The following is a 60,948-nucleotide window of genomic DNA, read 5'->3' on the forward strand; positions in this document are numbered from 1 at the left end:
TCATTTACTTTTGTAATATCTGCAATAAAACTTACCTGTAGAGAAGTTATTTCCCATCTAGTAAGGTGAAACACCTCAATAACATGTGTGAATCAACCCAAAATGCACAGTCAAATATATTGTTGTAGTTTTTAGTAATATATTTACTCTGGCACTTACTTCTTGAGAAAAACCTACATTGTCCCCCTCCCCAGATTATACAGCTGATTCAGACAACGAGTTCCGAGTTCAAATGGCTCCGTCTGCCAGCCATGACGACCCCCCTAGACTGCTCAGAGTCTGTAATCCTTTTATACACCAGTTTAGGCCAACAGAAGAGCTCTGTTTTCAATACAAAGTGGCCCTCCTAAAATCAAGAGTGACTTAATAAGGATTTTAGACATGAAAGAAATCAGTCTGTGGACAAGCCAGACAGTCACTTCAGTATCTCTAGTGACTTAGTGTTACTTTGGGGCTCCGTCAAAAACTGACTGAACAGAGTAGATGTTATTGTAGTTGGAGAAAATTCTGGTGCTCTCTCATTGCAATTACTCCTATTAATGACTTCAGCCATGGTTAGAGAGATCTGTACAGAGAATAGTAAGCATTGGCGTTGCTACTTCCAGCTTTTCTTTGTGATCCTGCACTATCTAATAGCTTACGATAAAGCCACACATCATGGAAAAGAGCAGATCACTGACTTCAGGCCGCTCATTACTGGTAAATTGTGCATGGGTCACTAATTAGGCAGACTGGGGATCCAGAGAGCAGCCACCATATGGCAGAAGAATGGACTTAAGGGTCAACTCGTTGCTGCTCTTTCAATCTCAGAGCTAATTGTTTTTCTTCTCATCACCCCCTTCCATGATCCCCCTCAGAGAGGGAGACCACGTTTCATGGTTGTATAAGCTACTTTGCTGATTTGGGGTGTCTGTATTCTCCTGAGGCCACATGGCAAGGGTGCTGATGTTAAGTGTCATTGGCAGGACCAAAATGGCACAGAGGGAATGCCTTAACTAGGCTATAAAACTTGCTCTGCAAACAGGAAGGTGATCCAAGTACTTTATAGGAGTATGTATCTAACACTGCCTTTTGGCATGTACATCTGTGCAACAAATTTATATTACAAAACATGACAACAATGGAAAATTAGAAATTAGAAAACATTAGATGATAATGCGCTACCCATTTGTGCATCTGAGGCCACTCTAGATTTACATGTCTCACAGTGACATGAGACATATTGTGAGAAGAATGGAGTTGGTCAAAGTAGGAAATCTGTCTTAGCTTTAAGAAAGAAATGGTTGACAGAGAGCGAACATGGAATAATAGAGAAAACAATGCAGATTACAGTTGATCAGGTAAGTGTTGGCTGGTGATATCACCACTCAGCAGCAGCATCTACTAATTGCAGTGCATGCATCATAGATGAATTTGATAGCAGTGTGGGCTAGAGGAAAAGGGTGCTGCATGAATCCTTCCTTTTCATTTCCAATGTTCACATTTGTTGAGTATGGTTATCCCTCTAAGTGGTGTGACTGATTGATTCACCCTTATGGACAGTAAAGATTAAGAGGATGACAAATCAGCATTTGCTTACACAGCGCCTGCTGCTAATCTTCTTGTCTTCCTTCGGAGAGCCTCCAGACGACACAAGCTCACACACTCATTCTGGCAGAGAGGAAGAAAGAAGTAGAGAGGCGGCAAACTACTTCTGTAACTCTGCTGACCCCCCTCGTTACATCAGAAACTACCAGCACAGGACCTACAACTTCAGGCACTCCAGGATCTGAGGATCTCTGCAGAAGTTACATCAGAACTATCAGCCTTGGTGAAATGAAATTCTATATCCTTTTCTTTTGAGGGACATTGCAAAGTGTCAAGACTTCTCATGAAAGATTGCTTTGATCGAGCCAGACGACAGCAAAGAGGACAGCTTTATACAGAAGAGGAAATAATTCTGGGAATAATCCCTCATTTGTATAAAAATAATTTATTAAGACATTCAGATAGCATACATCTGAAAATGGAGGACCACATGTCCAAAATCAACACCTTCCCTTCTGACAACTCTAAGGACTCAATACAACACACCGCAGATGGAACTGAAGCAGGTGAGCCAGCAATTATAAATTAGACTTTAAATAGACTTTCTCAATTAAAGAACAAAAATCCAAAAATCTAAAATATCTTGCTGTAAAGCAGATTATTACATTACATTGCAGTTGTCAAACTGATCATGTCCATAATGTTAAGTGTTCACTCATGCTGTCTGTTCTCTGCATCTAAATCTCCAGCTCTAGGGAAAATATTTGGCCAAGGCCTGCTTTGTAAAGTGTGTGCTGACTCCAGCAGCGGTAAACACTATGGCATCTATGCCTGTAACGGCTGCAGTGGCTTCTTCAAGCGTAGTGTGAGACGAAGACTCATCTACAGGTGAGGAGGAGGCAGAGTGATTTTCAGACTGGTCTTCAAACACAATAGACTAGTTGATCCTAGTAGGGCAGTACACAGGACTACAGGGTGAAATACAGCTTGTATAATAAGTAATTCTATGTATTTCAACGTTCTAATAGTGTTCAATGAGAATATTGTTTATGTCAATCTCATAGGTGTCAGGCTGGAACTGGCATGTGTCCTGTTGACAAGGCTCATCGCAACCAGTGCCAAGCTTGTCGACTGAAGAGATGCCTCCAAGCTGGCATGAACAAAGATGGTGAGTAAAAGAAGCTCTAAATTAAAATAAGTCATCTGTGCATAGACTAGACATGCCTTCTGTCATAAAGCAAACCCTGTAAAGCCTTGACTATCTCCAGAACATGTTATATACCTGTCCCTTCACAGCTGTGCAGAATGAGCGGCAGCCTCGAAGCACAGCCCAGGTCAGTCTAGACTCTATAAATGTGGACCCTGAAAAGGAGCACCTGGCCACCACACGGGAGCCCGCCTCGTCTGCCGCCTACTCATCGGTCATCAGCAGAGCGCTGATCAGTTCCTCCATCACCTCTCCTGCCCCCACACAGCGCTGCAGCAGCCCTAAGAACAACCATCGCTTCATGGTCAGCCTGCTGACTGCAGAGACCTGCGCCAAGTTGGAGCCTGAGGACGGTGAGATCATCTGAAGGATATCAGTTGAGGATTGCATGCATATATAAGCACAATATGTGTCCAATCAGACATGGACTAAATCATTTTGCAAATGCATTTTATGGTTTGCTTTAGCATACTTAAGTTCCTGATAGTTGGAGTTTGCGTCAAAGTACAACCACTGAAGTTTAGAATTGTCTATTGTCTTATCTGAACATATTATTACACTTATATACACTTTAAACACTTATATATACTTATAGAAAACTGAGATACTAGCTCTAAGATTGAAAACCTCCAGTGAGAAAAAGTAAATTCTTGAGCTGTATCCACAATCTCCAAGGCTTTCTAAATCCAGTAAGGAGGAGAAAGGAGAGGAGGAGAAAAGTTTTTAAAGAAATTTAAAATGCCTTTATTGTCATGACTTAGAGCCAACCCGTTCCAACCATAAAGTCTTCATCATTTGTCTGACTCTCTTTCTCTTTTGTTTGCAGTGGAAGAGAATATCGATGTGACGACTAACGAGCCAGAGAGGGACAGGACCCCCTCTGATAGCCGCTCGTCCCCATACGACTCCACCTGTCCGGAGAGTGTGTATGAGACGTCTGCTCGCCTCCTCTTCATGTCGGTCAAGTGGGCGAAGAACCTGCCAGTTTTTTCTCACCTGCCATTTCGAGACCAGGTGGGACTCATCGACATTTGTGGATGGATTTACATCACAATTCCAATATCTATACCTTACCTGTGCCTCAACTGAACAAATTGACCTGTACTGGAAATGTATAAGGAGCTTAGGATCGCGGGTGAGACTGATACATGTATTCCTGTTTCATCTACAGGTGATTCTGCTGGAGGAAGCTTGGAATGAGATGTTCCTCCTGTGTGCCATCCAGTGGTCGCTGCCCTTGGACAGCTTCCCTCTTCTGTCTCTACCAGATCTTTCCCCCACACAGCAGTCCAAGGCCAGCCTCCCCTCAGCCGACCTGCGCATGCTGGAGGAGGTCTTCAATCGCTTCAAGGCCCTGGCTGTTGACCCTACTGAGTTTGCCTGCCTGAAGGCCATCGTACTCTTCAAGCCAGGTAAGGTATTCTTTTATTATTCCCGACGATGGGTGTTTTTTGGTGAGTGGCCATTGTAACTAATGTCTGCTGTTTGGTTCCCCCGGAGCAGAGACGCGTGGCCTCAAAGACCCAGAGCAGGTGGAGAATCTGCAGGACCAGTCGCAGGTGTTGCTGGGTCAACACATCCATTCAATTTACCCCGGCCAGAGTGCCAGGTACGCCTGCTCCAACCTTCTGTAACTGTTTCTCTGACATAATACAATGGGCTTCAAACAGAAGAACATCTGACATATCTGAAAAAGCACTGTGTTTGTCTTTTAAACAGCAGTACAGAAACATGAACTCTTCTTTGTTCTTGTCCCTCAAGGTTCGGGAGGCTGTTACTGTTGCTGCCATCCCTCCACTTTGTGAGCTCTCAGAAAATAGAACAGCTGTTCTTCCACAGGACCATTGGCAGCACACCCATGGAGAAGCTACTGTGTGACATGTTCAAAAACTAGACGGGCCTCGAGGAGAGCAAAATGAAGCCGGCTGTCAAGCAACACGATGTCTTGCTGTATAAACTTTACTTCTTTCATTTTTTCATGAAAGTTGTGATTTCTCCCAGATGCAGAATAATTAAAGCTGATACCATTCTAATGAAATAAACATATTGTTTTTGTTCAGTGATGGTGACACTACTGACTTTGTAAGTATTAGAATTTTGTTAAAAATGCTGCTTCTCCTAAACTGAATAAATCACTTTTGAGTAGTAAGAAATACAATTTTGTTTTATTATTTGAAAATGAAAATGTGTATTTTGAATTAATGTATTTGTACTAAATATGTGCATAAATATCTGTTTTATATGACATGTCTATTCATCTCTGGCCATAATTTTAATTTACTTGAGTTGTTTACTAGACGGTAAAGGTGTGAAGATTAATTTTAAGTCACCAAACTCTGCCCAAAGAACTTCATAGACTAGAACACTGGTTCCCAAACTGGGGTCCGGGTGGTCCACTGGGTCCCCAGCAAAATAAGGAATAGTTTTATTTCACTATTATTTCATCCACTATAAGTCAGCACTAGGACAGAATGTAGGAGAATATAACTATCCTGATCAGAGGTTTACTTCTCCTAAAAGAGACAGACAACAACAAAAAACAAAACAAAAATCTTCTGAAATCGGGGTCACTGAGACAAAACCTTGATCATCTGTTGTCAAAAACCCATGTTATGTGGGTTCAGGAATATAAAATCTATGGTCGGCAGTCCAGGTACTACCTAGGTGGCGGTAATGCGCAAATTTAAGGTTGAGTGGCAACCGCCGACAGTAAACACCAAGAAGAAGAGGAGGAAGAAAACACGGAAGAAGCTCAATCAACAAACAGTTTTCAGCTAAAGCGGTTTGGGTTTTTAGTAACCTTACCAAGTTTGACGACTTAATTCGACGATGCGGTTTTTGGTGACAGTTTGTCACAGAAGCTACAAGATAAGCTATTAATCATGACGTTATTTTTTTAAGAAATAAACGTAATTGCACATGACAATGTTTGGCAAGACGTCTAACGTTAGCTACCACCAGTACAAGCCCCTTCCTCAGAGAGACTCCTCACCAAGAGGTCCCGGGCAGTTTGTGGCCACAGAGAGCTTTAATGTACCGCAAGCCAACTACCACAAAGGACACTCATTTGACTACATCCCCAAAATCACCGAGAACGACTTCACTGGTAGGTAACACTAACTACAGCAGGAGGTTTTAAAAGAAGTCACTACGGGCTAACGGAGAACAGTTAGCTAAATGACTATAACAGTGGTGTTGAGCTAATAACCAAACCAGACTCAAATAATCAAAATAAGTCTGTTTTCCCTTACCAATTTCACTGTTGAACTCTAGGGGAGAGGAAATTTCAAGTTGACTATTCAAAATGAACGATGGATGTTGTCATATTTAGTGAGTGGCTCTATCGTGTAAATTTGACTACAGCAGCATCATATATATTGTAACTAAATTTTGTTCCCTTTCTTACAGATGCCTCCCAAGGATGGCTGTCCTGGATTTGCAACCTGATTGTCACATTCCTGGTCTACATCTGCACGTTCATAACCTTTCCTATATCAGGATGGTTTGTGCTCAAAGTAAGCTGAAATGATCTCTGTATCTAGTTAACAATCACCTCTCACCTATTAAGACTAGTCATAATAAACTCTGACTGATCTTGTCTGTAGGTGGTTCCTAACTACCAGAGGATAGTGGTGTTTCGTCTGGGTCGGGTTTGTCCTCCAAAGGGCCCGGGCGTCGTCCTCGTGCTGCCCCTCATCGACCAGTGGCAGAGAGTAGACCTGCGCACCCGAGCCTTCAACATCCCTCCTTGCCAGGTACACCACTGTACAAAGGATAAGATATTAGATATAGAAATTCGGGTGTCACAGCAGCAATGTACAGTACAGTAGCAGAACAAAGCACAGAAGGTAATAAAAAAAATAACAGAAAAAGAATAGGAATATGTCACCATACAGTCAGTTGTTATGACGGACAACTCTTTCAAATCCTCAAACACTGAAACATTGACAAATGTGGAGCAAGAAAAACCTTTAATTGTAGCCAGGTGGGAGGATAGTGTGTTCACCGAAGTACAGTCATGTGGAATTAGCTTTGTTTCTTTAAAAAAAATAAAAATAATAATAATCATACTTGATAGCTTCTCTCAGATTCTCTGACAAGTTGTTAGCACAAACCACCCTGGCTAAACTAAACTAAACTAAATCAAGAAATTAAGTTATGTTCCTAAAAACCACAGATTAAAGTTTGCTCTTCATTTTCTTCTTCTTGGTGTTTGCATTTCTGATGCTCAGGTTGATCTGAGGAAGACTGTATACCTTTTCTTTACATAAGCGACAGCAAGCACAGATGAGAAACTCTTATGTCATCAGTGTAACATTTTGAATATGTGATTCTTACACATGTGAGTCGAGGTGTCTTTGCTGCTCACCAGCCACAGGCAGTTAAATCAACATTTTGGACCATTCCTCATGTTCAGGGCCAATTGAATGTGTAAGGCTTCTTATTTATGTTATGTGAGTGTGTTTTACTCCTACAGGTGGCACTGTTGGTGCACTGTTCAGTTTTGAAACCAGAGAGTAAACGGACACTGGGAACAGCCAGGATACTATGTGGCAGCACACGTTTTATGTATAATGTTTGTGAATAACCGTTAATAAGAGTTGTTATGTTAGTTCATATTGTTGGGAATTTATTCCAGAACTTTACAAATACCAACAGCAAGTGCTCTACATTAAGTATATCAAACTTTTACTTTTCCATTTCTGTGTGTTGAGTGTCTTCTAGCTCGTCTTCTGTCTCCCTTCTTGAATCCTCCTTGTTTAACTTGTGTACACTCTTGAGCATTGGGAACAACGTCTAATACGCGGATCAGTCTAAATGTGGTAAAATCTTTGCCCTCATAATTTTCATATTTGAATACAAATCCTTGACTTATTTAGCAAAAATGAGTAGTGTGAATATGTTTTGAATGTTAGAGTCAAGGAGTCAAGTTTGGGTCACTTAATGGTGCCAAGACCCTCCTTGTGAGCAGTCAGCATTTGAACTTTAAAATCAATCTTACACAGTGAACACAGCTGATACCTGCTTTAGGAATAAAGAAAGAGGTGATGTCTTCATATCTAGACTAGTCATATGTATTTTCAGATGAATTTGAATCTATTAGACAATACCCAAGAGCCTCCTTTCTGTAAATTGTGACAAATCTTAAGTTACCAGTATTTTCACCAGTACCAGGAGTAGGTCTAAATAAATGTAAATGTCTTGTAAAATGTTACCTTGTTAGGTGTCTACGCGGGATGGCGGTGTGTTGTCAGTGGGAGCAGACATCCAGTTCAGGATCTGGAACCCGGTCATGTCAGTGGTGTCCATCCAGGACCTCAACGCCTCCACCAGGCTTACGGCACAGAATGCTATGACCCACAGTCTGGGCAAGAAGACTGTCAGGGAGATCCAGACTGAGAGAGTCAAACTGGGAGAATATCTCGGGGTGAGACAACAGTAGATAGACTTTTTATTGCCTTATCAACTGGCTGCTGACTTTTCAAACTATCAGTTCAAACCAACTTCCCTTCTTCCTCTCTACAGATGGACATCAATGAGATGACTCGGCCCTGGGGGCTGGAGGTGGACCGGGTCGAGCTCACCTTGGGCTCTCTGCTGAAAGCCCCGGAGGGAAGCCCATCTGGACAAGTCATCATGCCTCCCTCTATACCTGGACTGGAAGGCTTCGCTGGCCCCATTCAGCAGCTGGCTATGCACTTCCTCAGTCACAGTGGAGTTTCACAGCCTGAGCAAGGTATTGCAACACACTCAAACTTATTTTATGCTGTATGTACCCACTACTGTAATGTCGTGTAATGTGTCTGTGCCTTGTGTGTCCTTAGAGGACAGTGTGACGTTTACAGACGAGCTTAGCAGTGCGCCTCAGGCTGTGGTGGCCACGCCGGGTTCTGTGGAAGAGCTGCTCGGGGTCGTCAAGTCGCTGCTGTCCGAAACTTTGGTCAGCCAGGTGGGGGCCAGCTTCCAGTTTCACATCAGCTCAGAAGATGGACAACATCAGAGTTACTATGTGGACCTGACCCAAGGTAATGCTTCATAATGAACAGGGGATACAACGGTGATAACAGAATTTTCATTGAGATAAATTCAGGAATTTAATGCAAGTTCTGCTAAATCTGTTTAAGAATGCTGAAAATCTTGTAGTAAATAGCAATGAATGTGTGTGTGTGTGTGTGTGTGTATGTGTGTGTACTGTAGGTAGTGGTGCAGCTGGTGCAGGGTCCCCATGCCAGGAGCCAGATGTCACACTGAGCATGAGTGACAGCGACCTGATGGCCATGTTCGAGGGCAGACTACAACCATTCGCTGCTTATACCAGCGGCAGACTGATAGTCCAAGGAGACCTGCAGACTGCCATGAGGCTGGAGGAACTCATAAAGTTAACTAGGAAATAGCTGTTTGTAGTAACCTTTGTAACTTAATATTTATTTATCTTTAATTTTAACTGAAAAGTACATGCTCAGAGCACATTCTTTTTCATGTATGCACCGATTACACTTATTATACACTGATTTTCTGTTATGGCCTTGTCTTCCTTCACAAATCAAAGCAAATGCTTGTTTACAAAGACAAAAACTTTCTCAAGGTCTTAGAACCACGACCTAGTTTTAGAGAAATGATCAGACCGATGCAACTACTCAGACAGCACAAAGTCAAACTTTCTCTGACCACACACTTTTTCCTGTGAGGTGAATGTAATATACCATGGTATATTAAATAAAATATTCAACAACTGAAACGGTTACACAGATACACTGTGGGTTTATTCTATTAGGCTGTAAGTTTAACTGAAGAGCCTTGATCAGGACAGCGAGGGGGGCTGACTATTTAGACCAGCCTCCCTCTATTGCACCAGATGTCCCTGGGAGAGACAGAGCAGCTGCCATAGGTAGAGCAGAGGGAGCATTTTTGTCGCTGGGATGGCCAGATGTAGAGTGTGGCGCAGCCCTGTGACACTGCCCCTGTCCTGGAGAGGAAAGCTGACAACATCTGGTGTGCGCTACAGCAGCAGCATGCCAGTGGTCAGACAGGCGTACCCAGAAAGCACCAGCGTTGTAAGGCCTTTCAATGAGATTCCTGGGCTGTGGAAGAATGGGGTGGCCAACTTGTATAATTTCTGGAAACTGGATGGCTTCAGGAATCTTCACCGCATCATGGCGCACAACTTCAACACTTTTGGACCCATTTACAGGTACGGAAAGCGAGGCAGTTTGCATAAGGCTTAAAGATGAGGATACGATAGCTGTATTTGCAACTAACGTTAATGGTTAAGTGAATAAAATAATTAAGTGAAGTGAATAAAATAATTAAAAATGCCTGCAGTAGACAAACTGACCTTCCGTTATGTAACTCGTTTGATTTTGATGGAGGTAAATATCTATCTTCTCTAGTCTAAATATAAATATTTTTTCTTTCCTGAAAAATGTGCCTTTGGCCAAGAATCTACAAGGTCAAATTTTCTGAATACAAATAGCTAATGTAGCACGTCCTCTTTGTCTCTCTCTCTCTCTGTACAACAGAGAGAAAATAGGTTATTATGAAAGTGTGAATATCATCAATCCTGAGGATGCAGCTATCCTGTTCAAAGCAGAGGGCTATTATCCTAAAAGGCTGAAAGTTGAACCATGGACATCATACAGGGACTACAGGAATCACAAATATGGAGTTTTACTTAAGTATGTGCCTTGATTACCCTATTCTACCTGTATACATTTTGCCTGACCATTGTTTTGAGATGCTTTGTTGGAACCTAGTAGTTTAATCAGTGCGCAGCCTGCGTAGTTTACAAAGTCAACGTCCCATCTTTCAACAGGGATGGAGAAGACTGGAGGTCAAACAGAGTGATTCTCAACAAGGAGGTGATCTCCCCGAAGGTGCTGGGGAACTTTGTGCCGCTGCTGGACGAAGTGGGGCAGGATTTTGTGGCCAGAGTTCATAAAAAGATAGAGCGCAGTGGCCAGAACAAATGGACCACTGACCTCTCTCACGAACTCTTTAAATATGCACTGGAATGTAAGATTGGCTTTCATCACACCTGTATTTTAGAGTATAATTTATTTCATCTTTCTCTCACTGTATAGGCAGATGTGTTTTTTTGCTGATTTGTCTTTGCTCTGTTCTACACAGCGGTGAGCTCAGTGCTATATGGTGAGCGTCTGGGATTGATGCTGGACTACATTGACCCTGATGTTCAACATTTCATTGATTGCATCACCGTCATGTTCAAGACTACCTCACCCATGCTGTACATCCCCCCGGGCCTGCTGAGGCGGGTCAGAGCGAAGGTGTGGCGGGACCATGTGGAAGCTTGGGATGGCATCTTCAGCCAAGGTAGGACTGCACGAGTCAGAGAACAATTAAGATGAATATTTTATAACAATGATTAGCTTTCAAACCAATAAGTCATGATGTTTTCAAGATGCATCAGCAGAACACTCAGCAAAGATTTCATATCAGTCATTTGAATATCACATGTCCCGCTATTACGGTGCAATTTCATGTTTATTTTATGGTCCTGTGGCTCACCAGCGGACCGCTGCATCCAGAACATCTACAGGCGGCTGCGTCAGGAGACAGGCACTTCCAATAAATACCCAGGAGTCCTGGCTAGCCTGCTCATGCTGGACAAGCTGTCCATTGAAGACATCAAGGCAAGCGTCACTGAGCTGATGGCTGGAGGAGTAGATACGGTACAAAACACATTAAACATGTAATATGTAATAAAGAAAAAAAATATTTCCAGTATGACAGACATGATACTTGCCTGTAAGCCCTTTGAGACTGTAACTGTGACAAAGGGCTACACAAATAAACTTGACTTTAATATAGATTCTGTTGTGATTATCTCTCTCTGTGTGTATTTCAGACCTCCATAACTCTGCTGTGGACGTTGTATGAACTGGCCAGACACCCCAACCTCCAGGAGGAGCTGAGGGCCGAGGTGGCTGCAGCCCGGGCCGAAACGCAGGGAGACATACAGGAGATGCTACGGCGGATCCCTTTGGTCAAAGGAGCTCTGAAGGAAACACTGAGGTGAGAAAACAGCAGCACAGGAGATATGATGCTAATGATACAGCAGAGATGATGGCAGGCAATGGATTAGGTACATCAAGATGACGGACTCCTGGATTGACATTATTCATTCCACAGTATCTGAAATAAGATGGACTATAGCTGGCATTTTTCTAAAATGTTTGAATATGTTAGTAAATGGTGAGTCAGTACTATTCCCTCACTCATGTTTTTATCATTTCATACTTTGCCTCTTTCACAACTAATACTTTTACTAACAAATAATTGTGGTGATAATGACCTTTTGTCATGTTTGAAGTTGTGCCATTTACTGCCATTAAGTTAAGTCTCCCTAAATACAGAATTTTTTACTTCCATCCCTCAGGTTACATCCGGTCGCAGTGAGCTTGCAAAGATACATAACAGAAGACATCATTATTCAAAACTACCACATACCATCTGGGGTAAGAGGCAGTTAAAGATATACTTCAGCAAATCATGTTTTTGTGATTTGAGCTTTGTTATAGAATTTATCTGGCATAAATAGAGCTAGTGTTTGTTAATGTAGTACAGTGGTGGGATACTGCTCACCTTGTTTCTGTGTGTGTGTGTGTGTGTGCGGTCAGACTCTGGTCCAATTAGGGCTGTATGCAATGGGCAGAGACCCCAAGGTGTTCCTTCGTCCAGAGCAGTATCAGCCGTCCCGCTGGCTGAGGACAGAGAGCCACTACTTCAGGAGCCTGGGCTTTGGCTTCGGCCCGCGCCAGTGTCTAGGACGCAGAATAGCTGAGACGGAGATGCAACTCTTCCTTATCCATGTGAGATATACAGAGAAGAAAGAGCAGTTCCAATATATTTTTGTGGCACATTTACACAGAATCTTAACTATGTTTGTACATTGTCTTTTGCCATTGCAGATGCTAGAGAACTTCAGAGTGGAGAAGCAGCGGCATGTGGAAGTGCAGAGTACCTTCGAGCTCATTCTGTTACCAGAGAAGCCGATTGTACTGACTGTGAAGCCTCTACAAAGCAGTCGGTGACAGAAAGTTTCAGAGAAAATTGTGGTGTTTTGTATTGTCCTTAATCACAGTTACAGTCTCAAAGGGCTTCTCGATGCCCGCACTATAAAAACAACAAATGAAAACGACTTCCTCCAACCTTAGACACTCACTGAGGACAAGGAAAAACTCCCCTGTAAACTTCATTAGGAAAAAAAATGTCAAAAATGTGCATGAACAAATTACCTCAGTAAATGCATGGAAATGTGTAGTCCACGTGCGTACTGTTTATTGAAAAGTATTGAATGTACAGACCTGTCATTCCATGTGTACATGGCAAAAGCATTTTTTAAAATACAGAAAAGGAATGTATCCATATAAACAACTAATTAATAAAAGACTGAACAAAATGCATCTTGTTATGAAAATGTATATCTAAAAATACTTAGATCAAAATATCAATTTTTATTATGAAAGAGAAATGTCTGTGTGCGCCATTTGATCTGGATCATCAGTTCAATGGCTGCAGGTCATTTTACAGGCTTCTGCTTCCTGCTTTGCTCATACAGGGAATCAGATGCAACCTGTAAGAGGCAGAAAGCATTGGGGGGAAAAAAATCACTCCATGTCAAATAGTTTACTACCTTTACAAAGTAATTACATGCAGCACAGGTTTTATTTGTTATGTCGAACATTAGCAAGCCGCACCCTACTGACCAGAGGAACATTGTGAAGGATTGTGGTGGATGTTCGAGCAAAGCCATGCCTGTGCTCATTTAGTTTAGTCAACATGTCCTGTTTCTGCCTCCCCCATAGTTTAGAGCTCTCCTCCAGCTGTAGTACATGCAAACAAACACAAAGCACACACACAAGCATGAATGTAATTTATCAATGACTTTACATTTGTCCCTGAAAGGTACATGCGTATCATGAGAGTACAAGAGAATCCAGTTTCTTTGTATTTCTACCTGAGTCTCCAGTGTTTCTATTCTTGCCTCAGCTTTCTCCAGTTTACTCAGCAAACTCAGTCTCTCCATGTCTGGTATTGTCTCTTGTGTCTGAGAGGGAAATCACACACACCAATTTCAGCCCACCAAGCAGGATGTCTTTGTGTCAAAAATTCACAGTAATTAAATTAATTAAAAGAGCAAAAAATTATACGTATATCCCCATCTCTGCTTGTGCACAAGCAGCAAAACTTTCATCTTCACTCAAAGACATATGGAACCAACTCAAATTTAAGCCTATGAAGCATCCTCAGCTTTTGAATCTAACGGCATTTTTACACCATATCCACATCATACTGGTTGAGAAAGGGCTTGGTAATGTCTGTGTTGTCAATTTGTTGTTTGAGTTGTAAATAATATAATAAAGTTTATATAGCACTTTTTGAAACAGTTACAAAGTGCTTTATAGTCAAAATAAAAGAACGTCCAAAGACAATAATAACTACTAAAAGAGAAAAGGTAAAATAACAACAATAAGATGGAACAATAAAAGGCAAAAACAGAACAAAAGCAACATAAAAGAGGCAAAAAACAGTATAAAAGCAACAAAAAAAAAAAAAGAGTAAGCAAGGATCCTAAACCGACTTAAAAACAGGAGAATAAAATAGTGACATAAAAGCAGAACAGACAATAAAAAGGCCTTCTTTTGAGACGGGATTTAAAAGATGACACTGAGTTTTCATGTCTGAGTACCTGTGCTAACTGCTGTATGATGATGGGCGCAGGCTGCTGGCGGGTCTTCTCCAGCTCTCCTCGGAGTCGAGCGTTCTCCGCTGCCAGGGCCGACTCCATCTGTTCCTTTCTGCCGTCAGTCTCACCTGCACACAGCATGAAGAGAGCGCTGATGTCCTGGCCTCTGTCAATGTTCGTGAATAAAATGTATTCTCTGACCTCACTAAGTCCTCTCACCTCGCTGCTTTTTCACCGCCAGCTTTTTCTCACCGTTCTGTTTATTCCTCTCTGCCAGTTTATTATCTAGGGCTTTCTCCATCTTCTCAATGACCTGACAAATGGGATAGCATGAGTATATATTATTAACATATTTAAATATTCCCTGTTGTGAAATCAGACAGGCATAGTGATAACAGCACAGTGGACAGTGTTGCTGATCGTTCACCTTCTCCTGCTGCTTCACTGTGGCCTCCAGACCGGCCATCTTTGCGACACGACTCTGGTGGCGCTGCAGATCCTCCTGCTGCTGCTGGTGAGCTCTCTGAAGCTTCAGTAGCTTCTTCTCACTGTCGTTCTTCTGCACGGCACACATGAACAGGAGACAGCATGAAATACCTTCAGTATATTGTCCGCTAAGAGTATAAATACTATATATGCATTGACATGAATTGTGTAAATTGCTTATGTGCAGTGGTGGAAAAAGTACTCAAATCTCCAAAATTCCATAATGGAAAAATACTTAATTAAAGTAAAAGTTCTGCATTCAAAAGTTTACTTAAGTAAAAGTATAGAAGTATTAGCAGTAAAATCTAGTTAAGTATCTAGTAAAAGTAGTCATTCTGAAGAACAGTCCCTTCCAGAGTGTTAAATTATTGATGCATTAAACTGTAAGAAATATTTTAATGTTGTAGTTCAAACTACTCCATATACTGTTGGGGAGTTTAAACTCTAACAATGCAACATATTTTATGAGTTTATCATATGTTTTGCATGTAAAACCTTATACTGCAAAGTAACTAGTAACTACAGCCGTCAGATAAATGTAGTGGAGTAAAAAGTACAATATTTCCCTCTGGAATGTAGTGGAGTAAAAGTATAAAGTCTCACACAATGGAAATACTCAAGTAAATTGTACTTAAGTACAGTACTTGAGTAAATGTACTTAGTTACTTTCCACCTCTGCATATGTGTAGTGTGTGTTGGCTTGTTTCTGACCCTGATCAGCTCATTCTGCAGCTGCTGGATCCGGTCTCTTTGTGAAGCAGCCTTAGTGGTCTCACTGGCCAGCTTGTGCTTCAGATGGGCTTCAACAGAGCAAGAGGACAAAAACTTACACAGCAGAATCAATATGGATAATGATACACTTGTGTCTGTTATATAAGTTTATACAGACACGCAAGGAATGTGTTTTTTTGGCAACATTCAAATATGATTTAGTTGTATTAACTTTGGAAAGAAGTCTATAGAGTCATATACATCTTAGCTGAAAGTGAGGGTTTGTTAGATCTATGAAGTATGAAGCTCTATGAACAGTTTCAATGACTTCACATATTTAGAGTAACTAACTCACGTCACGTCTGAGTCTTGCACATCTGAACAATGAACAAAACAGCCATCAACAAAGCTTATGAAACAGAATGGATTTCCCATTAGGAGGGAATTAAATCTGTTCCCTCTGCTTTGATGCCAACAGAAAGGCTTTTTGGAACATCCTTTTACTGAGGGTCACCAACTGTCCTTCAGGAGATAAGGGATGCACTACCCACATAGCTTATCAGGGTCCGTGGCCTAAATGAGCTGCCTTATCGCAGCATGGCACAGTCTGCTGGGGAATAGACACCCACAAGGATTAGCTCTAGCACACAGTGAACCACCTTCACTTCACTGCTTCCTCTGGCAATGAAATACACTCACATCCACACCAAAACATGGACTGAGGGTTCAACAACTGCTGGATGGGTAGCAAACTTTGTTACATTAATCAATAACTGAATTAGCACATTGCTCCACATTTGAGCTGACTGTTTTTTTATTAATCCATCCATATCCATTACATCTGAGCAAAAATAATGTAAATTATCGCTATTTTTGGAATAAGTGAATTTGATTCAGGCTCATTCTAAGAGAGGGCTGTTAATGAATGGTTAATATATGGTTGAGTAATCATGGATTAGGAGAGGCAGTAATCTGCTGTGGGCTCAAGCTGTACCTATCCGGTCAGCAATCTCAGCCTTGGTCATGACGTCGATGTCGGTGTCATCCAGCAGATCTCGGCCAAGGTCCTGGTGCAGCGACAGATCACTGCGGAGCTGGCTGTTTTCTGCCTCCACAGTCACCACCTGTGTCCTCAGGCCAATGATGTCCTCTGCCATCCTGTGCATGGCTGAACGGTAGTTCTCCACCTCCTGATAGTGAAGACAAGTCTCACATTGGTTGCATATAGTGCTGATCAGTGGGAGATTTGTTCAAGTTAATGAGTTATTGTTTGCTAACAAGGGGGATACAATCATTATTTATCCCTCCTAAAATTGCCCCTGGAGCGACTACTGCACAGAATACTTGACCCTATCTTTATAACCAGGGCCCCCAACACTGGTCATAGTCAAACTGGATCAGTGGAGAAGGGGTATGACTAGAGACGATGATTAGAGTTTTGTAAATGCATGGATGACTGACTGACTCAATGAACCAGACAAAAACAAAAAACATTGCTGCACTCCACTGCAATACCTCAAGGCTGAAGGATTACATCATTAAGGATTGAGTCCTTACAAAAGCTGAAATCTCACTGAAAAGTATTGTTTTGACCTGTAAACAAATCGTCAGAAGCTATGACTGGCAGTTTTTTGTCTGTCAGTCTTTACCTCACATACATCTTTCAATCAAAAATACAAATTTCAGTATTCATAGTATTCTGTTACATCACCACACGGCCATCTTGGTAGGAAACTGGTAAACAGGTGATTATAATAAATGAACAGGTGATTATAATCAAATGACAGCCACAGCCAATGAGCTGTGTATATGGTAAAGCACCATATTGGTAGGAAATGCATGTGACATAATGGGAATACTATGAATAGGACCAATCTCACACAGGTGTCACAACATTTTCCCTGCAGACTGGCAGGACAGACTTGATGCCTAATGGTTATATGTGATCGCCACCACTAGATGTCTCCTCAACCCCATCTGTTAACAGAGTTTTACAGGATATACTCAACAGGATCGCTCAGGAAGACTCTCTGCACCAAACAGGATTAAAAAACATCTTAGCAGCAATACATGTCAGTTTGTCATGAGACTAAATGTCTCAATGAATAACGAACACTGGTTTCTTTTGGTTTCCCTGAAGCACATAACACAAGGGACGGCTATTGGGACGTCACAAAAACCCCAAACAGGCAAGACTTTCATGCCATACTGCTTGATGTTCCTGTAATCGATTATCTAAGGTTGGGGTACAATGTAATCATGACTCCAGCTCCTCAGATCCAAAGGGACAATAACACCCCATCCTGTCAAGGTCTTTTGTCACAGGAGCTTTATCCAGGGATTTGGGATAAACCCTAATGGTGCATGCATGGAGCGTCCTCCTGTGAAAGGCCATTTACAGAACTGTGCAGCAAAAACTCTCACGGCATTTACCTTCTGAGGAGCTAGACAGAAAACAAAAAACAACCTTGAGCTTTCCTAAAATCAGAAACCCAAAAAACTGATTTCTTGTACACTTCCTCTTATTTCTTTCCACAAATACAGTTTTCAAAACACCATTCACATCCTTGTTATTTTGTTGCCCTTTTACTCCCTTAGTAAAGACAGTCCATTCCTAAGAATAAGCAATACCACATTGGCTTTAGCTTCTGTTGGAAAGCAATTAAAGCTGGGCCCATTGTTGTAGAGCTCTCCTATTATGGCATTTCTCTGTTCAAGGCATGTGAGTGTTGTCTAGCAGCATGCAGGTGCATTGTTCTCTGCTCTGTCACATGCTCCTCTCTATCAGTGGGGTCAGAGCGTGTAGAAAGAACTGAATGGAGAACGAGAGCGGGGTCCGGCTGCATGTAGGATGGGTGGGGGGCGTCGACGATTAGGAGATTCCAATCTAGGATGGTGTGGTTGTGGCTCCCGTGGGACACCGGGGGTGAAATTGAGCATCTAATTGAAAGGGCAGGGACAAGGTGACAATCATGACTGTAGATGAGAATGGAGATGGTGGCTCTGCTGGGGGCCCCACAGGCATGATGGGAAGGAGGGCTCCCTATGATGAGTCTGGAAAGCTGCATCATCTGCCTCAAATAAAAGGGGAGTCCCTGTCTCCGCCTAGGAATACTGGGGGTGGCCCTCCCCTCTCCATGCTTTGAAGACATTGAAGTGGCCTTGCTGTCATAGTTACTGTCGCTCTAGGACGACTGCATCACAATCAGATGGCAGCCAACACACAGGAAGGCAGCTGGATTGAAGTGTGCATGTGTGAGTGCATGCAGAGGCACTTTGTGTGAATATTTGTTTTTAAGCTAGTTATCATAATTGCTGTAGTATATAAAAGTGTGCAGTGTCACTATAAAATTGTCCAATTAGGACTCAGATCTCTGCCTTTCTAACAAATGATTTATCATACACATAGAGAAATCTACATGAAATAAGATATAATGTTATCTTCATGGATAAACATAATGTATCACCTCTGGATGTCAGGCCAATCCCAGAACTAAACCATGAATTCAAATTAGTAGTAAAGGAAATTATGCAGAAAAGCTCACGCAAAACAAGAGAAAATGTCAAGGTATGCATAAATAATACCCTCCGGACCTTTCCCGATAACACAAGTATCAACCTCATCAACACGTCACTCCTTGAGTGCAATCGGTCTGAGAGAAATATGAATCTGTTCTACTAGCCGCCATTTTCTCTCCCTGGTGTCACAGTGGTGGAGCTGAGGAGCCGTCTGTCTGTTTTGTGAAGATGAGACCATCTCAGTCAGACCAGACACAATGATGTGTTTCATACTGGGCATTATAATAACACACGCATCTGCACAATGTCCCATCGCACTGGCCTTTCCATAGCACTATTCCTGCATAACTGCCCAGCACAGAAGTTTGCAAAATCTCTAGATTTGATCTGTTGAAAACCTCATTATTTAATCAATTAATCTATCTACTGTATATATTAATCTACCAGTTTGCTATGTAATGGCACAGGAAAAACAATCTATTTTCTGGAAATAGATGAAAGAAAACAGTGAAATCTATGCTTGGGTGGGGCCTACCACGGAGATAAATGCAATGTGAGTGCAAGAAAGTTAAGACAATAAATGGAATGTATATATAAAACTAATATAGTATTTTTCTGTTATGAACATAATATCTGAATTGTCGTGATGCAGTCAATGCTAAGAGAATGCTGAGAAGAATGATCATTATTAAAAACTATTTGACCCAGGACTGATTCTCAGAAAAAATATCAAATGTTGTATGTGTATCTATTGATGTACATCAATAGTAGTGATGTTAAATTATTGCTCAACTTTTAGTGGACCCTCTGCAGCCCCCTGGAAACCCCTTGGGGCCCTTACTCCACTTTGAGAGTTGTGGCCTAATGCATGTATCCCTTATTCTCTCCTAATAAGGAGGCATCTGGAGAAGTAAACAGGACAGTGGCAAGTAGGGATTAATTCACTTTGAAGAGTTCACATATCGATCATGTACACTCACCTTTGTTTGGAGGTCAGCGATCTCCGCCATGTGGGGATCATCCTCAAAGTCAGGGAGAGGGGGTCTGAAGCAGGAAAAACACATTTGACCATCATCAGCATTTGGAAAAAAAAAAGAAAAAGGATAAATTGTAAAAATCTTTGTTTTACTCTTGCTAAAATAATGACTGTTCCCAGAAATATTTAATCAATGGTTGTCATACATAATAAATCTCACACATGTATAATGTGGCCTTACCGTTTGTGTGGATGGTGTACTTGATATGTTTGGTTTATGTTTTTGGTTGTGTTGCTCTGTGCAGCTTCTGCCGTCTCAGCCGCTCCGTCCTGTTCCTGCTGGACTGTGCTGTGCAGCTCGGTCTTGGTTGTGTTGAAGAGGTTCTGGTAATCTGGTAGGATCTGAGCCAGGGCATCGTGGGATGGGAGGCTGTATCCGTCCTTCTGGAGCTGTTGAAGAAATATTGTGCTCAGTTAAGAAATCCATCTCCATACTGAGTCAGAAACTGTCCCAGAAATAACAACAGCTCTCGACAATATCCATAGTGAAAAACCACATACTAGATCACATACAAACATCACTTCTAAAGACACAAGAATAAACACAGTCTAGGAATATTTACAAAGCATATGTTGTCAGTTAACAATCTCCAGTCACAATTTGGGTGGACTAAATCACAACTGTAATATTCAAGCTACCAGTCATGTTTCCCCAGAAAACAAAAGCTTTTTCCGACAAGTGGAGTAGCTGTAACCTCTCAATACTCACTGTGCTTGTGTATGGCCTGTAATACCTCTTCATCTCCTGAATTTAGAGGCTGTTACATCACTATGCATAAAATAACTATGGGCTACAGCGGCCACTCTATAGCAAGAGAGCTCTCTGTCAATAGCTCTAAAGTTCTGCATGTACGAGCCTCTCAATCCCACTGCATGCACAATGTACACCATGGATGATAATGGTTGCCAGGTAGCATAAACTCACAGTGATCACATGAAAGGACATAGAGTCTTTATCTGTACAGCTGCCCACTGCCTCTCCCTCCAACACAAATACTGCTCCTGTGTTTCCACACTGTCACAGAGCCTACCTTAATAGTTGCAGGGTTGCACAGTGACTTTGTCTTTTTCGAGGCCTTCATCAAACAGAAAATCCCAGAGTCCTTATCAGAAGAATGAGCACATGACTGATGGTGGATGTGAAAGTTAGAGCTCCAGCATCAAGTTAGAACAATTATCCTGTAACCACAACACAAGCCCTAGCAACTTTTCAGGCCAATGAGAAGTATTCCTGTTATGTACAGGAACAGGAGAACAGAACATAGTTTCATGTTTCACGTGGCCTTTCAAATTCAACAGAAATGAAAGCAAAACAATAACGTACAAACTATTTGAATCTGGCGGCTCTAAATCCCTCTTTAATGTTTTAGCATTATGAAAGCAATTCAAACCTTATCTTTATGCCTGGAAGCAGCATGTAAAAATCAATGGAATCAAAGGGAGGTCCGTGCTCAGTGAATAGCAGCCCCCAGAAGAATACTGTCTTGGCCTCAATAAGCAGATTGATGGGGACTGGCTAATGATGTCTAAGTGACGTGCTGTGCAGCACCTGTGGTTCCCACTGAGCGTTTATTGCCAGCTTCACTCAGCTCTGCGAGGGTCTGATGTCAAATCATTAATACTATGTACAGGAAATATTGCGATTCAGCAACAGGAGTTGAGTTGCAACTAAATATTTAAAAACACAAAATAGAGGGCTGACATTTCAGCCACAGAGTATACAGATACACAGTATATAATCCATTCAAATCTGTGTAAATCCTACAATAGCTATGGATCGATAACTACTGCTTGGCAATGGATCTGCCTAGCTCATTAGTGCTCAAGACCAATATAGACAATCATTAATGGCACAGGATCTGATTGAGAAACTCAACTAAATGATAGAAGTGGGGGCTGGGAGGTGGAGAGAGAGTGAGACTAGACTCAGCAATGATCTAAAACTGTTCTTTGGTGACACCAGTCACAACAAAATTCTTCCTTTACACTTGACCTTTGCAACAACTGTTTAAAAAAATACTGTTCTGACGAATAGACGCAAAATGAGATGCAAATTGTAAGGAAATGGCCTCATACCTGACAGTAATGCAGTGCATTAAGCAAATTGTGCTTCTCTTTCTCAGGCAATGTTTTGTTGTTGGACACAGATTGACTTGACAGGCAAAAAACCCTCAAACCACCAAATGAAACAAAACAAAAAAAAAACCTACCCAACCAAATCATATTTTTTAATGAAACTCTCTATTCAAGTACGGGCATCTCGAAATTGGATAGTGCCAAATCATAGTTACCTAGACTCACCCAAAATACACTAGTAATTAAAGATTCATAGTATTCAAGGATAACATTCCTATCTTCTGCTAATACACATCCAAACCTTGTGCATGGATATCTCTGCGGCTTTGCATATAAAAATCCAAGTCTGTTTGGTATTTTAGATAAATATTTTCATAACTGACTGCTTTAATTCATGATAAATAATTCACTGGATCCTTGCAGCTATGTGCTCTGGTAGAAGGCATAATCTCCTCTATTCCGACAAGGGAAAACCTGTACAAGTGCAAACACATCCCATGGAGTCTAATATCGCATTATAATGTATGAGATTGTCTGACAAATTCACACAAACACCCATAACAAAATTAATCACATGTTGCTCTTAGCAGTCACTGCTGGTGTTGAGGATGTTTACGACCCTGTACATACAGTATGATCTGTGAGGAGTTGGCGAGGGGAAAGGGGAGAGCAGGGTCCCGGTGACACCGGGTTAGCCGGTGGTTGGGGATCTTTATAAAGCGGCCATCTGAATTCTGCGCACAGCTCTGCAAAATGCAGCAAATGGGCTCTTCAGTGGAGTGACAGCTCTGAGTCCGCTGCCACACAGAGCTTCAATTAGCCTGCCAGAACAAGGCAGCTCCCAGGGGCTTTCTCTACCTCCACACATTCTACCTTTCCCCCTACCTTTTCTATCCCTTTTGTTTCCATCCCTTCGTCTGACCCAGCCTTTCACTCTTTTTCCTCTCTCTCTCTCTCTCTCTCCCCACATTTGACCTCTGCTTCCATTCCCAGCTTCCTCCCCCACTCCCCTATTCTTTAAAATCACCATCCTCCTCTTTCTTTCCCATTCTGCCATCTACCCACTTCAAGCCAGGCGGAAATACTAGTGTGCTAATGGAGACGGAGGTAAAAGGGGTGCTGGGGAGGGAGGGAACTGAAGGTATCTGAAGCAGAAAAAAAAAACCCCGGAGAAAAGAGGACGACATGGTTTACTCAGCTGGTCTCTCATTCACCGCTGGAATTCAGCACAGCAGTGAAGGCTGGCCGGTTCTTCTTTTATGTCTGTGCTGTTGCTGTGAGTGTCTTCATTAAGAAATAAAGACGTGCTTCCAGGGATTAGAAGAGAAAAGCAATACGTACATAGTTCTACTTTTCTGCAACAAGAACACGGTAACACTTTAGATTAGGGAACACATATTAGGTGTTAGCTATGGGTTTTCCCTCAATAGTTTAATAATTTCTCTCAATAATATGTGATACTAGCACCTTATAAGCCCCATACTGAGCAAAGCATACGAAAAGCCCAATTCATGTGCAACAACTTCCTTACTGACTGCTGTAAGACTAATTAGGACGCTGTTGAGGGAAAACCCATAGTTAATGGGCTATACTTAGTGCAGAATAAGGTACTAATAAGTGGTTTGTTATGACTAATAATGAACCAATACACTAATACACTAATATGCATGTTAATAAGTTACTTATTAATAGTCAATATGTGTTCCCTAATCTAATGTTTTACCAAGAATGCATTTCTCCCCTTTTAGTTTTGCAATTATTTTACAGTTCTGAACATCCATAATCTTAGATTCTGTATTCACTTAGTTGTATGAACAGAGATGGTAAGAGATGGAAATGAGAATAGAGATGGAGATGGATGGTTACACCCACAGGATACACAGGAAACATTACTGAGAGCTTGCTCATTAATATTTATGACCAATATAGGCATTGAAAATATTACACAACTACAAGATATGGTAGGATGAAATTGTCATATTTGAATATTTATTAAGACAGAATTCAAATCTTTGCCTGAATGATATTCATATACATGACAGCAACCGCAAAATGTTTGTCATACTAACAGTTGCTTTAAAACCAACTTGATCTGCATAATCCTGTCACACAATTTACACACAGAAGGCCTTCATTTAATCTCGTGTCAAATTATGACTGAGAAAACTGTGTCAAATTGGTAATGATTGATCTGCATTTAGGTTACATCAAATCACCTGCAATAACATCAAATTACACGAAATCGCATTTCAACCAATTGTTTGACTGAAATGTGTCGTGTGGCACCTGAAAAATGTAATTACTGGACTCCCATGAGAAAAATGGCCTATTGGTCCGTACGTAATCATATCTGTGCCCTGTCAGCAAAATGAAAAGGCATCTGCAGTGAGCTGCTATAGGACTGTGGGTATAGGGTTTTTTTAAATATGGCATTAGAGAGGAGGGAGAGAGAGAGAGAAAAAGAGAGAGAGGGAGGGAAAGAGAGAAAGAGAGAGGTGTGTGTCAAGGGTAACATGCAGCCTTGACTCAAGGACGTGTGAGGCTGACAGCCAATGCCACTCCCTATGAGGTCCACAGTAAGAGCAAAGCCAAGGATTATCAGTAAATCAACTTCTGTCAATTACGGGTATGCTGCAGTGAGACCGTCGCTCTATAAACAAACAGGCCATGCACATAAAAGCAGGGTCGGCCCTAAGCATAATAAATTGTGTAGGTGACCGCCAAGAGCACCATCCATTGTCAGGGCGGAAACAACGATGTGGTGGTGAAATAAAAAGGTCCCTAAATTATGACCTCCAGATTTCAAACCACCTACATAAACAAAGCAATAATGGTATTTACCGAGTAGTATTGATTTGTTTTATTTTGTTGAATATTTTCATGACACTTACTGATATTATTTACAATAATACCTCTGAATGTATAGGATAAAAGGCTTCCATTAATTCTAATGATGTGGCAATACCTAATGTCTGGGCTCCATCACCCAAGCCAGTCAAAACTGATCAATCTCAAAGTCTTAAATGTGAAATAAAGTGCAGGGGGACCTTACCTACAGTCTTCTAATCTAAACCCTAACTGTTCCATTTAGGGGTCCAGGGGGATATGATATGGACCCCTAAAGATTAACTAAACATAATATTAGCAAGAGATTTTCCAAGGCATCTTTGAGGTCTGGAGGATTATTTCAAAACTGAAACTTTCATTTTAACTCACTGATTCACAAAGTTTAGATTGTAATAGAATTTTAATTTGTAGGTGGGAAGAGCGTGGCAGTCGAAAATTTGTAAAGGGCAACAAAAATACCATGATGGCCGGCATAAAACCTGTGCCTGTGGGAAGAAACCTAAGTGTCTCAAAACAGATTTCTAAATCCATTCCTATAATGAAGGATCTTGGTATGATATTCCACATACTCAATAGCCGTTCTAATGTTTATATCCTATGTGTACCGAGGGGAGATCCTGATCCTAATCAAGCAGTATTTAGTCCCCACAGCACTAGTGCATGGGAAGTCTGACTGGAGCCCGAGGGACAGTGAAGCAATCTGAACCGAGCCCCAAAGCCTAGCGAACAGCAGGCTGGCATGCAGGCCGCAGTCAGCCACAGCACAGCAGTATCAGTGACTGCCTTTCCCCACCGGCTTGACATGACCTTTCCAAAATGCTATACAACTCAAGCTTAATGACTAACACACCAGTTGACATTTACAGAAGCCAGCTTGCTGTTGAATGGCTCAAAGAAACATGAAAACGCTAATGTTGCTTGTACCCAAAAGGGACCCCCAAGAGTGAAAGACGCGGAGATACGTGTGAAACTCAAATAGTGTAACATTAGCTGGAACAAACTACAAAAACAAAACTTTTCAATAGATTTTGCAAAATCATTCTATAGCTAGTGGAACTTCTAGTTGAAAATCATGAGATGCAGCAATAATGTACCATGTTATGTATTCTGCAGATAGCTAATGTGACGATCGCCCACTGAAGATAAAGAAATCCAGATGAATCGAATATGTATGTGTGCAATTGAAGACATGCCACACCGTGTCTGCGGCTGTGAAAAGGGCGTGAAGATTGATGAGCGGATGGTAGGTGTGCCTACGGAGTAATACATCATTCCTATTTTGGCAGGACTGTCACCAGGATTGGATTTAAATCAGAGGGCAGACAGGGGATGCAATGATGTCAACACCAACCCTCCCACCCCTTCCCCCAAAACACAGGTCTGAGGTCAGACTCTCAGCTGATGTGATTATACTGCTCAGAGTGGGGCAGCATCTCCATCCCAATCCCTATCATGGGATGGATGCCTTGACTATGACTGAAGCTATGAAGAGCACTTTGTGTCTGAAAGCCACTGACCTGCATCTCGATTCTCTCTGGTTTGTAGGTAAGGCAGTGCGAGAGAAACAGGTCAATAGAGCAATTGCCATAAAAGACAGGGTCAATGGACCAAATGATGACCAGATAAATTGTTCCCATTCCAGTGTGTACATTAGTACGGAGAAGATGGCTATTTGGATTGCTGTTGGGTGTGCATTCATCAGTCATAGTTTCTATGCAACCTTGGAAAAGACCATTAATCATGTGTAGAGTGGAATTAATGGCATTAGCCAGGGGTCCATTGGAGGGTTAAAGACTTACATTAGCTTCATATCGACCAAGGGGGGCAAAGGCACGGGAGGCTGATGGGATATTGTGCACTCTGGGTAGAACATTTACATTTCTAAAATCAGATAAGAATACAGAATAAAGTAGTTAACCCATCAACCCTTCTTTATGTAGGACAATACCTCGATCTTAAATGACCATGCGGGGCTATTCACTGGGGCATCTTGATAGACAGTCCTGCATAGATGGATGATGGGCCATTAGCCAGAGCCGAGCAGATACAAGACAGCTAGACAATAGCTGGCACTGTTGGGACAGCTTCATTGTAAAGCAGCACATCTGCATTCGGAGGGGAGCGCGGGGTTACAAATTTAGCTGACGGTGAGGCGGGAATAGCGAGAATAGCTTTAAATCTGTTCTACACGGTCTCCTCCGGCTGCAGAGTGCAGATACAGGCCGCTGCATGGCACTTCAAACGGCGCAGCCCAGCCCAACCTGCACACCAGACAGGAGCCAAGGAGCTCCCTGCCGCCCCACTCCGCCCTTATCTGAGAACCACAGGAGGATGAGGTAAACACAACAGTGGAATTGGCAGTAAATAAGCCCGATAAGAGCCGTCTTAATGAGTCCGCTGTCTTTTAAAAGTAGAATCATGGAGAGTTGTACACAGGGTTTTGTCAATGCCGTTCCCTGTGGAGACTCTGAGGTAAGTCAAACAGGAAAATTCACATTTAACAATGGAAAAAGCTCTTTAGTTTGGTGTCAGATTATGCATTAGTAACACTGATTAAAATGTTTTCAGTGTGGCGTTTTTGGTTCAAACGAACCTCGACTTCACTCCAAGTGGTAATAATAAACACACGCCTGGGGCCCTTCCACATAACAGCCCTCAGAGCCTTGGCTCCTGATAACCCTGAGTGTTCAAGGTCTCTAAAGCTCTCAGCTCTTGTGTTTAGAGTCAGACTGAACCGCCCACATTCATGATCCACCCACACATGCTCCATAGCCTGCCTTCCTGCTTTTGTCTCTCAAGGCCAGCTTGCATCACATTGGCTTTGCCTTCACTGCCATTCAAGACTTCTCTATACCGGACAGCTCCAAGGCCTTTAAATGCCTATTGGCCTTGCTGATTACGTTATTTGTCTTCGACTTCTGGAACAAATGAAATAACGAAAAAAAAAAAAAAGCTTTGTGTCTGCATGCCAACACAGATACAAAGCAGAGATGGAAGATCACAACAACATGGGAGATAAGCATGAGAAGAGAGACGAGCCAGACTGTCAAGGTTGGAGAGATATTCATGAGAAGCATGTCTTATGCATAAGAAGAGCTGTTCTGACATCAAGTAGGGAAGATAACCAGCATCAAGCCAGAGCTTTGCAAACCAAGTGTTCATTCTATCACTTCTTTGTTTCCTTACAATATTTGTGCGCTTTGTATAAGCAACATCAATGAAAACCTGCTTTTTAATTTTCTAAAGAGAAATAATTTACCAGCTGAGGTATTTGTGAGCGTCAATGAAATCACTATATTGTGTAACTAAAAAATAAAAGAGGGGATCATATTCCACACCACACCTCACACTGGCAATACCCAAACAATCACAGCCACTAAAGCCACTAGATGTCACTGTGGCCCCGTTCCAGCCCATGTCAGCCGAGTGACCGACACTAACCCCTGTGTGCGAGAAGTGCTGAGAGACAGCTTCTGTAATGGGATGCTCACACTGCTGTGTCTAAACTGCACAGCTGCAATCTGTGGAAAGTGTCTGTATAGCTATTACTATTCAGGACCTGTTTCACTCTTCCCCTCCCTCTGTCTGCAATACTCTCAAACCACAACAGTGCCCGGCGGCAGGGGGCTCGGAAATTACTGTACATTGCAGCTCTGCTGGAGTAGGACTGCATACATTATGCTACATCTGAACCCTGGGTCCCGCCTGCAGGGAGTACCGTAGCCTGCCAATAAAAAATACATAAAAGATTTCACACATGCTTACCTTACCGTTAATATTGAAATAATTGCACTGCTGATTATGCTTCGTGGAACTTGCACAGCTTAACGTACTCAGTGGTTTTGGACGGGTTGGACAATAGACACCAGTTTCACAATCTAGCTTTTATAACAAGTTTGATATTGAAATTGAATTCTGACTGATTATTGTGTGCAAGGTTAGCCAGAGTATATTATCTTAAATGAAGCATATTATAAGAGTATTATAAGAGTGTACAGTACACAGGGTTGAGTAATCAGTTAGAGCAATGCTTCATGTCCTATTCCTCTCTTTTTCTCCAACCTTTGCATTTAGAACTCGTTCAGTCATATACAAAAGGCAAAGTGGAAATAACGCACAGCAGATCTACCTGACTGCGGCTGCCAGGCTTCTGTTTGTTCTGACTGATGGAAAAAAAAGTAATCAGATTCTTTTCAGGGCAGCCATTGCACAAAATCAATACTATATAAGGAGGCCTGATGAATTTGAAATTTGTACTCAGAGTAGGTATTGATCAGTCTCAATCAAAAGACTTTTGAAAGCCCATGTAGATTTACAATCAATATGCCTTTAACTCTAACAGCAATAAAGCACTGTAAAACACGAGAATGCATTCTCTTGCATTCTGGTGTTTTTGATAATGATAACATCAACTGTATAATACATTTATTTTACAATAACTTATGTTATCTTTAAAGTGTTCTATGTGACGAACAGAGCTGGTGTATCTTTCAATCTTTCATGTTCATCAGATGAAATGTACACAGCTTAAGAAAATGGATAGCATTAATACTGTAGCAGTGTGACTCACAGAGAGCAGGAGCGGGGCGTGGCGCTCTTGGCTGGGAGGGACGATGGGAGTGAAGGATCCCTCCTCCTGGTCCGTCTGAAGGGGGAGAGGTGGTTCAGCCATGGGGGTCCACTCTGTCTCCTCCAGGCTCTCTGAGTCCAGAGACAGCAGCTGGGTGGTGTTCACTGCAGTCAACACAGATTCTGGACGCTATAACAACACCACACAATGCATTACTACTGGCATTGATGCTATCAGAGCCATCAATAATGATGCAACTTCTGGAGATCGCACTACAAACATGAGTAAGAAATTGTGGTCTCAGATTAGTTTACAGCAAAGAGGAAAAGAGGCGGTCATGTAATCTTGATAACCATGAAATGAAAGGCTCGTAGCGCCCCAGTTACCTTGAGTTAATTTACGCATTTGGCATGAGTTACAGTCTGGGAGGCAGAGCCTGCATCATCTGAGGTTAAAACCATTCAGCCCACCCTTCCTCATCAAAATGGGAGCTGTGCGCTGGAAGGCATTCTCCAGACTCCTATCTAATATCATTAGGAGCGGATATACATCGCCTGGACTAATCCAGCTGTTCCCCACAATTACATTTTAGCCTCTTAGACATATCTGACCTCAGTTCATTGCAGCAGTGCTTTCCGGGCATGACTTAATGATTGAGTTACAAGTGGACCTAACTGCAATTTCACCCTGCCTGAAAAGGGGTGTAGTAAAAATACTTTGTCTTATTAATATCCAATTAAATTTTACAACATTGATTTATGTAAAAGAAAATCCTTAATTTTGCACAGGTTTGTCACAGGTTTAGCATGATAACAGCCTGAGTTTAACAGCGTAATTTTTAGGGAATTATGCTACACTTTCTTAGAAACACCTTGTGTATTACCCATCAATTCAAGGAACAGTTTTGAATGTTTGTATTAGCAACAGTTTAATTGTGTGCTGTCTTGGAAGTAAGCCAATACTTACATACTTACTATAAATTAGCTTTTCCTACACAGTAATTGTTCATGGCTCTATCCACTAGAGAAGCAGTACTGCAACTGTAGAAGGAAAGTATTTCCCTACTTAGTTACAGCTGTAATTACTTGCTAACCTAGTATTCTTACCATATTCACTTAAATAACTAGTACTTAAAATGACTGTAATAAAAATCACAAGTTGTTTTTCTAAATTGTCTACCACAAATTCAAACCCACATAGAAATACCATTATCCTATCCTGAATTTGATGTCCTTTAAAATGAGGGAACCAGATCAAAGTTTAAGAGTTCAACTAGAGCAGAAGAGACATGTTCATGTGAATAAACCCACTCTACATGACGGTCATAAAAATCGGCTCAGCCAGGAGGATGAGGCTGTGTCTCAGAGACGGGCTGACTCCGCTCTGCATCTTGTAATGTGGATGTTGGCTCACAGATGGATCCTTCATTAACCTGGCATCTGGAGGCAATCTAATAAGCAGAGTTTTCTACAGTGCAGAAGTCTGATCTATCTCTCTGAAATAAGGGTTCTGGACTGCCACGAGCGGCAAGGACATGCTCTCTGTGTCTGGGCGTGCTTGAGGAAGAAGGGAGACAGTCACCGACGTAATGAGACGGGCGGCATAGGAGGCACTAAGCTATGCATGGTCACACAGTCCTGTCTTTGTCTTCTTAGGATTTGTTTGTTCTGCTTGTCTGGGCAACCTGCCCGCTGACACATAAACAATGCTGCGGGGATGTTACTTTGTGTTCTATCAAATACAGATTAAATGGATTATTGAACCTTTTGCTCTCTCAGGTTGGGCCAGCTCGTTCTTTCCAAAGCAAAGACTAGCAATCTACATTGTTGCAGAGTCTGACAAACCAGTCTGCACCCTCAGCACAGGACTCTAGTGACAACAGCTGCAGAGATAGGGGCTCTCAGAGTGCTGCAGCGATAGTGCGCCACTCCATCCAACAGCAGGCAACTGGTTGCAGCGAAGCCCCCTGGCGCTGTCCGTGGTGCTGAGGAGAACAAAAGCATCAAAGCCCGAGCTCTCCTCCTAGCTTCGCTCCTCTCGTACGGGGAGGGGCCGAGCTGTGAAGGGGGAGGCACCATGTGTACTTGATTCAATTAGCCAGTCTGTGAGGCCTCCCATGGGAATGAGCTGCAGAGAAGGGGGCTGCAGGCCTGTCTAACAAAGACGTTGAACGCACCCCGTGCCCCTACTGAATCCACCTCATTAGTCAGCCAAGCGAGTGTTCATCCCAAACACTGCACACGCCACACCACAGTCTAAAGAGGAACAGCTCCTCTTCTGACTCTCTAACAGATCACAGACTGAAGCTAGGTTAACATAAAAAAAATCACCGTTGTTTGGATTTTCATTGCATTGGCAAGTATGTTCAATGCAGGACGACACCCCTTATTATGTGCTTGTGCGTATTCTATGTGTATTTGTGTATGTGTGTATATGTTTAGTGGCTATAACTAGTTTTCTGTAAAACTTCACTATGCTTCTATCAGTACAAAGTATTTGAGCTAGTGCAGTACAAATAGAAATTCTCTTGACACAGGAATTCAGTCTGGTAAAAAAACGGGAGCTGAAATATCTGTGTTAGTCTTCCTAGCCGTGTCTGAGCATCAATATAAGCCCATATCTCTTGGCAAACATCTGTCATATCCACTATCTGACTCACACCACCGAAAAGGCCTGTATTTCTCAAAGTTTCCTCTGCATCACAGAGAATAAACAGAGCATTTACTTCCTTTTAATGTCAGACAGATAAATATGGTCTGGCGACATTAGTATTCATGTCCCGCTCTTCAGTTCCTTTGAAACACAGCAGATGTCTGTGTTTCTGCATTTGTGGGTTGTCAGAATTGCTTGGAAGCGATGGTGGAATTTTAAAGCAGGAAAAAATGGAAACACCTGTTTGGCCTGCTTTACACAGTGCCACGCCATATCTGTCAACATCGATCTGTTCGAAATATTACAAAGATCATTATGAGATATGAAACATGGCATTAATGAATAGCTGATCTAAATAGAATAGAAAAAAACAGATTAATGAGTATCATCATGTAGGTCGTGTCTAATATCCAGACGAGTTAGTGGTACTATCATAGAGACAGTGCAGTCTTCCAATGCTTTTATTGATGTAGTTAATGCTGGCCAGATATGAGGCTGAAAGTGTTTGGATGGGACTGTCGTGTGTGGTGTGATGTATGGTGTCTGGTCCCTTGGGAGACTTCTGGTTTCATGACTGAATTAACCATAGCACAATAAATCAATCTCAAGTTATTTCCTTTTAATTAAATGCTGCTGATTTGTACGAATACCTATATATCAGTGTGCTGGTGTCATTACGGATGAACACAAAAACAGACTGAGGCACTCGTTCTGCATAGGCACAGCCACCCCGACTGCTGATGTGTCCCCACATGCAGGGACAGGCACATCCAAAGACAGGCCCACCAACCTGCAGCCTGACAGTCACACCTGCTGTGCTGTGGGACCCCTTGGCTCCTTTAGCAATCATTGCCATCATAGGAACCAGAGATAATTACACAGCTTCCACCCACCAGGCTGGCCTGCTTCACTAAAACCGTATTGCTCCACTGCAGCAATAACACTTGTCTAAATGAATGCACAGCACTTTACTGCACGACTGACAGCGCCCATTTATTCTGCCGTCCAACTGGAAAGAAAAAACAAATTAATTTGGCACTTAAGGCCCCCCCGTGAATAATGTATCACCGCTCCCTCAAACCTCAACCCCCACCCCCAAATCGGCACCATTATTCAGCCCTCTTTTTACGATTCCCAGTTCTAGGTAACACAACTGTCCTCCATCAAAGCCCTTTGCATTAATACACAGAGATAAATCACTGGTGTTTGATCTCAATCTGTTCTCATCAGAAATGCCATTTATCTTGTGTAATTATTACATTCTTCTAAAAGCACACATTACATCTATCCACTGTGTCCCTCATAGAATAGCGGGAAAAAAATCATCTACCAAATTGTTTTTTTTATCTTTTTTAAATAGCAAATTGTAATGATGCTCTGGACACAGACTAAATGACATGCATACTTTTAAAATACTTTTTTAAATCCAGCCAAATACAATAGAGCTTTTTCTTTCCTTTGAAAGTCAAGTTCACGCAGATGCATTTGTTTGTTACCCCCAGTCTCTTTGTTCATTTCACACCCTCCAGTTCGTGGTCTGAGCCTCAGAATAACAGCTCTCTAACAATTATCACTCGTGCACCCAGAACTCAGTCACACCTCTCCTCCCTTAGGGGAGGACAGACGTTGGGCTTTACACTCTCTTGTGCCCCATTATCTCTATGCAAATGAGACTAAAATCGGGGGGAAATCAGGGGGCATCCTTTCCTGTTAGTGCTAATTAGTGAGGGATGCTACATTGTATACATTATGTATGAATGAACGTTCCCTGTATACAGCTATACATCGTGACCTTGAGCACGAGGCCAAGTTTGGATTGTCGACAGCTCTCCATTTTCTCTAGCCTAATAACAGAGTATAAAGGAACTGCCAAACAGTGGAACACAGCCTCAGTCATTTGTCAATATAATGTTGACTTCAGAGTCTGCGGAATACTTCTTTGAAAATCATCGCCCGGGAAGGTAATACTTCTAAGCATGAAGTGCATGACACACAAGAGAGCCATCCTGGATGTATAGAGATCTATTAATATCATATGGCTACAGCTTGCCAATGAATCAGGCCTCATAAAGGAACCAAACAGCAGGAGAGAGGGAGACCAGGCACATGGATGGAGAGAGATCAGATCCAGTCTGCTCTTGAGAGCTAGTAAATGGCACTCTCTTGCTCAGATCCCATAAAGGAAGACGCATTAAGATAATAATGTTGTATAACAATTATTAAAGCACAATAAACTTGGTTTAGTACCCTCTCCAGGCAAGTGGCACACCGGCTGCACATATTTTTTAGTATCTGAGTTGAGCGGTGAGGCCTGTGGCCCCCCGGCTCAATATCTTATGTGAACTGACGTTGAGGAAAAAAGGGATTTTTGGACACAGCAGACCTTTCTGTACTCGCATAAGAGACCTTACAGAGCTTAACAGAGACCTTAACAAGAAAGAATGATAGGCATGAAGCTAATTCATGATGTAGGAATGTAGTGGAGATTAAAATCCATTTTAACTCAGTTTACCCACCTTTAAGATGATATAAAATGTATGATATAAATTAACAGTATGCAGTATAGTAAGATTTATCAGAGTGACGTAAATTGCATGAAAATATTAAGATACAAAATAATAAAACAAATACTAACAGTATTGATTTAAAAGTGGAGGCTTTTGCCTTAGTGATTACAGACTGGAGTTCTGGTGTTTACTGGCCACTACATCACACACGTGGATATTTCTGACAGGACAAAAAAATCACTAGCGAGGTAAAGTGATATCACAGTGTTTTGAGTGGTTGTGACAGTACTCTCACCTCTGAACAAAGGAGACGTAGTGCTATGCTGACAGCTGGAGAAGTGTCTGTGGTGGTCTGAAGGGTGCTGCCCTGTGACAGCCACAGACACATTAATATGATCACCAAAGGATATTGCACAATCCACATCAACACGTTCCATTTTATCTGACTGAATAACAGTAAAGGAAAAAAAACAAAAACAAAACAAACACCTGACAATAAATCTCAAGCTGTGTTAAATAGCACAATGTGTACCACCTAGATAAAGAAGCTGTAAAAAGTTAATATTACCAAGTAAGGCATCAAAGCAATTAATCTCCTTCATCTCCTCACTCACCCTTAGGGGGAGCTTCTCCACCTTCATCCCCATCTGCCCCGTCTCTGACATCAGCTTCCTGTAGAGCTCCTGGTGCAGGGGCAAAGCGGAGAAACCCAGGGGGCTGCGGATGTGCCAGTTAACTGCATTCATCACTAACACACAGACAACACAGTAGCAACACTTTACACTGCTGGAAGGACTCAGGGCACATTAAAAAGTGTGTAAACATTCTTGATTTAGTAATAGTTTAGTTTCACATTCTCTCTCTGTACATTTTGACTTTGTTCCCCCTCCTTACCGGTGGTTGCAGAGTAGTACTCCAGCACCAGAGCAGCAGCTCCAGTAAACATGGTGGCACAGTCTCGCTCCAGAAACAGAAAGCTGTGGTTCCACACAGGCTGCTCCTCAGGGGAGCCAACCTGGGAGACCTGCAGGGAACGCAGGGGAGGAGCACAACAACACACAACAAAGACTCATTTTAGCTTCAGGAAAATATCGAGATTCATCAAAAATTAAAGCAGAATGTATCTTTAGACTACTGTGAATCAGTATTTAGCACGGCTTAATGAGAGAATCTCTGGGCTGGAATGAGAGGACATGATGATCAACAGTTGGCACAGTGAGGCTGATCCCAGCAGGCAGTGCTGTTGTGGCATAGCTGGGGTGAGAGCGTGCCCAGCACCTGGCTGGTGTCCTGAGGGGAGCTGGCAGATGGTATTGACGCTGGGGTGTGCTTCCTCATACATTGAGCACGACTAAGCCTTACTCCCTGGAAGCCAGGGCTTAAGCAAAGAAGGATGGCACCTGCAGGTGAGGAGAACAGAGGCAGTGCCAGGGAGAGGGGGGTCGGACAGAGAGCTGTAAGCTGCCCAATGGACTGGGCTGAGGAGGGTGAGGAGGGTCAGAATATGCCCCAGGCAGACAGATGTTTCAGCTCATTAGGGTTTATAGAGCTGGTCTGCATTCTTTACCATGCAACTGAATTATTTATGTCTGCAATGTCTGTTTCTTTTTGTAACCTGTCTCTAACCCCCTTACAGTATTTTCTGACTCCATACTACTATGTATAGGTGCGGCTCACGCTGAACATACACTACAGACTGCTTCAGTGCATCTAAATGTTCTGCCAGGCTGAACATTGTTTAGAACGGAGCAAAGATTACCAGGAGTGTCATTTACACCCCCCGCCCCCCCAGATGAGTGCTTATCCGTGGGGACCGCTGGGCTCAAAATGTCATTGGCTGAGGCTTCTCTGAGCGCACACAAAGGTCACTGGTGACATCGGCTCCAGAGCTCCTTATTGATTCCCAATCCACTACCATTATGCGTGGCGATTACAGACCTAACTGAAATTCTAATGATGGAAATACATCCCGTCTAAGGATTTATCTTGAATTGTAAAGCAGTGCCAATACACACATACTTTGATGTAAGGTCAGGGATTCCTCTGTGAGTTGGCACACACATCAGCATCTTCCCTTTGGTGCTCAGACATGCACCGTAATTTGTAAAGCAAATATTCATTCCATCACACACATTTACAATTAATTCAATTCAATTCAATTCAATTCAATTCAATTCAATACAACGTTATTTATCCCACATGGAGCAATTCAAAGAACGCAATTTAAGGTACATCACATAAAACGAGACAGGACAGGTTACCAGTTGACCATTTGCATATCTGTGCTATTGAAGTACAGAGTGCAGGCAGAGGTCAGCTGCAGTCAAATGCATATAGCTGAAATTATAATAGTTAACAATTCCTATTTAAAATTTGTATCGTTTCTGGTACAATGGTATTTTTTCTTTGATTTGTCTCACACTGCGGTACCAGAAAGCACCCACCTGATGGAAGAAGGTTAAGCATACAATGGCTCGGACAGAAAACTAAAGAAGCTAAGCGCAAAGTATTAACTTCAAATAATTAACTTTCCACAAAGTAATTAAATCCATTTTGGCCTCAATAATAATGCATTATTCTCTGTAATGTATCTATTTAAACCTTGTAGAGCCTTGCCGTCTTCCGTATACCACTGCACATTGTTAATTACTAATTAATAGGTGTTAATCACTCATGCTGATATGTTGCCTCCCCTTTTAATTTTGATCCAATCCTTATCTTTTATAATAGCTGTGAATGTTTGACTGACATCAACAAAAAATTATTCACCAAAAAACACAATTCTAGTTATTTACCATTTGTCTATGAATGGCTATACAGTAGAACAGCTATCACTGACAGATCTGCTCTTACACTTATAATTACAGACATGTCACACAGGCTTGTCACTTGAAGCTGGAGACATTTTAGCTGCAGAGCTGCATGGGAATGGCTGTAGGGAGAGAGTTAGTGTGTAAAGTGGCCTGCTGCCTGCCTGAGCACAGATGGTGGGAGAGCAGGATGTACCGACCTGTACTTTTGCCCACATGCGCGTGCACACACACACACACACACACAGAATAATCACACACGCATGCATGCATATGTAAATACTGCACTCATACATGCACACCCACACACGCATCAGCCAAGCCAAGAGCACATTATATACGGGACAGAAAGTGATCTGTTTGCCACAGCTAAATAGACATTTGAGAAAGTGTCATACATAACTGCATAGTTCAGCGGTCAAAGCCAAACATTACTCTTAAATCTGTAATCAAAACAGTTTCTCTCCTTTTTGAATGGTAATGCGAGACATCCGGACATGTTGATCAAAGGCTGACTGCGGTCCATAGAGACATTCAAGGCCAAGCAGGATAATTAGTGCACTGGAACGATCAATACACCTCATGTGGGGGTTGGATGCAGAGGAAAAAAGCAATCTAAGGAATAGTTGGAACTGCATGGGAAGGCAAAATTCAAACAGGCGGAGTACATGAGAAAAGCGAGTGAGATTTACATCAGTGGGAGGGATTCCGCTCAGTGTATGTAATGATTACATGCTGGGTACAGGATGTCTAGCTTTTTTGGATCCATATTAATACCGCTAATATTCATTATTAATATTCCGAGCAGAGAGGTACACAGCACATTGATTGGTATCAAAAGATATTGAGACATACTCAGTGAGCAGTAGATATACAGACAGGCCAGAAAGACACAAGATAAATGGAGAGGCATAAAGACAGGAAGACGGATGGATAGGTAGATGAATGAAGGCGAGGGTTCAGCAGATCGATCAGCAGAGGCAGAGTGGAGGTCCCTCGGGGGGGTGGGGCCTTTTTAGCACCGCATGAGGAGAGAGGGATGACACGTTTCCCCTTTTGAGGTGCTGCGCCTAGGAGGGAGGGCTGTGCCACTGTGGCCAGGATGGAAAGATGCATGAGAGGAGAGTGTGTGGTCACGGCGCGCTGTGGCGTGACAGACGGTGATAGGGAGCGACAACAGAGCTTAGAGAGAGAGGAGAGGAATACATGCCGGTTTGCCAGACTCAGGCTCCCCGCCACGACTCTGGGACGAAGCCATGCCCTGCCCACCCTCACTCAGTTACAGACTACAGCCATCAACACAAACACAGGGCTTTTGGTTTCGATCTGGAGTTTTGGACACATTATCCTGCCGTCTTTCTGGAAGTATTTCAGGGGGACACCCAAATCAAAATGGGCCAAAAGGAGAGTGACAAGCGTACCTGAGGTCGGCCCTGTGCAGTGAGGTGTGGAGGGTGGAAGGCGGACTCAGAAGGGTGTGGAAAGTATATTGTGGTCACAGCTATTCCCGCTGCTCGGGGGATGGAAAGCAGCATGGCATCCCTTTAAAAAACAAATGACATGCATGAAAAACAAAGCAATAACAAACAGAAAAAAAGCACAGTCAATGTTTCACAAAAAAAAAAAAAGATTGAATTAATTATTTTATTATGAATTGAGAAATTCTACTGTGGAGAAAAAAATATTTTCAACAGAAAATATCATCCTGAGAAAATGTTCGGTTGTCACTATTCTGAATATGCCATTTATATTAAATTGATTGATGGAAACATAACTACCACGGAAATAGGGATGGGCTCGCCCGATTTCTAGAATAATGAGAATTTGTAATGGTTATTCCCGCTCACAAAAGGCACAAATGAAAACATGATGTGGGTGTCGACCACCATGCTTCCTGGAGATTAAGGTTCTGACACCGAGCTAGGAAATCCATTTGAGCGAACAAAATAAATAAAACATTGAGTTGCGCCAATTGCACCTTGGCAACAGCTTCACTATTATTAGAAGCCTGGTAAGCACAGGAGAAGGAGCTGTGGAGATGAGACAGGCGGACCCCACCTGTATCCAGACAGGCCAGACTCATACACATAACCCAGTCTGCGCAACATATTCTCACCCCAGAGGCTTTCCTCAGGACTCTACACTTGATCCAAGACTCCACTGACAGGACTACTGGTCACAACACAATACGTCCATCATAATATATACACCAGAAAAAAACACAATATACCAAACAGAAAAAAAAAAAAAACATGATCATGAGCAAAGACATGAGAAATGTGGGATAAAACAGAACTGCAATTATTAACCTATAACAAGACAAACATCTAGTATCTGTACTTAAAACAATTAAATTAAGCATGATTATTGCTCAAGAGACCTCCTTTACTTTATGAGACAGCGAGGTTAAGAGATGATAGCAAATTAATCCAAAACCATTTAAGTGTAGCCCTTGGTGACAAAATGTCAGAGCCTAATCAATAATGGCAGCTCGTTTCACCACACAAACAGTCGCGCCACACCCACATTTCCTTCACATGTTCAAGCTTTTAGCACTCTGTTTTTAGCATGTGATGCGCAGGACAGTTGTCCATTGTTTCTCTTAATTGATGTCAGGACCCTGAGGTGCATTAGTGTGTAACAGGATGTGCCCATGCTGGTGTGCATTTGCCCTCTCTGTGAGAAGCGCCCGGCCTTGCGCACCAGCTGCACAATACAGCCAGAGCATATTGATTTTACTGTTCATACAGGCAGAAAAAAGGAGGGGAATATTCTTCCTGACTGACCTGTATGAGTGGTAGTTAGGGACAATACGGGCCACAGTGAGCAGAGAACCTACAGGCTCCTTCAGGGGTGTTTCCATAGCCTGCAGGAGCACCTAAAAGCAGGAATGATTTATTGAACAGGAACGGGAAGAGAGAGGGAGAGAGTGTGCATGCGCACAAGAGAGATCCCTCACATTGTCCAATCTGTAAACATGGCACATCTCTGCCAGTCAGTTTAAGTTATGCAGTAGCACGTGCAGGCATTTAAACTCTATATGCTATTCAATACCTCCTGGTAGGCAGGAGATCAATGGGAAGATTCAGTTGATATCAAATTCTCACTTTGCTTGATTAAGTTAGCATCTTTTTCATCTAACTGGCACAGCGCTCTGGAAAAGGCAAATAGAGATTGGATATCTTATCTGATATGCTAAGATCTAATTAAAGCAAAATGATTTTTCCTCATCATAACTGCTTGAATCCAGAGCCCATAAACCCCCCGTCATGTCATACTGGGTAATCATAACCTCTAAGGGATTTAATCCATTTACCAAAACTTGCACAATTTGTGGAAAACACTACTATGATAATAAATATGCAATAAACTAGTCATATTGGCCTGGGCAGAGTGTCTTTACCTCAAACCCAGTGAAGGAGAAGTGAGGCTGGCGAGGAAGGATGCTGACCTTCCTGATCACAGAAACATAGAGACACGCCCCAGATGGAGCAGAGCAGTGAGCCTGCAGAATAGAGGGAGGGAAGCACACACAATGTGGCACTTGGTCACAGCAAACACATGCAATGTGACTGCCACAGTGGGGCAGTAGTCCATTGAGCTATATGCACATACTGCAGAATTCAATGTCCTCAGCAGCATTCACTGCATAATTCACCCGGTAAGAAAAAGTGTTGATGGTTAGTAATGCTAGCATCTGTCTTTGGAGAGTTAAAGACAAGAACCACAGGACTTCACAAACAGTGATTACGGCTCAGAGCTCTCGAGAGGGTCTTCCATTAACAACACTGCGCAGATCAATGTTTATGACCACCATAAAAAAATGGCAAACTAGCAAGCCCCCAATGCCCGATTCATCCATAAAATCTGCTCTTTACACACCGTATTCAGTCAACTTCCAGCAGATTTAACCCTAATGCAGTCCACCAGTCCTCCAACTCGCTGCTTTAACTGACCCTGCATTTTAGTCCCAAGAACCAGAAATGAAAGAACAATGATACTGACCTTGAGCAGGCAATATATAATTAGTATTACTGACAATATTCACAACTGTTGTTTGGAGTGGTGTATAGAGGGGAAAATAGGGCCAATCTAGTGTAAACTAATATACCGAGCAGCAGACTCAGATTAGACACTGACAAGGACAATCTCACACTACAGGACATCACTGATGTAGGCTACGTATTGTTTGTAGTATATGTAATTACTCCATTCTGAGTTTAAATATTTAGTGCAACTATACACAAATTTAAATGTACAGACAGTACATACAAAATACAAAATATACCAGAGGAACAAAAGAGCAGAAGTTGTAAAATAACCACTGGCCACACAAAACAGGCATAAAAATTTACCTCAGACATCTAATGTTTAAAGGGACATTACACCTATAATAGATATGATTACTTTCCTTCGCTGTGGGTGATGATTCCCCTTGACTGACTTTGATGTGTAGCGTTTTAAATATTAAATTCTGTTTTGATTTGAAATCCTACACCACCCTATTTACTCTAAGTACAGAACTGACTTATTATATGCCAGTACACTATACTTAGGAAGATTGAGGTTTTATTCATTAGAAAAAGAGGCTTTATCCCGACTATTCTTAAATCTACATAATTTTAGTCTCAAACCAAAGGAAAGAGTGGAACATTGTCTGCAGTTTTGGGACATGTGTGACACAATATACACAATATATCAGCTTTGTTTCTTGGTAAATGCAGTGTACTTTTAAGGTTACTGTGCGAAACATAATATTCAATCTCCCACATATGGATTCGTAGATATAGCCAAGTAAAAAAACTGATAAATACAAATACTGCAGATGGATATTTGAAGAGAAGGCAACAGTGAATGTAATGGGATACGCAGAGTTACACGGGAAAGGGTAAAGAAAGCATGGATTATTCATGTCTATTCCCACAGTGCAAACAGCTCCTTTTTGATGGATTGTGCCCGGGGCAGTTCTCCCTGCTCAATACCAACAGTCCCAGGCAGCCGAGCCTCATGCTGCTCCACACAGCCCAGATGATGAGCTCCCCCAGAATCACAGACAGGGCCAGCGGCTCTCATCTTCTCTCCATAGTCAGACATAATGATGGTGTGTGGTCTGAGGTGAACCTAAATTTAAACTCGGGTATCAAGAAGAGGGTAGTAGACCAGAGAGGTAGCAGGAGACAAGTACTGACTGCTGGCGGCATTTCGCCTGAGCTTATTTTAGTTCAACTGAAGGACAGGAGGTAACGCCGATGGAGCATGAGAATCTGCCATGCCAATCAGCCGACAGATGGGGGAGTGGAAAGGTGCTGAAACAAACATTAGCATCTTCAGTACGGCACAGTAAGTGAACTGACATGCACATCATGTTATTCTGCAGCAGTTTGCTATCCAGAGTGAGTGTTTCTTTGTGTGTGTGGATGGGTGAGCTCACCTGCACCAGCTCCAGGTGGTAGTGGTGGAAGGGCTGCAGGTGTGCTACAGGCAGGCGGTAGTGAGCCAGAAGTTCTTTACTCCGACCGTCAGCCACATTAAGGACGACCACTGCAGATAGAGAATGATTCATGGATGATTCATATAACCAGTACATTCAGTTCACACCATGATCAGGAGTAGGACCTATCATGTTACATTTTAGACATATTTCACCAATGTTTCTTCTACAACCCAAAAAATAATAATAAAAGAAGTGGAATGAATAGTTAGAAATCAATCCCATCAATTTTGATTTAACAAGAATCCTCATAAAAGCAATGCCCTTAGAAATAAAGCAGTTCACAGACAGAAAAAATAACTAAATGCATATCTAAGTGAATACATGCAGAGATAACTGGGTCTAAAGGAAGCTGCTGCTTTCAACGATGTGCTCAGTCTGCAGTGTCAAAATAGCTTCGCCTCTACATAAGCTCTGAACTGAGGATGAACCTTAGCTTTTTTTCCTGCTCTATTTAAAGTAGGCCTATCTGTAGACAGCAGCTCAGCATTTGCCAAATTTCTCTTGGCAGAGGATTTAAAAGATGTTCAACATAAAGGAATCCAACATGTTGCGGGTCAAATCTCAATAACAAATGCAGCCTGAAGCGATCAACACCCCAGACAGCAAGTGATAGTATAGACTGTCTGGCCCACTGATGAGAAACTGAGTAATCCTGAGATTTCACACTTTCAGCACATTCCATGCAATCTCCTAGCATTAAACAGGTGAAGACGGATAGCCAGTGAACTCCAGCAATGGTCAACTAACCATTCAAAATACCTTAGCAACAGTTAGAATCCTTTATGCTGAGGACCTGATCGTCAACTCGTGACTTTGCTGTCCTCCAATGAGCTTGCTTCGCCGCAAAGGGGAGGAGGCAGCCGTAGGCAAATAAAGCAGGGACTCGAACAAAGGGAGGAGGCTTCTGAAACATTGCATCGCCTCTCTCTGGACCATCAGTATTCCCTCCACATCTATTGCAATCACTCCCTACGCTCTTTGAGTGTGCTATTTAGCCTTGTGTGTAATTATTCCGTCACTTAACAGGCAGAAACCATGCTCCATGAAAAAGCAGGCCCATGCTCGACAATTATCATCAACATTGAAGTCTTTCACTGGGCTGATGAGCAGATCAAGGCAAAGCAATTTCACCGAGATATTCTTTTTGTCGCCAATCTTTCCCATAAACCACAGAGGAAAACATCCCGTGTTGTATTAGCATTCAGATAGAGGACAGTCAAGTGCAACAGTCTCTCAGAAGCATGAACCCTATTTCCCCCCTGAAAAAAAAATGGATATTCGTCCTCAGTGGCAGAAAGACTTCAAAGCAGAGCGATACATTTTTCCTCCCTTGAGGTTGGTGTTCAGTCAAAAGTTAGAAGGACAACTGAATTTGTACATGCAATAACGGGATTTTATGAAGCATCCCAAAATTCATAGCTATTTTGCAAATGATCGAGAGACAAAAAAACATCATTCAACCGCAATATAACTATCTTTCACCTTGAGTCAGTGACTGTGGTTTTAGAAAGTATCCTTCATTTGCACCTACAAGCAATACATTTCAAGCAGATTAAATGTATACCTGAGAATCCAGTTAGCTCATTATTTTAAAAGCCTAGCTCTTGTAAGAGCTTCATGATTTTAAAATGAAGTGACTGCACATCAGCCAATGATCTCAAGCAGCCATATTCTCTTCTTTTATAGCCTCGGTTATGTCTCCTCTCTTCCAACATGGGATGGCAACACCTTTCATACAAGATGCTGAGATGCTCACAATGACATACTCCAGAGATCTGCATTTTGAACAGGTTTAGGCCATCTTGGACCTACGTTTAGGCCATCTTCACGACTTCCCTGCTTCCTCTGCCCCAGATTGAACCTAAAGTTAAAAGACTGACCAATCCTTGAGTGTCAGTTACAGTAGCATTGCCTAAAATCTCTTCAGGCTTTTACCACATATGCCACATACTATTTAAAATCCATATCAAAAGGCATTTGCCACAAATCATCCCATCAGCTTTATTACGAAATGAGTCATACCAAGCTAGTGAAACTTAACCCAGACAGATCATTTTTCGTTGTTCTCTTGGCTGTGCACTTTGTTCTTTGTAATGTACTGAGGCCGAGCCCACGCAACATTACCCAATAACTTTATCCTATTTGGTGGTGTTACTTTCTGGCAGCTCACCCTCCCCGTGGGCCTGCAGCTCAATGGAGAGTCTCTCCTCCCAGGAGGGGCAGTGTGTGGGCTGGAGGGTGCAGCGGGTCGCCCCCCGACGCTGCCGCCCACAGGACTCATCCACTCCACTCTTCCTGTAGATGCATAAAGTGAACATATACAATATGATGGAGATATCCCTTATAGGATTTCTTTTTACTATAATCATACCAATCAGTATTTCTGAACAGCTCTCTCCCAAAGCTGCAAACTACAGAACTGAAATATTTGTGGATTCATAGTGTTGTAAATTACATTCAACTGAGTTTTAGTGCTGAACTATCAATTCTAAACTAGAGTAGAATTGGCCATACCGTTATCCACGAAATTTTTCCTGTCACAATCACATCTTCCATTGTTTTCAATTAAGTGTGAATTCGTATGACATCATGGGGAGACTCATTTTGCTTGTTTCTGGCTATGGGAGACTAGTGATTTTTCACACAGAGAGATTTGATCATATTTTCATACTGTTTACACACACACACACACACACACACACACACACAGAGCAGAGTTTGACCAGCTTTCTGACATTCCAGAAGGGTGGCCTCTCCCTAGAAATAACAATGTTGCCTTTCGCAAGATGTTATAAAACGCGCAGAAATCAGGAATCCAGCTCAAAATGCCTGGCTAATCACATGAACGGTCCTCCATCCTCACAAACCTTTGAACAATCTAATCAAATATGCACCCTCTCCCGCTCGCCCCTTCAGAGGCCTAATCCCTCTTAGCGGGGATGTATGAAACGTGCCACCTGCTTCCAGTCATAGAGCTTGAGGCCTGACTGCCCTTGTGACACCGAGCGGCCCTTAATCTCATGAACAAATGCATAGCTTTATCCGGATGCCACTGCTGGATCTGCTGCACACGCCCCAGCCTCATCGCAGCCCACCCCCAGCCCACTCTGAGCAACATATAACAAACATATTTCCACCATCTCTTACCTATCTCACAGTCATTTGAATTGGCTCACAGGCTGGGATTAAGGGACTTTGACCCAAAATAGCGAGGAGAAATTAATAAACATGATTCCTCTAAAATGGATTTAAAATTATGCTGGGAAGAAATATAGAACTTCACATGCTCTCCTAGTGTAACACCATTCTACCCCTTCAATTATGTTATATGAAACATAGTTTAATTCAACTTCAACTCAAAATATATTAGAATGAACCCAAACTGACCTGGACCACTGAACTGACCGCACAGTCGAATTGGAAGCTACATTGGCAGCAGTGAGGGAAACATCACTACTCATCTCTCTCATCTCTACTCACCGCAGTATCTCCAGAGAGATGTAAGATTTACAGTTAGCTGCCACTATATAGATGAAACTCTTCCCCACACATAATTTCTCTTCAAACTGGCAAGATTTAACAGGTAGGGACAGATGGGACATTGCACATCATCTGGCTGCTGCAGTGTGGTTCCATGTATGTGTATGATTCAGAGGGGCTTCACAGTTTCTAAACTAATATGACAGTCCATTGTAAATCCTTCGAAGTAAAGTATATGGGCCTCTTAGGATCCACTTTATGAATGCATGTGGAAATTAGTTTCTGAGAATTTCCCTTGGGTTTGACACTGCTCTCACTTGAGAAAACTGCGAAAAAATATTAGGATAAAATTTTGGAGCATCAAACTAGATTCAGTTGTGTTTGATGTTTAACATACTCTACAAAATCTAAAATGTGGATAAATGTGAACATATATAAAATTGACAATGAACAAATGAATATCTTTCTTATTTATTGTGTTTAAAAAAGCATAGTGCTGTTATCTGACTTCACAAACTGCCTGTATACATTTTTTTTTCAGGATCAATTCAGGAAAGGTTAAAATGCTAGTGCACGGAAAAAGTAGAGCAGGACTGTTCGGATGGATCTTCTTAAGGTGCCTTTAATTTCCCTTTGCAGCAGCCCATCCAGGATAACATGGGTTGTTTAAACAAGGATGGAGATGTCAGCCTGCATTAGCATCCAGACAGACTCTGCACCCAGAGGATTCAGCAGTGCCGGGAAATCAGTCATTAAATTTGCAGCCATTCTGCAGCGCTCCCACCGTGTGCTTATGGGATGAGGGGCAGTGTTTCAAGCCCAGGATGCTTTTACCACAATCAGGTTCATATTTCGGATTTACCTCATAGATAAAGAGTCGCCTGTAACATGGGATGCAGAGGCCTAGCTGTAAGAAGATTTGGATGAAGCGTAGTTGTACACATACACTTTTATTTCTGAATTTTGGAAGAGATAGAGGGCCATCTTTGAACAGCAGGGCCTTGAAAGCGCCCATGCAATATTTACAGCATACTAATAAGCTACCAGCTACCAAAGAGACAGGGCTAAAAATACATATTTGTCTGCATTTCCCGTACAGTCCCTCCTTGTATATTCTTACATACCTGACAATAAAACACGGTCGCACTGTTATAAGCTTTAAGAAGCTGTTTAAATATAAAGGTTCATTTCAGAAAGACACCCGAGTGCTAGTATAAGGCTGTCACTTTAGACACAAAGAAAGATAATATTTTGAGTTTCTTCAGTCATTTAAATTAATGAATAAAAAGCAAACTGCTGTGTGAAAGGCTATATAATAACTAATGTATGTAGGATTTTATTTTGATGTCTACTTGTTAAATCAACTGTGATATACCCGTTGGAGAAAATCCTTCATGTGGCATCTTGCATCAATATTTTTCCCCAAGTGTGTATACCGTAAACACATAACAATTTAGTCGACTGCAAGAGAAATTGCCTGTTTTTCTAATTTATTCTATTAATTTCAAATCTATTCATGTTTTTGTTGTGGCAGCCATCATTTGAGGCATATTTACCATTGTTGCCCTGCCATTATCCCTTTTGATTGCTGTTGTGATTTTCTGCTGCTCTGCTGGTAGATTTGCCCAGCTAAAGCAGCTGAACATTGACTTCTGCATGAGACGGAGCTCTTTGTTCATCTATTGTAAATAAAGGATTTTTGTTGTTCTCATTTCAAGTGCCCTTCCCCCTGTCTACCTTTTGTCTCTGAAAGCCCTGGTTTGTTGTTAGAAGCCTTCAATTGGAGCCTGGCTGGCCTGCCCCCTCTCCTGCCTCAAAGCCAGTTGCAGATGAAAAATTTATGACTGTATGCCTTGAAAACCCCTCGCATTCCATTTGAAGTGCTGCTGTTCCTCTGATGCTGCTGCCCCCACTGATGGCGACTGTGTCTGCCGTCTTCATTCGACCAGCGCTTTTCTGCACAGTGGGAGTGCAAATCAGGGAGAGAGGGAGAGAGGGTGGGACGGTGTCCAAGGCTTTATAGTCCTAGACTGGTATTCACTAATCAAGGACACATTTTTTTCTTGACTGCAATAATCAGAAATTGATTAGATACTTTAGACAGCCACTGCCTGCAAAGCCCCCCCGCCCGACACAGACACACACACACGCAAACACACAAACGCACACACACTTCTCATTTCTCTCATTCTAGCCCAGTGTGTCTGCATTTTTCAGTTCTTTGTCTCATTTCCCCACAATGTCACACTGAACAACTGTATTTATTATTGATAGGGATCTCATTATTTGGCCAAAAGATCAGAGCCAAAGCCAGAGAAATATTAGCACCCTGTCTTTCTCTGGCAAAGCCTATGTTGTTCCACATGACGGCCCAAATGGTCACTTGCAGGATCCCCTTTTATTTCAGTGGGAGAGATAAATTATCAGAGGATTACCTTCCTCTGCCTACACACTCAATTACATGTGGTCATTGGGAGTTAAAGTACCGGTAAATTTAGGACCTCCTCTGGTAAACACTGCCATTTTACTTGAATTACATCCATTTTTCTCTCTCACTTAAAAATCTATCATTATAAAAGTGCTTTTCCATATACATAACATATAGTTGGCACATTGCCAAGGCAAGAGTCAATGCAATTAATTATAACTTCTATATATTAATACAATTATAACTCAATTCTAATTAAACTTTAACACATTTTTATTCTCAAAGATGATGTGATAAAACAGCTAAGATAAAAAAAAAAAATTTAAATCCATATTTTTCATAATTTCATTGTTTACACAAACCTGTTGTGGATAAAGTAAGTTCAGTTTGAGGTAAAATATCCAGTAATCATCTTTAACTCTGGCAGATGTTTCCCTCAAGGATTGATCGTTTTCTTAAAATGTTTTCATTCTGTACCATAATTGTTTAGATTTTGGCACTGATATATGGGATGTCAACATTCGTTATTTTTCCAATCAATAGACTTATGGATGCAGCCAAATTGGGAAAATCCATCCTAAAAGAGTGATCCTCTGTATCACTCCGAAAACAAGTGATACAGAGAGGAATTGTGGAAGAAATCACACTCACTGTGACTCCTACTACTACTGCTACTAAAAATAATCATCTTTATTTGTATAGCGAATTCAAAACACTGTTATAAACAGTAAAATCAAAAAGGAGACCAACTTGAAGATTCTACTACCATGGACGATTTTACGGGGATATTTCTACATTTTACAATCTTTAAAATTAGTTAAAGCCTCTCTGGATGGAAAAACACACACAATCTATTGAGAACACAAAGCAATCTCCAGTTCACTGTCAATGGAGCAACCTTATGATAATCACTCTTTTGATGGCGGTACCTTGTCATTTATTTGGGTTGTTTTGTCCTTCAAAGTGTAAGAAATGTGTTACTCACACTATTGCAAATGGCTGTGGAACCTCTCCGTCATTCAGTGGGGGAAGGTCACGAGCGCCATGCAGGGTGATGATGACAACCTCTGTTCCAGGACGGGACACATGGATGTCATCTACCAACGCCTTTCCATCCCTTGGATCCTCAATGACCTGAAAAAGATGTTTTCACACATTCTGTTGGAGGGTTTTCAAATGTGCAAATAAGAGGAAACGACAAAAACAGCACGCTATGTCAATGTTTCTTTAATGCTAAGGAGCGAATGAGTAACACCAGACACACTGATTATGGCATTATCATTCACAGCCATGTTCCTATTATTTAAACAAGAAACTGATCATTTCCTGAAGGGTGCAGAACACAGAAATTAGGCTGTGCTATAATGCAAATTCAAAATGAGTCTTTTCAAAATGGTCAAAATATGAACTACACAGCAGGATGAGAGGAAGGTTGGATGGGAGGAGTTTAGGTTCACCTCTTAATTCCTATAGTTCCTATAGCTAGAGTCCATCAAGCAAATATGTAGAGATAGAAAATAGCAATAATTTAGATCACACTTAACCTCAGGATTGTGGAAGAATTTGTCTTTGTAACGACCTTGGCAAAGCCTCCTCTAGTGCATCAAGTCACACTGGTTCCTAAGCAACAGGTAATCTCACAACACACTGTTGTACACGCAATAGCTTTTCATAGTGGGGTTTCAAGGCATTCTCTACAAGCCAACCGAAAGTCACATCAGATGGCAACCTTGAGCCACTCGATATTGTTCAAAGCTCAGGGGCGACGCCACACTTGTCACTGGAATAATTATTTCAGGACAATGAAGCAGCATCCATCTTCAGCACAAGGTCTCCTCCAGCGCCACATGAATCGGCATTCCCCTACACAACCTGCGGTTTCCAGGCGCAGTCTCTGCCTTCCCAGCACAAAATGGTTATGATGAAAACCAACTCTTGTCTGGCCGCTCCCCACAAGCTCCCATCAGCTGTTAGGATAACAGCATATACAAAATATTCAGTGCACTGCTTCCAGTTAAACGATTATGTTCAGGTACAAATGATAAAGCAAGACTGTCTGATGACATCACACTGGCTGCACAGACTATTCCAAATTAGTTGCATGCGACAGAGGATGATGCCTAAATGAGGTGGAAATATAAATGACACTGGATGACATTTGCATTTGCTATAATAATGTTTTCACAGCAGTAAAGCCTTGACAGTCGAATGGAGACAAATTGATGAGACTCAGTCCATATACTCATTATTTTACAACACATTTTAATTAATTAACAACAGCACCCAGCTATTAGTGTTTATAAATTATAGGCAAGTGTCTTCCACACTAATAAGAGCCGAGGTGGGCAGACAATACTATTGCCTCTACTATTAGGCCTCCAAAAACTGTTTTTCAATATTTGTCTGGCAGAACTAAGAGCTGATAATCTCAAAAATCTATTTCCTTCAGCAAACTGACTGACCTTGACGGAGTGTGAATGTCAAAAGGCAAACAAGCCAATCAATACATTCTTGAACCACAGATAAAAATGATCCAGCATTGTTTACAGTTTTTTTAACATACAGGTGAAATGTTAAGGATAAAATCTGTCTCAAATGATCTCACCAAATAGAGGAAATCAAAATAACATTCAAAACATTTAACATAATTTCATATTAAAACATTTCTACAGTGTTTAGATCACCTAAAGCTGTCAAATTCATAAATACGAGCTATTTTCTGCATCAGTATAGCACTGCATGTCGCCCTCGTTAGATGACAGGCGGTGAAATGCCATCCTCACCATTTTCTCTGACTCTGAACACGATAAGCCCGGGCATGTTTTCTTTTTGGTTGGGGGATTGAGAAAAAAAGCTCTGTGCTGCTGAAGATGGACAACAACCCACCACTAACTCGGTCTCACAGGACTCCAGACTAGTCAATAATTCAGTGCTGAGCAAGAAATTTTATAAGGAGACAAAAAGATAGTGGACAGTAAAAAAAAAAACAGGGAGGAAGGGTAAAGAGTAGGGCTATGGGGGAGAGTAGAGGCTTACTTCGGTTTGCTTGCTTGCTATGACCCAGAGCAATAACATGTCAACAGAGGCTTTAAGGGATTCTACCTGTCAATCAACTAGACATTTCATATAGGAGAACGATCAATATGGAGTGCGGGAAAAGCAACGTTTTGCCTCCATTTTCTGTGTGTTTTATCACAGGAATATATGTTTCATAAGATATGTGAAGGAATAAACCTGTTAAATACATAAACAAAATAAAAACAGCAGACAATTGCATGAGAGCTCTGGTCAGCGTCTGCAGTGATTTGCATCTGCACTGATATATTTGCATTATAAATGGCGAGCGCCTTAATAACAGCATGAGTGATGATGTGCGATATTAAAACACAGCCAGTAGCATGTGTAGAGCCGACAACGACCCCTGACAAATGACACAGATTGGGATTGGCAAATACAAATACAAGTATGGAGAAAAGATTGTTAGCAATGGTTAGCACCACGGAGGTCTAAAGAGACATAAATATTGAAACCACAGACAAATAAAAAATATCAGAACAGGCTCAGTCTTCTGTTAAGGAAAGTGATATGGGTTCTGACAAATTAAAGATTTAAGACATGTTGAATAATTAAGGGAGTAGAAGAACATTCGCTGAACAAAAGTAGAAACAAGGATTCCAGACCGGTCAAGAGTTCAGTTTACTGTGCTGGCTATGATGTTGTTATATATTACATCTGTCTAATGGGAAATTACTTATTGTAATTAATATTTTGAAACTGTAATTCACAGCTTAATAGGAAATAAGGGAGGATATATGGGATATGTTGCAATCTCAACAGTCTGGTGTTCAACTGAGCCTCCTTTCACGAAATCTCGGCAAGTTCTTTTAAATGAAACACTAAAGCACGGTGCACACATTTCATAAATCGGTATGAATATAAAATCACAACATGATAAGACAGAATAGATGTTATATCAATGTTAGAACAAAGCACATGTGGCAGACAAGGTTTTTACTTTAAACTAAAGCAAACAGCCAAAGGCATGTAACTCCTGAACGCTGCTCCCTGCTAAATAAAAGGAGGAGTCTCACAGCGCTGTGCAGCTCAATTCTCCAGAGGAAGAAATTCCCAGTCGGTCTAAGGGGGATCCTCTGTCAGGCGTTACTCAGGGTACACTTTGAAAAATAATGACTCTGTGCAGAGCTTCCCTTATCTATTGTACATATCAAATGCCACCAAATGCCACTCTCAGGGCACATAGGGGGAAATTCAAAGGCAAACTATTTCCATGATCTCTTCAATAATGCAAATACACAAAGTCATACTGCAAAAGAATTTAGAGATATTGTGATATGGAAATTAAAATGACTTTAAGAAATGTTTACCAGTGAATGGACTTCAATGAGAAATTTCAAATGATAAGCAGAGGTTTCTTTGCATGATTTTCCTAATAGAGTCATAATGAAAAGACTCACATCTAATCTTCAAACATGGGAGGTTCATCAAGTGTAAAAATTCCCATGTTACTGGACCCATATTATAATATCATGGAGCAGAGGACAATTAATCACATAGCAAAAAAGACACACATTATCATTTTGAACGCACATTAGGCACCAAAAACACAATAACTGTATCCACTATTATAATTAGCTACGATAACAACACTTCTTAATTGCATGTGCCTTTAGGGTCTGTTAAGCAAACCTTCCCTGAAGTGCCACTATCCTTCCCCCCCATATGCACGCCACCTCCCATGTACTCAGTGGGGCCCGCACATGCAAATGACAATCTGTTACAGTACTAATTAAGGGCTAGGTCACATGAAAGAGGGCTGTGTGACTCCTTGAGCTCAAAGAGGTGTTTTTATGATCTAATCAGACTGTGAGCAGCCTACTGAGGAAAATACTGCGACATTGGTTGGTGAACAACGAGTTGCGCTGAAGATGTGTGTCAGGAGGTAACTTTGATGCAGCCTTTCAGAGCCAGGCTTTGAATAAAGTGAAAAATTAGGAATGACTTGATGCATACTGCCCTGCCCCTGCCATGCCCACAGGGGGGTTCCTTACTGGCTTAGTGTGGATCCTCTCCGGGAAACATGACTCAGTTTTCCATGGAAGAGTCATCTGAGGAATCAATACCATGATGTCACTGTGACAGCCGGGGAATATTAAAACCAATGACAATACATCGGGGGAGTCATAATGACAATCACAAATGCAGTAACCTAATACTTGGCAGATGTTTTCAGAAGAAGTGTAAATTATACATAAAAACGGTGTTGCTAAATGGGTGACTGAACTCTGCACAATGTGGCAGCAACGCTGTCGCCTATATCCACAATTCAATAGCACAATCTTGTTTTCACTGTTCAGCTGCATAAATAACCTCATGTATTGTCACCTACACCAAATTGGAGAACATGTTTCCTTGGAGAAACGGCACATACAAACACAGGAGCAGGAGGTGACACAAATGCCGCCGTTACAATCGGCTCCCGTCTGAAAGAATCACAACTCTCTTTTATCACGGGATCCTTACTCTGAGCCACATCAGTTCAGATTACGCTCATTGTCATTTCATTAAACACTGATTTCATGTCCAATGCCTCAGCCAAGCGCCTGTAAATACAGCACAGGGGATGGGGGACAACAGCTTATAACATAAAAGTCCTATTTAATTATTTCACAACATGGTCATTTATAAGTTACACAAGCTTTTTCCTATGTCAGACCATGTTTACCAACACCTTATTTATGGCTGTTAGCATTCCACCTTTAGTGTCAGATGGATACGTGTGTCTTTGTTCGTGTAGTGACATGTGGAGAGCAGCCTTTTGCTAATGGAGTCTGGCATGAGTGATCTTAGCAGGGGATCTACACGGTGGGACGGCACTACAGTGTCAACGGGATTCACCATCAGCGTCGGAGAACACCCAGATACCCAGTCTGGTCATTTGTACTGAACTGACTTTTACAAATCATCATGCTGACCGTTTCCCTGCCTTCAAAGGAACCACTATAATCCATTTACCCTCATTGACAGGGGCGGTTTGACTGTTTTAGGATACTCTTTAAGCACAAAGGAGAAAGTCTGCACAGTACAGAAGAAAATTATCAATATATAATCTAAACCTTCTCTACTTTCTTCAGTAACTGTTTACAACCCAGGTCACATGTGACATCAACAGGAGGTCATAAACATACGCAGCAGTGTTATCTGTTGTTGGGTCAAATTGTAATAAAGGTTATTTACATAAACAGCGTCATATTCCATTATCTCTGGTGCGATAATTGGATTGACCTGTGAAGAAGTAACCGAGTGTTTATCTCTGTTCTTAGAAAATGTCGGTTCATAATGGGAACATTTTATGACTGTGGGTCAAAATCCTTCAGTTGACAGGAGCCCAGGTAGAAACCAATACCTATGATGATATAAAACCATCTTTCCTATGCTACAATAACTTTTGTTATGAAAGGCCAACAGATCTCATTACATTTGTCCCAGATGGCAGCAATGTGATCCTTAATATTGATCCAATTCAGCTATAACAGTAGTGTCAGATTGCAACCCAGTTGGAATGCAGTTATTGCAATAAAAATAATAACAAAAGATTACCTCTACCTTACTTTCAAATATTAAAAAAATACCTCTGCAGTTTCATCAGAGCGGACGCAAGATGGAAACAACTCCAATTTGTTTGTGGCCTGACTGATAAATACTACTGTTTTCGTGATATTAACATTCTCAAGAGGAATTTACAGTCTATTTGCTCTTATTGACTCAAATTCATGACATCCATTAGAGGAAGGGAATATAAACAAATATCACCTTCAGAATGGAAACACTAAAAGATGGTAACCAAAGAATCAGCCAGCGTCCCACCTGTGTGGCCGGTAATAACTTGGATAAATGGGTGTTCATACAGCAGCCAAGGTGGAAATGTGTTCATATAGTGCCTCTTAAGCAAGGCATGTATCCAGGGAATTATCTTAACTAATGAGGACACAACAAAAGTCCACAGTTTTTCTCTCTTTGTGCACAAAAGGATATTCCCCACAGCTGTCGATAACCAAGACAGGCTCTTGATTCAGCTTTCACGTTCATTCCTGCAGAGATGTGTGAAACCCAAGCAGCTCTGAACACACAGTGAGACGCGTCTGGAGCTTCAGACTATGAATACATTATTCATCAGAAAAATCTAACAGATACAAACTGGGAGATGGCCTCTCTGTGAAGCTCGGTCAAATTCAGGCTCTGTGGCGAAAAACGATGCTCTGATGAAAGACATGCAAAATAACCAGATATTGCACTTACAGATCCCAAGAATAAGTCGCATTCACTTTGATTCAAACAATAAAAACCTTTAAAAATAGATTATATTGGCATTATCTTACCCAATATTACATGCAGCATTTATGCTTTCTAGCCCAGTAGTGACTAGAGCAACCAAGGTCCTCTGAAGTCAGACAAAAATTTCTGTTTAGGCTAAGGCACTGGAATGAATTTAAATATGTATAGAAATTCATAAAAAACCTAAAAAAAATTTTAAAAAAAAGATATGCAAGGATTTTATTTGTCTCTAAACTGAAATAATAGACATACACACAAAATGTCCACAGAGATTTAAATAGAAGGAATTAGAAGCTAATCATTATTTTCTGCCCTCAATTAGCACTTATGGGACATTTTGCCAAATCTCTCATTTTGATAGCAATTATGTTAGGCATGCTGGGGTGAGATTTCATTTCACAATTAAAAACTCTGAGGCTCGAGAAATGCAAATCCCCCAACAGCGTGAGACAGTACAGATTACTCAAATGGGGAAATCCATATTCATAGCACGGCTTCTGGTAGGAATTCTGTGTATGTGAATAGCTGTTATTATTCATTGTCTTTTATTGATGAGACGTTTGTGGTGTTTTTAGAACTCAGGTTTAGTTGATTTCCTTTTCCTTTCAGAAAAACAAACAATACCAGAAACCACGCTACTGATTACAGGAAAAACCAAAAGGTTATGAAAACAAAACATATCAATATGATAGAACTTTGTACCCTGACATTTTATAGGTCATAAGATAAGATGGTAAAGTGTGAAATTCAACAACAAACCAACAATTTGGTTGCACAGCATGACCTCTATCAGCACATGGACACAGACACACACAAAAGCCTTTCAATTTATGCTGCTACACACAAACCACCCAAACAACACTCACATCTCCCCAACACACACACACACACACACACTTGATGACAGAACAGAGGCCATGGCAAGGACATAATCTATCACACTGACATGTAAAACATTCCAACCAAAACACACACACACACACACACACACACACACACACACACACACACAAACACAAACACCTTCGGAAAGAGCGATAAATACCTGCTATCAATTACAGAATCAATCCTTGCTGTGTGTATTTTCAAAGAACGGGTGTGTGCTTCATCTTTTTATCTCACAGGTTTAGCTCCTATAACATGACCTAAGTGGAAATGCTACATGGCTATAGTCATGGAAACTAGTACCTCAGTAAAATCTTTTAAATAAGAAAGGGAAAACTGCCATTAGAGATAAACAGATATGAAGATCAAATAAAATGCTTAAGGATGTGTGGTGTATTTGCCGTTGACGGTGTTCTCCAGGCGAACGGTTCTGGCGTTTATATAAAGCAGTCTATTATACAGCAGCTCAGACGCGACCCTGTCTCCCCGCCATAAATTCAGAGCGCTTGTCAGGCAGTCGCAGCAGGAACGTGACGGGCTGAGTGCCGTACAGCCGCACGTCTGCAGCAAGGTGATCATTGCCACTTTAATAACCATCAGGAAGATTTGTACATGTCACAGGCTCCTTAGCTATAACATCCCACTCTCAGTGCTCATAACTGGGGAAATAAATCTTTGACACCCAGCCTACCAGAATAACAGAGGTAAATCACAACAGAAATGATCTGTATGACTGAAATTGAATTTTTTTTTCCAGTGGCCATTTTGAGGATCCCTTCAACTTTTGATGTCAGGGGAGCTATTTGAACGCCGGTCTACCACAATACTAGATTATTAAGATCCATTATATTATTAGAAAGTGTTTTGGAACAGCTTTTCAGACAATATTAAATCTCACTAATGGCCTGCATTAAAATAACAGCATGATTGTGATTTTCTGTGCCATTTTACCATTAAGAAAGTCAACTGTCCTTCTTGTCATATTATTTAACATCAATCACACTGTATATAACAGTGTGAAAAATACATATGGACTATTATTATTTAGTCTGGTCTCTGCGCCAGAGTGTGAATTATTAATTTAATTTTCCAATATAAATCCAAGCTGTGTTTATCACGCAGTGTGAGGCATCTGGGGGTAAAGTGGGAGAGGTGTGTGGGAATATGAATAAATTGACTGAATTTTTATGAAATTTACAATTGGCCAGTCCAATATAGCTTCATTACAGCTGTCGACAGAGATAAGCAGTTCTTTCATGTCAGCTCCAATGTACATGTTTTTCCACCACAAACACACACAAATCCAATTATGTTCTAATTGAGTGTTACAAGGCTCATTGATTATGACAGAGCCACTGCAGCAGACTGACACAGAAAAAATAACCCCAGCAATTAGTCCCAAGACCCAGGAGGCCTTCAGGTGGCAGGATTTAAAATTATGGTAATAATACTCAATTTGAATGTACATGTGAACAATGAAATGTGCATTTTTATGCAGCAGGAAAATGAAGTTTAAAAGGTGCGAATAGCCAATTCAGAATTTCCAAGACAGATACAATTTAATTTCGCTTTATTCATCTGAGGCATGATTAATTGATGTTACACTGAAACTAGACTGAGCTGGGAAAACTGGGAAATGCCCAGTATAAGTATTGTGTTGTGTCCCCTGCTATGACCGTTTGGGAGTTTAATTCAAATATATCTAATCAATCAATCAAAATGATTAAAACAACAGGTGGAAATCCTTTTCATAACGTATTGGCACTGTTGTTATCTTGCTTTTGTATGAATGCAAAAGAGTTAACAGATCACTAACTCAGTCCCATATATTTCAAAACCAAACACTATACAGTGGTTGAAAACAGCTGGAGTCAGCTTGTTATGAGTTAATACTTATGATGGTGTGATTTGCCTATTGGTTTGATTATTTTGTCTCAGAGTCAATGTGCTACTTTGGCAAAATAAATGTACTTTCAGCAACCAGTCAGTAGAGGATTCACTCACTTGCTTGTATGGAAGCGGCTCAGGAGTTGGGTGGGTAAGAAGGATCTCAGAAGACAGGAGGTTATCTTGGCCTGGTGTCCGGCAGTACAGATCTGGACTTGAGGATCCTTCACCCTGTGGAGTGGAGAGGCTTTCACTTGAGCTCTCCATCCTTGTGTCAGCAGCAGCACGCTAGACAAGGGAAGAGTAAGAAAAATTTTCTTGAATTCAAATGAATCGCCATATCTTTAGCGATTATGGGGCTACCTCACCAGACAGTGAAGGTAAAATCCACCCTAAAATGTTATTCCTATGAACTTGGACTGTCCCATCAATATTTGTGAACATGAACAGGTCTCTCCCAAGGCTAGAATCAAGTATCAAGTGTGTAATCTGTAAGGTCAAAAGGACTCTCTGGTTCCACTGCCATTGACAATGAGTGTTTGAGCTTTTGAACCCAAATGAGCTTTATTTTATAGTGTGATCAGTTCTGAACAAGTAAATGTACTTACATTCTCAGAAAATCAACCTGGATGTCGGTTACCTATTCATTGTCTGAGCTCTTTCTTTCTGAGCTCTTTCTGACTCCAAGACCGTAAGAATAACAAGCACATTTTAGTTGTGGGTTTTTGGATACAGCATTATGATAAAGATCATACCTGCTCCAGTTTTGTGTGAGGCTGGGATTGAGGGGATGGGATTTGGCTAGTAGCACTAATGCTCTTTGGTGTGGGAAACTCCTGAGGCTCCGGGACACTGCTGTCCTCGCCCCCTGAGGTCACCACAGGGTCGCCTACAGAAAGGGGAAACATGTGAGAGGAACTGCTCATGTTCTTCAAGTAGGGTCTGGCTTCATGGAAGGACGCGGTGTACACCAGCCGACCGCAGTGCATGGACAGGTAGTCGTTGTGCACTCGCAGCAAGGCCATAATGCCACTGTATTGATAGAGCTCTTCGCCCCGACCAACAAACAAGTTGATACGAGGGGCATCGGTGCGCGGGTAGATGGCAAAGAACCCTTCACCGGCTTTGGTACGATCCTCCCTCACAGCCTCGACCTTTAGGCGAACATCATGGTTCTTGTCATTCTTACAAAAACCTGGCCATGAGAGACACAGAACAAAACATGATCAGATCAAATCACACTGCAATAACAAGTGTACCACATTGAAGAATCTGCCGTACCTTTGGGTAAAGTGAAGACAAATCTGTTTTTCACGCAGGTGCAGACCTCATCCAGGCTGGTCTGCTCAATGGCATCAGTGCATCCAGAATTGGTCCGAAGGATGTCTCCGGGACGGTCACTGAGGCGGAGCTGCACACCTTCTGCGGAGTCGTGCAGCAGAGGATTCTTCACAGTGAGGGCCAGAACATACTGTCCCAGCTGGTTGAACTGCACGTTCACCACCTCAAACTCCAAGTCAAGCTCCTGCTCCTCCACCCTGATGGGACTCCTCTGCATCGTCACAAAAACTGTTGTCGAATTTGTGATGTGAAATGTATCAGAAAGGGCTGATAATATGACTTCAGGTGTTAGGCTTAGGTTTTCTGCCACACTGGGTTTGTTATGTTGCTGGAGCTACCGCAGGGCCAATCCCTCTTTCCCAGGAAATGTCAACAAAACTTCTCAGGCTGTCAAAGGTCATCAATATATAGAAAACACATATGAA

At 41.7% G+C, this 60,948-nt stretch overlaps 4 protein-coding genes across 4 annotated transcripts; 3 read left to right on the forward strand and 1 right to left on the reverse strand.

Moving 5' to 3' along the window:
- Positions 1-2,002: 2,002 nt before the first annotated feature.
- Positions 2,003-4,628, forward strand: LOC139909449 (photoreceptor-specific nuclear receptor). The gene is made up of 8 exons (XM_071896534.2): positions 2,003-2,094; positions 2,266-2,415; positions 2,592-2,695; positions 2,824-3,087; positions 3,561-3,748; positions 3,906-4,146; positions 4,238-4,343; positions 4,496-4,628. The coding sequence occupies exons 1-8, from the start codon at positions 2,006-2,008 to the stop codon at positions 4,626-4,628; spliced, it is 1,275 nt and encodes a 424-aa protein (XP_071752635.1). The 5' UTR covers positions 2,003-2,005.
- An 845-nt stretch (positions 4,629-5,473) lies between these two features.
- On the forward strand, positions 5,474-9,540 carry stoml1 (stomatin (EPB72)-like 1). Its single transcript, XM_071896525.2, has 7 exons — positions 5,474-5,840; positions 6,143-6,249; positions 6,340-6,489; positions 7,959-8,162; positions 8,261-8,471; positions 8,560-8,760; positions 8,933-9,540. The coding sequence occupies exons 1-7, from the start codon at positions 5,654-5,656 to the stop codon at positions 9,127-9,129; spliced, it is 1,257 nt and encodes a 418-aa protein (XP_071752626.2). The 5' UTR covers positions 5,474-5,653; the 3' UTR covers positions 9,130-9,540.
- A 114-nt stretch (positions 9,541-9,654) lies between these two features.
- On the forward strand, positions 9,655-13,072 carry LOC139909409 (cholesterol side-chain cleavage enzyme, mitochondrial). Its single transcript, XM_071896471.2, has 9 exons — positions 9,655-9,926; positions 10,255-10,410; positions 10,548-10,747; positions 10,862-11,065; positions 11,264-11,424; positions 11,601-11,767; positions 12,132-12,210; positions 12,373-12,564; positions 12,664-13,072. The coding sequence occupies exons 1-9, from the start codon at positions 9,655-9,657 to the stop codon at positions 12,784-12,786; spliced, it is 1,554 nt and encodes a 517-aa protein (XP_071752572.2). The 3' UTR covers positions 12,787-13,072.
- An 89-nt stretch (positions 13,073-13,161) lies between these two features.
- ccdc33 (coiled-coil domain containing 33) lies at positions 13,162-60,740 on the reverse strand. The gene is made up of 24 exons (XM_071896460.2): positions 60,464-60,740; positions 59,938-60,377; positions 59,300-59,470; positions 50,043-50,191; positions 45,320-45,444; positions 43,087-43,196; positions 41,059-41,160; positions 40,442-40,521; positions 39,077-39,197; positions 35,740-35,869; positions 35,460-35,593; positions 35,141-35,212; positions 29,687-29,875; positions 27,305-27,430; positions 20,375-20,583; positions 20,138-20,201; positions 16,633-16,828; positions 15,639-15,727; positions 14,869-15,000; positions 14,661-14,754; positions 14,445-14,569; positions 13,713-13,793; positions 13,462-13,578; positions 13,162-13,328 (listed from the first exon to the last, which is right to left on the reverse strand). The coding sequence occupies exons 1-24, from the start codon at positions 60,738-60,740 to the stop codon at positions 13,275-13,277; spliced, it is 3,387 nt and encodes a 1,128-aa protein (XP_071752561.2). The 3' UTR covers positions 13,162-13,274.
- Between the last annotated feature and the right edge of the window lie 208 nt (positions 60,741-60,948).

The sequence above is a fragment of the Centroberyx gerrardi genome, chromosome 4 (genome assembly GCF_048128805.1).
Source record: "Centroberyx gerrardi isolate f3 chromosome 4, fCenGer3.hap1.cur.20231027, whole genome shotgun sequence".
Taxonomy (NCBI): Eukaryota; Metazoa; Chordata; class Actinopteri; order Beryciformes; family Berycidae; genus Centroberyx; species Centroberyx gerrardi.

What these genes read in the sequence shown, in the direction of transcription:
- LOC139909449 (XM_071896534.2), top strand. Translation starts at nt 2,006, where the DNA reads ATGGAGGACCACATGTCCAAAATCAACACCTTCCCTTCTGACAACTCT. An exon ending in CAAGTTGGAGCCTGAGGACG is followed by an intron (nt 3,088 to 3,560) that starts GTGAGATCATCT and finishes TTTTGTTTGCAG; the next exon opens with TGGAAGAGAATATCGATGTG. An exon ending in TACCCCGGCCAGAGTGCCAG is followed by an intron (nt 4,344 to 4,495) that starts GTACGCCTGCTC and finishes TTGTCCCTCAAG; the next exon opens with GTTCGGGAGGCTGTTACTGT.
- stoml1 (XM_071896525.2), top strand. Translation starts at nt 5,654, where the DNA reads ATGACAATGTTTGGCAAGACGTCTAACGTTAGCTACCACCAGTACAAG. An exon ending in CACCGAGAACGACTTCACTG is followed by an intron (nt 5,841 to 6,142) that starts GTAGGTAACACT and finishes CCTTTCTTACAG; the next exon opens with ATGCCTCCCAAGGATGGCTG. An exon ending in TCAACATCCCTCCTTGCCAG is followed by an intron (nt 6,490 to 7,958) that starts GTACACCACTGT and finishes TTACCTTGTTAG; the next exon opens with GTGTCTACGCGGGATGGCGG.
- LOC139909409 (XM_071896471.2), top strand. Translation starts at nt 9,655, where the DNA reads ATGGCCAGATGTAGAGTGTGGCGCAGCCCTGTGACACTGCCCCTGTCC. An exon ending in ACTTTTGGACCCATTTACAG is followed by an intron (nt 9,927 to 10,254) that starts GTACGGAAAGCG and finishes TCTGTACAACAG; the next exon opens with AGAGAAAATAGGTTATTATG. An exon ending in TGCAACTCTTCCTTATCCAT is followed by an intron (nt 12,565 to 12,663) that starts GTGAGATATACA and finishes TTGCCATTGCAG; the next exon opens with ATGCTAGAGAACTTCAGAGT.
- ccdc33 (XM_071896460.2), bottom strand. Translation starts at nt 60,740, where the DNA reads ATGCAGAGGAGTCCCATCAGGGTGGAGGAGCAGGAGCTTGACTTGGAG. An exon ending in GTACACCATCCACACAAACG is followed by an intron (nt 20,202 to 20,374) that starts GTAAGGCCACAT and finishes TTCCTGCTTCAG; the next exon opens with ACCCCCTCTCCCTGACTTTG. An exon ending in TAGAAACACTGGAGACTCAG is followed by an intron (nt 13,579 to 13,712) that starts GTAGAAATACAA and finishes CATGTACTACAG; the next exon opens with CTGGAGGAGAGCTCTAAACT.